This window comes from Mizuhopecten yessoensis, unplaced genomic scaffold (genome assembly GCF_002113885.1).
Source record: "Mizuhopecten yessoensis strain PY_sf001 unplaced genomic scaffold, ASM211388v2 scaffold11047, whole genome shotgun sequence".
NCBI classification, from domain to species: Eukaryota; Metazoa; Mollusca; class Bivalvia; order Pectinida; family Pectinidae; genus Mizuhopecten; species Mizuhopecten yessoensis.
The window spans coordinates 9,311-81,399 of record NW_018408852.1 but is presented as its reverse complement, the minus strand read 5'-3'; the positions used below and the strand labels follow the sequence as shown (position 1 = coordinate 81,399).

Below are 72,089 nucleotides of genomic sequence, written 5' to 3'. Positions count from 1 at the left end.
TAATGAACATGTAATAATCGAAACTGTTGGCATAATGATCTCGGATATACTTCAGTACATGTATAGGTAAAAATGTTCCATGTTGCTGCATGAAGCCCACCACTGGCATACCAGGGGGCGAAATTCCTGTTTTTGTGGCAGTGAAAAATATTGTTTTTGTAACATAATGGGAAAGTGTTTTATTCACTGCTAAACCGAATGAGTTGATTGTATTTGGAGATGTCAACACGGCCACAAAGAGTTTCTCCTTAATACCAAGCTCTGTCGAGGCAAATCGAGGTCGTACAAATTTTTTCGGATTTCCTATACCAGGCATGCTGAATGTCTGCGGTACTGTTGGATCCAGCTTAACTGGTGCTTCAGACTTTTTAGGACTGTCAACAGTTTCTTTCTTGATTCGCACATTGTTGTTTCTATGGTGGAGCTCAATGACATTCTGTGGGTTTGCTGCCTTGGATGTGTCACACATTTCATCAAAAAAAGGAGCGACCATCATGTTTAGTGCAATACCCATACACATACCAACCAGCACTGGTAAAAATGAACGCAACGCTGACAGCTTGAATATGCTGGTAGTCATAGTGGCAGAGTTTGTACTTATTTTTAAGGAAACACTTAAAATATCTGAAAACTACTTATGAAGCAAGGGTTCCTCTTTATCCTCTCTGTCCTGGTTTCACTCATTCAAGGCACCACTAACGTATTAAGTGTTTACTATGTTAAGAAAAATAACGACACAACAGTCCAGCATTTCGTTCTTTGTGCCTCTCCCGAGAAGTGACCTTTTCAACAACACAGCCACAGAATCCACATCACTGAGGGCTATCGAATGTCACTGCCTGTGTGAAAAACGTCACAGAAATGGTGGTAATTAAATATTACAGAATGTAAAAATATACCGGAAAACAAATAAAACTATTAGTATTTAAAGTAAGAAGAAAACGTTTTAATTTTTAAGACTTTATCAAAGAATATGATAAATACGTATGAACATTTACAAGGCTACGAACGAAAATCTGAATAAATCAGCGAAATTCTGAATATCGTTTCATTTTTGTGACTTTTAATACGAATAAATAGTCCCCCAAACGTTTTCACGAAAAGAACCCCTTAATGAAGATTCCAAGCTTCAAGACGACGAGGAACATCGTACAAAATTACAAAATGGCTGCTGATCAGGTAAACGCGTTTTCTGACCGGTGTTTTAAAGCAGTAATTTTCGTGACATTCCCATCTATGTAATATTACTTTTGATTGCAGTCGCTAAGAGCAGAATTTGTTTATACTTATAGCTAATAACGGATGTTTTAACAATTGATAGTTTACGAAAACGATTGCATTTCCCAACACATAATTTCATGTGAAAATGCTTGGTCATGTCCAAGTTTTATTGTGAAACAATCTTTTGATTGCTATTTTGTTTCATTATTATCTCCCAGTAGGTTTTTTTGACGGAGCTAGATTTTTTTTTTACAAATACGGCTAATCGATCTCATTTATGGAATGAATGTGTCATAGCTGTACATGTACAGTATAATAGAATTAGACGGATCTGGCGATTTATTCTAATTCAACAAGCTAAGGCCTACTGTCAGTTGGTTAGAGCGTCCGTCTAGAGTTCGGAGATTAGGTTCTATATCCTGGTCAGACCGTGCATTATTTCCTCTCTTGTGAAAGTGCTGCCTTTTACAAACCCTTGTTTCAAAATCTGTGTGTATGCTTGGAAATGGGACTGCTCTGGCCTTGCATTTAATTCCTCTCCTGTTACCTTTAGCAGAGTCATATTATATATTACAATAATAAAATATGTCTCTGCCTTAACACATATAGCACGAATGGGTCATATATGGTCACAATGTTAAAGTGTTCATCGAGGTGTCAACAAGGTGAAACATGTCTTGTTGTTATACATGTACTGATATGTGAAGTCAGATTTGACTATATAGGAAAGTTTGCCAGTGCTCCAGTACCTGACATCTGACAGAATTTTTATTCTGTTAATTAGTTAGTATATGATTTATGTATCCAGTAACCCCATCTGTTCGCGGAACACAAAGTCACTTACATTTTAAAAGTATATGTATTAGGGTGAAACAACTTGTACTTGCAAAAACAAGATTTAAGACAACACAGCCCAGATTCAATAGTCTTTATTTTTTAAGACCTGCCCACTTTATGCCTTCTAAATGGTAAACTTGTATGGACCACTCCTGAGATGTTCTTTAATGCTGTTCGGATGTTCCTAGTTTTCTGGCTTGACTATAGCTTTGATAAATCATTACTTAAAAGAAAACCATACCTTGCAGGACTTAATATATCAGAAATGATACAAATGACAACAGTTTTTAAAATAAGAGGAACTAGACTCGGATTCAAACCCTGAATTTCAGAATGCTAAACAATCATCCTTATCAGCTGAGCTCCCTGGTTGACAGAAGTGTTCTGGCCCAACTGTTCTACAGATATATCTAAACAAAAGTTAAGGGGAGGGAAAAAACAAAGGGAAAACCACAGTGCAGTTGGGACTGTGAGAGGTGGCACTATATGTCGCTCATAATGTCAGAAGGTCTGTGTAATGGGAAGGAGTAATGTACTTCCACTGTCATTGAACCAGCTTCATGAGCTGAAGGGAAATTCCGCAAAAAATAGATGTTGATTTCAATAATTTTTACAATTAAAATTGCTACACTACTACCTCTTTTAAAATACTCGCCCCGACCACCACTATCTAGCTCTGTCACCACAGGGAGGGCAGTGGTCACCATTTGTTACAACAGACTTGTCAACAGATTTTGTTTTTTAAAACTACAAAGTATTTGTATATTGTAGAAGATGGATGTGGATGACAAGTCTGTCAACCACGAAGGAATAAAACAGTATTACATCAGCAAAAATGAGGAGCTGGAGGTAAATAGTGAATTTGTTCTGATTAATGTTGATGACTCTTTGAACAGTGCAAGTGCAAGGTTACAAAACGCAATTAAACAACAAAACACTGCATAGACATGTTTGAGTCATTTAAACTAAAATTTGTTAAGACAAGAATACATATTTTGATCGTGACTAGATTTTTACAAACTGGTAATCATTTGAAATAGCAGAAATCTCAACTAGGAGTTTAAACTAGATGTCTTGTACATGTAGTAAAGATCGGTGATGAAGTATTCAAATTAGCATAGATGATGGATAAAACTTCAGACCATTTACACAATCATGAAACTGGGAACCAAAAATTTAAAAGCCAACCGTAGCCATCACTTATTGCAGTATTAAATGTCAATTGTTCTCTGATATGCTTTATAGCAAGGGAAAAATCCAGGTTCACATAACATATCTGGTACAAATGTTACATGTTTGTATTGTCTTATTACAGCTTGTGGTGACAGAAAAAACACAAAATTTAAGACGTCTAGCAGCTCAAAGAAATGAACTCAATGCAAAAGGTATGTTTTGATTCATTATCATTAAATCAGTCCTATCTTTATGGGCAATATTGGACCATAAATGTTTCATTGACATAATGATGAAAAATGTTGAATGGAATTCGCAAACAATTATAGATAATAATAATAATAATAATATACAGCATTTGATATAGCGCCCTTTCTAACTAACATAAGCCACTCTAAAGCGCTTCACAGTACATAGATATACAATTAATACAATTAGGATATACAATTTTTTGAGGAATTCGCAGGAGCTGCCTTATCAGGCGCTAACTACTAGTCATATGCCACCTGGCTAATATCTCCCTATGTGTGTGTGTGTGCTGGAGATGTATTGTGTTCATGATCAATAGACAACAAAATTTTCATCGTTCTGTTTTCTGATGAGAATATGTTGTTAAATAAATGTCTTATTTTATAGAATGTTATGTCAGAAGTTTAAACCTACCTGAATATATTTTTTTCAAATTTTTTTGATTGTACTGATCTGTGAATTTTGTGCAGTGCGGATGTTACGAGAGGAACTGCAGTTGCTACAGGAGCAGGGATCTTATGTGGGAGAGGTCGTCAAGGCTATGGACAAGAAAAAGGTTCTGGTCAAGGTCAGTATCCAACAATTGTCAAAGTCGTACACTCATATAGGTCAATAGTGTACAAGGTCAATATCTGATATATACACAGGCAAATTTTGTTCACATGAATTTCACGTGAAACTCATTTCACATGAAACTCACGTGAATTGAATTCGCATGAATTTTTTCATGTGAAATTCATGTGAGTTTCATGTGAATTTTGATTACATGAAATTCACATCAAAAATTTTATGTGAAATTTACATTAAAAAATTCATGTGAATTTCATGCATAAGCTTGTTTCATGTGAAATTCATGTGAACAAAATTTGCCTGTGTACTGGTAAAGGTCAGTACCATGCACTTGTCAAGGTAAATATCATACAACCTACTATTTAAAATAGTTCACACATTTGTCATAGTTATCTTGTAATGAGTGTAGAAGTATTTCGTTAGTGAAACATATAGAGACATTAACTTGGCACTTTGTCATTGACCCGAATGGTTGGTTTAGACAAATTACATGAAATAAGAATACAGAGAGTTTAGGCTCTGTTCATTGTAACTTTAACTCATTCACCCCTGAAGTTTCATAATGAACTATTCCAACCTTTGATTTGGAAGAGTTCAAATGTGTCTTCAGGGGTGAATGAGTTAACACATCAATATTGTGTTTTAACAGTAGTAATTTTGATTTATTTTTTACTTTGTCTGATGAACAGTATATCTAACCTTAATCAAACATTGTTTACAGGTACATCCAGAAGGGAAATTTGTTGTGGATTTGGACAAAAACATAGATATTAATGACATCACGCCGAACTGCCGTGTAGCCCTGAGAAATGACAGTTATACACTCCACAAAATCCTCCCTAACAAGGTAACTTATACACAATACATAGCGGGGAAATGATAATCATACATTCCACAAGATCCTAAGCTGGTGAGCCTGAGGATAAATGATTATATACAAAGATATTGAGCTGGGGGTAAAATATTTTCACAAGCACAAAGCATAAGTAAATAAAAAAATGAAAGAAAACATTCAGCCCACAACTGACACAAAACTGTTGATCATTAAGACACCAAGAACATGTTTTTATTATGTGTGTTAATATACTTTGGCTACCGGGAACAGAGAGGCCATTCCCACCAAAAAGTGTGGAGACAAGTTATGCTCTATTATGACATCACAATTGACAATTTTCTTGTCCTTTATTTGTTCAAAAAATATTACCTGTCACCGTAGAAAAATTTAATTTTCATTTTTTTTATTTATTTATTTTACCAGGTTGATCCTCTGGTGAGTCTTATGATGGTGGAGAAGGTACCAGACTCCACATACGAGATGGTGGGAGGTCTGGATAAGCAGATCAAGGAAATCAAAGAAGTCATTGAACTGCCAGTTAAACATCCAGAGCTGTTCGAGGCCCTGGGTATCGCTCAGCCCAAGGTAAGTTTACAAAGTTAAGTCTGGGGGGGTGTAATACCTCTGAATAATTCAATATGTGTCCTTACAGTGCAATTGAAACGATTTTATGTATGGATAAATATTGTAAATATGTACCCTTTTGCTAAAAAGTCGTATTTCAAAGAGATGTATTATATATTACAGAGAAGTTTTCATTAGCCCTCAAAAATCAATTAGATAAATGTGTGATTTGTTGTTTGGCTGACATCTTTGACTTTGGTTTGTTTTATATGGAATGGAATTATTGTTGTGTCCCACAGGGTGTGCTTCTGTATGGTCCTCCGGGAACAGGGAAGACGCTGTTAGCCCGTGCCGTGGCCCACCACACTGAGTGTACATTCATCCGAGTGTCTGGTTCAGAGCTTGTACAGAAGTTTATTGGCGAGGGTTCCAGAATGGTCCGAGAATTGTTTGTGATGGCCAGGTAGGTGTATTAATAAAGATGGCGGTACAAGGGAACTTCTACTGCAGATTCAGTGATGTTAGAAAAGAAAGATCGTTTAAGGCAACTAATGTGGGGGCACCAGTGAAATCAGGGCTAACTTTCGTGTTCTTTCAGCGGCATTAAAGAGAGCACATCTCGTCTCCAGCTTCAGTTGCAACAAGTGGAATGGAACCTCTTTGTTTCCTTTTCTCTGCTATCTTCTCGTATACTTGGTGCTGTCCCCAAAACATCCCTGGTTAGCACATTGTCAAATTTATGTGACTTGGTAGGGTGTGACTGTCAGTTACTTTAAGTGGCACTTGAGTGGCCTCATCATCAATAAACTCCTCTGCCACATAGCTTTTTTCTTGTGTAAGATCAGTGTGTCTTCATTCACTAGACCTGTAATTAACAGCATCTCAATGAAAACCTCTGTCATCTTGTCACCTTGGGACTAATTTTGTCATCTTGTCACCTTGGGACTAATTTTGTCATCTTGTCACCTTGGGACTAATTTTGTCATCTTGTCACCTTGGGACTAATTTTGTCATCTTGTCACCTTGGGACTAATTTTGTCATCTTGTCACCTTGGGACTAATTTTGTCATCTTGTCACCTTGGGACTAATTTTGTCATCTTGTCACCTTGGGACTAATTTTGTCATCTTGTCACCTTGGGACTAATTTTGGTAGGAAAGTACTAATACCTTTCACAATGACAAAAGGAATACACATGTCACAACCATCCTGCACCCTTATAGAATACACAAAGTTTCATTGAAGTCCATGCTGTTCTTTACTAGGAGTAGTAGTACAGAATGTCTTTCAGCAAGGGGCATAACTTGGTAATTAACATGTCAAAATGAAAATTGAACTACATATATGTATACATTGCTTATGATAAGTGTATGCAAATATTTCATAGAAATCTACCTATTGCACTTTTGGAGAGGTATCTATGACAAGTGTGTGTATATAGATATATTGGTAAACAGATGACACCCTTGTTTAAAATACCCCTCCCACACCCAAACCCCTAAATTTGCTGGGGGAGGTAAAATGTTAATATATCAAAGTTTTAAATACACTTTTTGAGAATATTGTATTTAACTGTATGAAATTTATCAAAGTTTTAAATACACTTTTTGAAAATATTGTATTAAACGGTATGAAACTGTTTAACGTAATTCTTGTTGCTTCTCTGCAGGGAACATGCGCCATCAATTATTTTTATGGATGAAATTGATTCCATCGGTTCCTCGCGACTCGAGGGAGGCTCTGGAGGTAGGTCACATAAATTTCAATCTGTTGTGTATGTGTGGGAGGACATCTGTGTACAATTCACAATTAACAAAAAATTGTGGCTTTAGATTGACCCCTTGACATGACATTTTAGTGAAATCACATTGTTTCAGTCAGCTTGGTTAGTTCTCAAATATGTTTGTTGTGGGTATCTCCACTTTGTATATATGAGGTCTATTAATGGATTACATCTACTACAGGTGACAGTGAGGTACAGAGGACAATGTTGGAGTTACTGAACCAGTTGGACGGATTTGAACCCAAACAGAATATTAAGGTGAATTATAGAGTTGGAGAAAATACCTGTGCAATTGCTGTTATTTCATTTTGAATAAATTAAAAACTGTCCTATTGAGACTTTATACCAACAAATTAACTAATTAATATATGAAGAGGATGCATCAGTTAAGAACTAATTTGGATGATATTCTTTTCAAGATGATTTACGTTTCCATTTGCTGATCACTTTGAAAAAGACCAACACTAGGACCAACACTTCTACAATTTGATTTTCCAAAGTTTCTTTCCAAATTATAAGTCTTGTATAGTTGACAGACAGTAAAAGTGTCATGGCTCAGTGTATATTGTTACCAGTTCCAGTAAGTGTTTATACTAACCATACCATGTCTTCCTCACAGCTACACCATTGTGTTTCATTCACTTTATCAGGTTATCATGGCCACCAACAGAATAGACATTTTAGATTCTGCTTTATTACGACCAGGAAGAATAGACCGAAAAATTGAATTCCCTCCACCAAACGAAGAAGTAAGTATCAGCATCATTACCAATGGCAACCATCTAGTCTACTCCCCAGAACATAGACGATTGTATCAAATTCAATATTTATAACATATACTGGGTAAACAGCCTTAAAAGAGGAAGAATTTTGGCTACATTCTCGTATCCTGGTTGAAACGGTACAAAGGTATGCACTTGGACCATTCTATAACAGTTTCGGAGAATAAAAAACAGTGTTTCAAGAATATTATGACCTTCTTTCATCCGTCCACTGAATTACATAACGTATCTTAAAAACTACATGTGACTTGACATTGTTTTAGAAAGAAATAACGCAAACTGGCAATAGTCAGCATTTTAGTTTCGGTCAGGTACGTCTGGACCCCTCAATCTACACGTGCCAAATTTTCCTGAGATCAGCCTCGGTCCAGATCTGTGCCTGTCGTTTCCTTATCAGGTTCAGCCGTTTCAACCGGATACGCGAATGTACCCTTGGTGTTAAGATAAAGGAATGACTGCACTGAAGTGATTCCTTACTGCTTGTAGGTTCTAGTCAACATCTACTCGACCAGTTTGTCTCTGGAATTGTACTGGTTGTACATATCAGTGATACAGATTCATAAATTTAATGTTCCATTATCATCTTCTTTTTTTTTAAGGCAAGACTTGACATCCTCAAAATCCACTCTAGAAAGATGAACTTAACCCGAGGTATCAATTTGAGGAAAATAGCCGAGATGATGCCAGGTGCTTCTGGAGCAGAAGTGAAGGTAGGGGATCGTGTTGTTTATGAACAGTTTACATTGTCAGAGTATTGCCCTCCTAGTCATATCATTTATCCTACACATTATCTTTACGTCAAATGATGACCAACTGGTAAGGTTCGAGATTTAAGATGGTCACCATTGCCTGTAATTGACTGAGACATATAACTTGATTTCTTTTGTGCCAACTTTGTTGATACTTTGTGTATACTTTATTTTAAACAACAGCTTTTAAGGTTCGGGATTCAAAATGGTTGCCCTAGCCTCTTTCTTAGGCAGATTCTAATAACATCTTTACAGTGTGTTCTTTTTAAATATTTGCATTTTTAGGTCACCTGTTTTTCATTTTGATATTTTCATGGTGGAGGAGGGGTATTAGTTATTTTTATTATAACATCTTATTCTGTTACAGGGTGTTTGTACGGAGGCAGGAATGTACGCTCTAAGGGAGAGAAGGGTTCATGTTACACAAGAAGACTTTGAACTTGCTGTTGCAAAGGTATATATATACATTAGAGAAGTAAGAGTGCAAGGAAAAGTGAAGGCAGTTTACATTACACTCATTTTTTACTGACAGCAAATTTTGAAACTAATCTCATTTTGTATTTAAGTACTTCAAAGTTCATTACCAGGATATTTTGCTTTCCTAACACACAGTAGCATTAATCTATGAATAGAAAGTGTCCAGATCAGTACTTTTGGCATGATATTTAATATATAACAGGCACCAATGGGGCGAGCATTTTAAGTTTTGAGTACTAGTCCATTGGCACCGTATACGTTTTCTTAGTGTGCAGTTAGTATTAAATATTACCAGCCCCGATATAAAATGCTAGTGGAGTTGTACACCCCTGCCTGAAAGTCTGTCATATAGTTATCACATTGTGCGGTATGTTGTATCGTTTACACACCTGAGAAATGCTTCATTTTGTCCCACAGGTAATGCAGAAGGATTCGGAGAAGAACATGTCCATCAAAAAGCAATGGAAGTGAGCCAATAGGATAGACTTATTTTTTGACATGTGGTGGTTCAATGGTTGCAGAAAAGACGTGACTGAATATGTGCTCTGTGAAAGGATTCCATAATCTCATGGACTTCATCAATCTCAGGATCAGTAAATCATCTGAAAGGGGGGCCACTTTCTGCAGGAGCAGACAAATTGTTGGGTTGCGAGAATCTGCACACAGATATTTAAAATACGGCAGTAAGAAAATATGTTCTCTTCTGTAGATCTTGGGCCATAAATTATTGACAAGCCAGAATGCTTGGTATGACTTGGTTAATACATGTGAAATTACATTCAAGCATATCTGGTAAACTTCAAAAGAATTCTCAATAAACTATTCCCACTTCATTAAAGAAGGATGCATTTGCTTTTGAGAAGTTGGGTAAGAGGTAAATTTTTGAATGTGAATACAACGAATGTTGTGAGATTTATTATGAACTTAAGTAAAAGAACAATATTTCTTTCTTAAATTATATGAACAACTTAAAAGAGCAGAACCAGTGAAAGAGATGTTGAGGAAACAGAATGTGTGTGTATAGGGTGTGAGATGTGTGTTTAAGTGATGTAGATGGTGTGAAACAGAGCAAACTATTCAAGTCTCTTCTAGTAAGTAGTACAATTAATTAAAACTATGCTGGAGATCACAACGGCTTCATATAAACTGAAGCATAAAGATAAAACTTGAGGTCTTAGCACTGAACCTGTCCTTAATGCAGATATAGATCTCAAAAGTAATATTTATATTGCATTTCATCGTAGGGAAAATGAGTGGAACCTGTATAATAGTGCTATCGAGTTTGAATGCAGAATTTGGTACAGACACTACATCAGTTTCATGTCCTGTACCGTCACTGTAAGTTCTGTTGTCATGTATAGGTGTACAGAGAGGAATTAATAAATTACACAATCTGTTTTGTAATTGATGATCCAGTTGTTTTGTTTTTCCTTTAAAGTTTTGCAGGATTGGATGCCATTAACACATTGAAACAATTTGAACCACAAGAAAATTTTGACTTCTATAAGAGTTACCTCCCTTGGTGGTTGTTTGTCTAAAATTAAAGTTGATATTTTATAAAAATCTGAAAAATGAATTGAATATTCTTTTTAATATACTTTTATTGTGTGTAACACAACAAGGACAAAATTGCATGAAGTTTACTAATAGTCATTTTTCAACGACCCTACAGCTATAGGGGCTAGCATACTACCAACGTTTCTCATTACACGGTCACATAAATCATCACAATATAGAACCATACATCAGTATAAGCTGTAACTGAAAATAGAACCATGCTTCAGTGTAAGCAGTAACCAAATATAGAACCATGCTTCAGTGTAAGCAGTAACTAAATATAGAACCATACTTCAGTGTAAGCAGTAACTAAATATAGAACCATACCTCAGTGTAAGCAGTAACTAAATATAGAACCATACTTCAGTGTAGGCAGTAACTAAATATAGAACCATGCTTTAGTGTAAGCAGTAACTAAATAAAGAACCATATTTCAGTGTAAGAAGTAACTAAATAAAGAACCATACTTCAGTATAAGCAGTAACTAAATATAGAATCACGCTTTAGTGTAAGTAGTAACTGAATATAGAACCACGCTTTAGTGTAAGCAGTAACTAAATATAGACCACACTTTAGTGTAAGCTGTAACTAAATAAAGAACCATATTTCAGTGTAAGAAGTAACTAAATAAAGACCCATACTTCAGTATAAGCAGTAACTAAATATAGAATCACGCTTTAGTGTAAGTAGTGACTAAATATAGAACCACGCTTTAGTGTAAGCAGTAACTAAATATAGACGACACTTTAGTGTAAGCTGTAACTAAATAAAGAACCACATTTCAGTGTAAGAAGTAACTAAATAAAGAACCATACTTCAGTGGAAGCAGTAACTAAATATAGAATCACGCTTTAGTGTAAGTAGTGACTAAATATAGAACCATGCTTTAGTGGAAGCAGTACCTAATATAGAATCACGCTTTAGTGTAAGCAGTAACTAAATTTAGAACCATACTTCAGTGTAAGCAGTAACTAAATATAGAATCACGCTTTAGTGTAAGCAGTAACTAAATTTAGAACCATACTTCAGTGTAAGTAGTAACTAAAATAAAACGACACTTTAGTGTTTACAAAAAAAATAGAATCACAGACTTCGGCGTTAACTGGCTAAAAATAGAGTCACTGTTCTGTGTAAACAGCTAAAATTTGAATCGCACTTCAGTGTAAACTGAAACTATATATAGAACAACGCTTAAGTGTAAACAATAGCTAAAATGGAACCACTGTTCAGAGTCACAGTTCCGTGTAAGAGGATCTGAAATAAAACCACACTTAAGTGTAAAGAGTAGCTAAATAAAACCACACTTAAGTGTAAAGAGTAGCTAAATAAAATCACATTTCAGTGTAAAGAGTAGCTAAATAGAACCACAATTCAGTGTAAACAGTGGCTAAAAATAGAACCACACTTCAGTGTAAACAGTGGCTAAAATAGAATCACACTTCAGTGTAAACACTGGCTAAAAATAGAACCATACTTCAGTGTAAACAGTGGCTAAAATAGAACCACACTTCAGTGTAAACAGTGGCTAAAATAGAACCACACTTCAGTGTAAACAGTGGCTCAAATATATAGAACCACACTTCAGTGTAAACAGTAACTAAAAGTAGAATCGCTGTTCAGTGTAAGCAGTTAAAACAAATAGAACCACACTTCAGTGTAAACAATAGCTAAAAATAGACTCGCACTTAAGGATGTACTCTTCTGAGGTTTCAGTCACGTTCAAGTCTCGTTTTGATCTGGTGCAACGGGTTTTTGTAATATTTAACAAATTATGATAGGTTTAATAGCAAACACACATCTGAAAAACATGTCAAAAAACTAGATGTCTGTTGTGTGTAGAATTTTTTTTACAAGAATTGGAAAAAAATGACCAATTTGGCGGCCATTTTGAAAAAGTGTATTTATGTGAATTTCTTGCGCTTTACAAAAAGCAAAATTTCACCTTTTTTGACACTAGATTGATCACTTAAATTGTCATTGTGTCACCATTGTTAAATGTAGCAGGTTCAATTTTGCTGTACAACTTTATAATGTTCAATATGATTAAAATAATTTACAAAAAAGTGGAAAGCTATATATTATTGGTATTTTGTTTTACATATTAGGGTAACTGAAGCACTTTTGATTATTGACCCCGAAAAAGGTGAAAAATAACACAAATAATAATGGGACAAAAAAAGTAGCACACCGACCCCCCATTTTTGTGGCTGTTTTAGAAAGAGAAACTAATTTTCTTTTGATTCATTGAATACTAAAAAAAGTTTAATACAGGATTTTTTTTATATCAAGCGTTTAATCTGCAAAAAATGGTGAAAAATGGGTAATTTTACATTAAAAAATAAGGGGTAGGGGTAACTAAAATCGCATTTCTGAGTAAAATGAATAAGATTAAGAAATTTTACTTCCAAAATTTAAAAGAAAATAATATTTTTATCAATTCTACAAACATTCATACATATCTGGTAACAAACTTGGAAGAAATTGTATGAATTTGTTCTGCAAATGGTCAAAACCCGAAAATTCACCTAAAATCACCTATTGTGTTAAATTGGTATCTTTGACCGATCATAGCGCAAAAACGAACACACGGACATATATATTTTTTTGCATTTTCTACTATGCCATTATCTCCTTTTTCCAAAAATCAATATAAGAAAAAAAGTTTATTACGGGAATTTTTTGACTTCTCAGAGGTGTACATCCTTAAGTGTAAACAGCAGTAAAAAAACATTACAGTTCAGTACTGGAAAGCAATTATAAGACAGTATCAGTAAAGAATAGCAACCAAAAACAATACATATTCAACTTTAAATCAGATCGAAATCCAATCACTTAATAGGTACTATACGAAGCCATGTTACAAATGATTTTTATAAGATTGATCATCACAGTCCATAGTAATCAGTGTGAATATCAACTTAGAGTGGTTGAGCTATAATTAATTGGTACGGAAAAATCCATACGTTTAATATGCCGAAGGGTTTAAGGTAAAAAAATAGCAATCATTGCTTTTAAACATATGTGTTTAAAAGCCTATTGATTGATCTAAAGCCGTAAAAGCCATTAGTCAGGATCGTATCTCCCTTCTGGGCTTAGTAACGTTAACACTATCAGTTACAATTGACAGGGATGTTATTTTGATAACTTAAGCCGAAGCCATGCTGATCTGTTTAATTAGGTCTCCGCTGCTTTATCGCTATTTTTTATCAGTCACCAGGTCGGGAATTTAATGCATGGATCGTGTGAAGTCGAATCCGTCACAGGTTAAGTTGTTAAACTCAGGTGAATTAGGGCCGCCCGTCGTCTCCACTCTCATTCAGGTCTAGGGACTGTCGCCCAGGGGGCCTTTTGTACTAAATTGTGCACTAAAGCAGACACGTATAAAGCCAGTATACGTGTCTCTGGCCGTAAACAAACTTTTTTATGTACACCTCATAGCTACGAATACCTTTACCTTTGATACAGTCTCTATCTACATGTACACAAGTTTCCTTAACTTGTTGTCGAGCTGGGCGGGAGCACAGGGACCTGATAATTCGTTACAGCTATATTTGGACCTAAACTAAGGTGTTCAGAGTAATTTTACATGTTTTAGGATAATCATTGGGGTGTCATTTTTACCGAAAATCGATCTAAACCCATAAAACATTACTCTGAACACCTTAGATTAGGTCCAAATATAGCTGTAACGAATTCTCAGGTCCGGGGCAGGTCGGGAGGTCTTTAAATATCAGAATACACATTCCTATGGTTATCTAAGACTGCAATCAATAATTTCCAAAATGTTGAGTTCTTTTATTTAAACAAACGCAAAATCGATCTATAATTATCAACAAAGCTCTCCTATATATGTTTCGAGCTATAAATCGCATTTTGACGGTTAAATAATCACTGATTCTTTTAGGATTTTTGTTTTAAGTTTGGCATACGACTTCAAGTAAGTGCAAGCTGTATCAAATGCGGTTTAAACTTGTTTTGTTTACTTTTATTCTTTGAAGTAAAACTTGACGATGGTATTCAACCGTTCGATATTTCGTCTACAAAAGGCTCCAGCGTTGAGAAACCAGAGTTAGCGGTACCACGTACAGTTGCCATTAATTAATGAATTCCAAAAGGTGAAAAAATCGCATAAATTAAATGTTTGCAGTAAATTAGATTTTTAAGTATACGATTTTCGTGAAGCAATTTATTAAACGATTCTGGTTTATCAAATTTTGTCACAATTATAATATTTACGTCGCCAATTAACTAGTCGCATTTCAGAGACATATCAAGCCATAGACGTAAAGATCAGTGGGTCCCAGAAATTAAGAAGTTTGTTTTGATTTAAACATATTTTATTGCAAATAAATAATTGGACACAAGTTTTCACAACTTATCACAGTCCTTTTCTCCAAATACATGAATATAAACAATAACTTAATAAGGCAATTTACACAATATACATAAATTATTTGTTTATGTTGAAATAGAAAATAGTGAGGAAGAAATGACGGAGAGAGAAACGAAGTAAAGGATAGTAAAACAGGTAGAGTCGGAGCAGAAAATAGTGATAGAGAGAGAAAGATGTTCACATCCAGCCAAACCGGCTACATTTGCTTTGAAATTTTGAACAGGTTTTGCAATTGAGGTATTTTCATCTTTGCTGAATTTAAAGTGTTTAAATTATGTCGTGTTTTCTGTTTTGTCACAAAATAATATCTTTTATCAGAATCTGTTGACATGGAAATGACCTCACAACGATGATTTGAAGTGAAATTTACTATGAATGTATAGTTAATCCATGGACTTTGATAATTCCGTGGTTAATCTTAATTTAAAAAACCCAGTTTGGGTTATATAAGAATTGAATTAAAATTGATCTTGCTGTAACATGTTAGAAAGTCTATAACTGGATATTTAGAGATATTTCTGCAATACACTTTAAAATGGAATGACCACCATGGAATTAGATTAGATTTTAAGTCCGTGGACCAACACAGAAAATATATTTAGCCGGACCTGTCATTATTAGCGAACCGCATTCTGTTCCGGTATACAAAATTACCCGGGTAAGAAACTGCCCGATCACTTTTACCTGTCCAGTTGTGACAATACGACAGGTATATCTGTTCAATGGTGGACGTAAACAGCATACGGATTGACCACAGCGTGTAAACTTCGGATTTGAGACAGACTTTCAAGTAGAATCACCCATTACAAAGGAAATACTTCGTTTTGTGGTAAGTAAACCGATTACATTCGAACTTCGAGGAGTCAGGATTTTCAGGTAAAAACGTGCGGAATGTTGTAGGCATTTGACTAAGATATAGGTATATATTTATCACTGTTTACGATTCGTTTGTTATCTTTGTATTTACAAATGCTGGTAGTCAGAAATTGGACTTATTTCATGAGTTTCTTTAGATATACAAGGACAATTGTGAAAATCAATCGACATACGTTTTATTTGAATCACAGGCAAAAAATATTTGAAAAATCTATTTTTAGAACCGGAAATGATTATGATACATATCTATGTCATATTTTTTTTGACATGAATCAGTGTGAAAACATATAAGGACCGGTTATTGACAATACATATACACCAGTGCACCAAACCTTCTCTAGTGTCTTTCATGTCCAACAAAGGACAATGTTTGTCAGTTACGATCTTTCTTCATCATCAGGAACCACAGGTGCTCGGGTTCTGGAATATATGTGATATATAATCGCACCCCCTTATACCAGAGACGTATAATGTATTATACGTCTCTGCTTATACTAATAAATCATATTATAAGGGGGTGCGATATCTAGTGGGTGCGATTATATATCACATATATTCCAGAACCCGAGCACCTGTGTCAGAAACTTCCTCTGATCATAAATGATATAATGATCGACAGACCTTGATCTGTATTGCATACTTTAAAATGTAATTTTTGACTTTTATAGACAATACAAACAACTAAATCAAAAACATTTCAAGGCTTGGTTCTACTGGTTTTTTAAAAAATATTATGCCAATATCAAACATTCCCAACTGTACGGTATACCACGGACTTAGATAAATATTCTAATTCCGTGGGTATACATACATGTATGCACTACCAGTGAATTCAAGTTCCAAAGATAAGTAAGGACTACTATAATAATTTCAGTTTTTCTAAATATTATTGGGCCTGTCATAAATAGCATTCAGAACTAATTTCTTTTCATATTTAACCACTTTTCCCTGTATATATGCATATTGATTGTACATATTGGAACTTGAGTAACTTTTTAATTAATTCTTGGGCACTTTTTTTTCAAATTGGGTCAACCTATATATATTATCCTGTATCAACACAAAGGAAGTGCATGGCCCTGGTACAGCTTACCACCCATCAATTGGGATTTTAGAGCATATACAAGATACAAAGATACAAGACACAATATTAAAAAACAAATTAAAACAAGAGAGAAAATGTATTACAGATTACTTCTTGTTTAGATTAATTTCAATAACACTAGACAGTCACACACATATATATATATATATATATATATGCTATAACAAATATTTAGAGGTATGCCAACAAATTGTAGCCTGCCTTTATGACTATTGAACAAAACCTTTCCATGGCTAAATTGATTTTCTGATCATTCTTAAGCCATTATATACATGCCCAACAAGAAAAGCGCAAGCCGAGGACTCAAATATCTGAGTCACACAAATTACTGAAGCGTAATGAATTAGCACAGTAATATTGCATCATATTATATTTTAGTTTTTTCATTTAAAATCTTTAAATTATATGTATACATATATGTATATAGCATACTTGCCAACTCTACCTATTTAGGAGGGAGAGTCGTCCCAATTTAGGACCCTGAAACTCAATATTACCAACCAGTGAATTTGCAGAACTATTCCTATGTAATATTCCGAGATTTAATGATTTCATCTGAAAGAAAAATTAAAACAGAAAGGTCATTGTGTCCGTATACGTATGGGGTATATATACACACATTTTATTTATGTTTTTCATTTTGAGCACACATAATCTCCCTCCTGGAAATTTCAAAGGGTTGGCAAATATGATGAAGCTGCATGTGTATATACATTTAAATAGCTATGTATGATGTCTTGATGAGTGTCATTTGCTATTTGATGACTTAAACCTTGAGTTTTTTATCCAGGTTGACAGGTACAAAACTACAGCTGAGGATATGGAGAGGCAATCTCCTGCCTTGGTGGTGTCCAAGGAGGAGGATGCTGTTTCCCACGGTTATGTAATGTATGGCCTTGTGAAACCAGGAAAGGATGGCAAGTGTATAGAATCTGCTGCTGCCATGGTCAACGTGATCCCCCGGAAACGGTAAACCTTCAGTTCATTTTCATGAATCCCTCCAGGCTTTATCAACTTGATTATGATACATTGTTTACCCAAAGCAGTTACATAATTTTGTTTCATATATTTCTTCAAAGTTAATTAAATAAGATGTCGAGAAATATTTTGTCAGACGAGTCACTTCATATAAACTGCACATAATTCACATATATATTCAGTCCAATTTTCACAGTTCACTGGCTGAGTGAAAATAATTTCTATACTGCATAATGCTGCATTTAACTTAACAAAAATCATTTATCTAAATTATATACATTCATAATTTGTAATAATTTCATATTTATGTTTAATTATGTAATAATTTTGCTTTTAGAATTTATCGCATGGGAACCGTAAACGAGTTGGACATGTTTAAATCAGAACTACTAAAGCGTCCCCTGGTGCTTCAACCAGTCATAAATGCAGGAACTGGAATACAGAAGCTTAATTGCTTCTTTCGTGTTCGTAAAGGTAAATGACAACAAATTCATATTGAAATCTTTCATCTACCATCCAAGTTTGAGGTCAAATTTGACCACAGACACTTAATTGCCGTTTATATGAATCACAAAAGCTAAGTTAAAAATAATCTTCAGATCAACAAAAAACAAATTATTACTGGTTAAGGAGCATGTGATTTTGACTTTCATTAATGATATAGAAGCCTCAGTGTCATATTTTATATATATGTATGATGTGTGTCGACAGAAAAATGGGTGATTATGTTGAACCAGAACAATCCTAAGATCATGGGACGCATCATGATGGGCATCGACACCGCCAAGAAGCTCATGAAACGGGGCGAGCCGTTCATCCTAGAGGTGGGTAATTAAAGGGACTGGGGAATCTGACTTGTTTGTGTACGAAGGGGTTAGGGATTCATCACACAGTTAACTACTTGTCTGGCAAAAACCTTTTAGAATTCATTGAGATGATCGATTCTATCGGTTTAAGTATTGATTCTTGCTTTTGTTGATTTCATGATATGTTGAATTTAGTTGGTCTAGAGACAAAATCTATGATTAGGTATGGTTTGTTTGTGTTTTACGTCCTATAAACAGCTATAGTCATTAATGGACATGCCAGGTTTTGATGGTGAAGGAAAGTCAGAGTTTCCGGAGAAAAAACATCAACCTACAGCCAGTACCTGGCGACTGCCCCACTTAAGCCTTGAACCCGAACCCAATGGTGGAGGGCTAGTAGTAGCAGAATGTCAGATGCCTTAGGCTTAACCACTTGGCCTATGTGGCGCCTCTACAATATTAATGAATTGCATGCTGAATGTTTGTCAAGACCAACTCAATTCATCACTCTACCTTGTCAATAGTCAATATACTTATGTTTTCATTCCTGTCAGTAAACCCATTTGTTAATGGAAATTGTGTATGCTAGCTCCCAAGGGAGTTGAGAAAAATATTGGCTGGTTTCAAATGCCCTTTAACCACAGATAATAATCTGTGAACAACTTTGAGATGACCTACAAACTAGCTATAGGTTGTGATAAAGTGGTATATATAAGAACCTCAAATTGTTATTATATTATCAGGTGACTGAGAAATAAATATCCTAACAAAATTACAATGTACTGGATAGTAAATTGTTAAAAGTTCACAGACATCTCATTAACTATAATGATGCTCTATCTATTCTCTATATTCCTATTCTACTAAATTCCATTTCAACACCTTTTCATTTTTATACGTCCGTTAAATTTGACGGGAGTATTATGGCATAGCGTTATCCGTCCGGCGTAAACTTTTGTTTGTCCGGCAATCTCCTCCTACATTTTTCGACCAATCTCTTTGACACTTGGTATACATCATAATCATGCTATGATGTTGTGTCTCCCTTAAAAGAATTTTGATTCAACAATTTTTGCAAAATTTATTGCCCTTTGTTTATTTCAGTATTTGATTTTGTCCGGCAATCTCCTCCTACATTTTTCAACAGATCTCTTTGACACTTGGTATACATTATAATCATGATATGAAGTTGTGTCTCCCTTAAAAGAAGTTTGATTCAACAATTTTTCCAAAAGTTATTGCGCTTTGTTCATTTCAGTATTTGATTTTTGTCTGGCTATCTCCTCCTACATTTTTCAACAGATCTCTTTAAAACTTGGTATACTTTATAATCATGATATGAAGTTGTGTCTCCCTTAAAAGAGTTTTAATTCGAAAAAAATTGCAAAAGTTATTGTCCTTTGTTTATTTCAGTATTTGATTTTTGTCCGGCAATCTCCTCCTACATTTTTCAACAGATCTCTTTAAAACTTGGTATGCTTTATAATCACGATATGAAGTTGTGTCTCCCTTTAAAGAATTTTGATTCAACAATTTTTCCAAAAGTTATTGCCCTTTGTTCATTTCAGGATTTGATTTTTTTTATCCAGATATTTTCTCCTACATTTTTTAGCATGTCAGCTAACCACTATTTGAATGATGCAAATCTTATTTCAATGTAAGAAAGTATATAACACTATATGGCATTCAATGGGCATATATTGTTCTGCCCCGCGGTACTCTTGTTCTTTTATCTATAATAAGTAGTGATGGGCTGATGATTGATTATAATCGAAAATCGATCGGTTTGCATTTCCGATTCCGATTATCGATTACAAATTCCATCATCAATATAATCGGTTCGATCATCATTGAAATCAAAGTATTTAAATGTCTTCCATGTAAAGTATGCTTTGAAAGTCATATATTGTTATGATATATACTATATATGATTGTTAAAAATGCATAAAAGTTGCTTGATATCCATTCATCATAAAAGAACGTAACCTAGTGTATAGTGAACAACTCTGTCTATTGATCATGATGTTATGGTAGTGTTCTCGCTTTATATGGGTATTCAGTCCCAAAAAAAATATAAACCGATTATGCAATTAATCATCGATCGGTTTACTACATCCGATTACAAACCAATTATCGATTATGATTTCAAACCGATTGCCCATCACTAACAATTAGATTTAAAAAAGTGGTAATAACACAGTTGAAATCTCTCACAAGTATATACATTGGTACTCGTATACCTAAACATTTTCATTTTGCCCTACGGGGGTAAAATCTGTATACGCACAGTGTTCATTTCACCAATTACATTTCATTATTATGTTAATTAATTATGTTGTGTACTGATATTTGCTGTTTTAATTTATTCGCCTTAATTACAGAATAAGGTGAAAGTTTAAAAAACTGCAGTGAAAATTTCCCTACATATAGTATTTTTGTGGTAAATGAGAGTTTCATCTTTTCCAGAATTATTGTTTTACATGTGTATTTTAAAAACAGAAAATGCTGTTGTACATAATGACTTTTTCTAAATACTGTACTGTGAGGTCAACTGTATAAAGTCACATATTCACCAGCTGTGTGGGTGCCGAATTGGTAGCCTTAGTCTCTAGCGTGTGCAGTCATTACTACTGTGTGCTATCAAGCGTGAGCTTCAGACCACTCGCACTCCAAAGAACTTTGGTTTGATCCCCAACGGTGACGGAAAAGAGAGTGATGTCTGATAGGGTTAGTTGTTATCCCTCCGATGGCATTGGTTCCCCCCCCCCCCCCCCCCACCACGAAAACACCATTTGTACCCTTGGTGACGTCATATGTTTTGTTGTTGACAATGTATACGACGTTAAATATAGATTATTAATATTATTTACGTTTGATGCTGTTTGTACTTAACAGTTTATGCTGAGTAATGTTGTAAAGCGCCTTTACTACTCGGCAATGGCTAACGAGGCTGCCAAGTCATACCAGTACATTGACTGTCACCATGGCGACCTCATCATCAGGGGCAGCGGAGACTCCTTCCATCAGGGCATGAAGTGGGAGGTCAAGGTCAGTGCATGAATAGGAGGCCTAAGGTGTTACAAGGTCATGACCTTGAATTGTGAAACATTCAATAGCGCTACTTTCAGATATACTATGATATTATCAACTATTTATAGGTATATTCTGTACTTTCTTTCAAGGTTTGCTGTTTCATAACTATTTCTGTCACAAACTCTCATGATCTGCTGATACAGTTGAAATGTAGTTGGTTGTATTGTTCATTTTACTGTTCTGTATTACAGAGAAGCCAGTTAAGGGGGCTGTGGTAATAGGTGGGTCAAAAGTGGGGAGTGGGCTTATTAACCAATGTTAGCCCTTATTTTACTGGTTGTGCTAATCTTGCAGTGTTATATCAAATAATTTGTTATTTAAATCATTGTACCATTGTATGCACAAAAATGTGAATTCACAGCGAAACTTTCATGTAAACATTTGAAAGTCAACGCTCTGAAATTACTATCCTATTTGTAAAATTGGTTTTTACCTTATTTAATTCTTGTTAACGCAAAGTGTAAAAAAATATAGTTTGATCTGTATGGTTTGCTTTACACCCTCCCCATATCCTAATTTGAAGCATTATTTAAACATTCAATATTAGGACCCGTCATTTTTTTTAAAGATCAATTTATATATATATATATATATTAACTGTACAAAGGAATCCTGTTTTATTCGAAAAAGACCCCATTTTCCTAATGCAGCACTAACTCTGGATTTATCATTCATATGAAAACTGTTTCATACAGTTGTGACTCATGGTAACAGTGAAATCTCCTGTTGTAGGCTCAGCACATGCAGTTTGATTTTGACGACATCAATGACAGTGATATAATGGTGCGGACACTTAGGGACGCAGCATATGAACGACAGTCACCAAAAATACAGGTCGTTCCTGATCGTAAGTAACAAATATAGGTCATACTTGACTGTACGTCACACACACACAGGTCACATTTTACCATATATCAAACATACATTACACTTCACACTTGACTGCCCAACCCACATACAGGTCACACTTGACTGGCCACCCCACAAACAGGTCACACTTGACTGCCCACCCCACATACAGGTCACATGTGACTGCCCACCACACATGCATTCACACTTGACTGCCAACCTCACATACCGGTCACACTCGACTGCCCTCCCCACAAACAGGTCACACTTGACTGCCAACCCCACATACATGCTACACTTGACTGTCCACCACACCTACCAGTCACACTTGACTGTCCACCTCACATACCGGTCACACTTGACTGCCCTCCCCACAAACAGGTCACACTTGACTGCCCACCCCACATGCATTCACACTTGACTGTCCACCTCACATACCGGTCACACTTGACTGCCCACCCCATAAACAGGTCACAATTGACTGCCCACCCCACATACAGGTCACAATTGACTGCCCACCACACATGCATTCACACTTGACTGCCCACCTCACATACCGGTCACACTTGACTGCCCTCCCAACAAACAAGTCACACTTGACTGCCCACCCCACATAGAGGTCACACTTGACTGCCCACCCCACATGCCATTCACACTTGACAGCCCACCTCACATACCAGTCACACTCGACTGCCCACCTCACAAACAGGTCACGTCTGACTGCCAACCCCACATACCAGTCACATTTATGCCCAACCCACAAACAGGTCACACTTGTCTTCCCACCCCACATACCAGTCACACTTATGCCCAACCCACAAACAGGTCACACTTGACTTCCCACCCCACATACAGGTCATACTTGACTGCTCTTACCCACATACCAGTCACACTTGACTTCCCACTCCACATACAGGTCACACTTGACTGCTCACCCCACATACAGGTCACACATGATGGTATGTACAGGTTACACCTTACCATGCACAAGTTTACTTTTCAACTAAAATTTTATGAAATGAGAAATGATATTCTCTCCTTAATTTTTATCCTGGGGTAAAGCAAATATTTTCTCAGTATGAAATATTCTGTGTCAATAATTACATGTATATATGCTGATTGTACTCAAACTATCTTGTTCCTGATGATTTCAAATTCTCAACACTTAGTTTACATTCATCTTGTTGTGATCAGATATATAGAGTAAGTTCAGCTGGATGCTTTTTTGTTGTGTTGTAGGAGAATTAAGGCAGATCTTACCCGGCTGGTCATTTGAACAAGTAGAGGAAGAAGAAAACGAAGAGGATGCGGAAGAAGAGTATGCTTTCGAATTTGAAGGTAGTCAGGCTGCGTCTGTGTCAAATAGCCAACAAGCTGCCCCTCAAAGGGGGCGTATCAGGGGACGTTCTAGTCGTGGTGCTGGAGCTGCCAAGAACTACGAGGTGTCCGTAGAGTTACATGCACCAATTGATGAGCAGGAGGAACCTCAGTGGAACTCCAATGCTGCCGCACATCAACGTTATCAAACTGGTGGCAGTCAGTACACAAACCTTACCAATGTACGCACAGACCATGTCTATGAGGATACAAGTTCGCCCCCTAGTGGTGCTAACCACTATTACCAGGGGAGTGGTCGGTCTGGTTCTTCCGCGGCAGATAGTGGCTACGAAGGCGAGAATGATACAGGAGGATTTGAGGACAGAAAATATGGCAGACTTTTACAGACCAAAAATCATACTGAAAATAGACACGGCAGAGATTACCCTACCAATGAACAAATTAGGGGGTATGCTGACAATGGACAGCATGGTTACCCTGACAACAGGCAGGGCAGGGGTTACCCTGACAACAGCCAAGGCAGGGGTTACCCCGACAACAGACAGGGCAGTAGTAGTGCTGATAGGGCAAATTTGTTGTCTAAAGACAGGTACAATTATGATAACCCTGCTTTCACGGCCAATGACAATTATAATATTGTGGAGCAGTCAGTGGAGCGGAACAAAGCTGTGGCAGCACGTATGCTCAATAACCACTCGAGGGGCCACACAGATCACCGGTCCCGCCAGGGATACCTGCCACCAACCAACATGCCTACCATCAGTCAGAATATTGACACCCATGATGGACGCATGGGGGAGAGCGCCATCTAGTGGACTGTTTAAGTGTGAATGATATGTAAGTTATATGGAAGAAAGTATAATTAACAAAGATGAAAAAATAGACGGACAATTAGTATACATGGAATACTTATTCTGGAGGAAACACTGATATAGGTAACCTCAAACATAATTGGATGGATTGGATCATATGGAAACATGTTTACTTTGGTAATTAAAGGGAATATATATTCAAAATATTTCAGTGATATTGCTTCTAATCAAACTGGTTAAGGGTAAGTGTGATTGTATCAGTGAGTAGTGGTCGTGAGTGACATTGTGTGTACATGTGTTTGTGTAAGGTAGTAGCGAGGTGTTTGAGGGTGTAGGTGTTTGAGGATGTAGGTGTTTGAGGGTGTAAATGTTTAAGGGTGTAGGTGTTTGAGGGTGTGGGTGTTTAAGGTGTTTGAGGGTGTATGTTATAGGGTGTAAGTGTTTGAGGGTGTAGGTGTTTGAGGGTGTAGGTGTTTAAGGGTGTAAGTGTTTGAGGGTGTAAATGTTTAAGGGTGTAAGTGTTTAAGGGTGTAAGTGTTTGAGAGTGTAGGTGTGTACAGGAGTTTTTGAGAGTGTAGGTGTTTGAGGAAATAAGCATGTTAGGGAATAAGTGTTTAAGGGTGTAGGTGTTTGAGGGAATAAGTGTGTTAGGGAATAAGTATTTAAGGGTGTAGGTGTTTGAGGGAATAAGCATGTTTATAGCAGGGAAGGGCAATGTTAAGATACAGAGCCACAACGAATTATGTGCCATAATATATGTTGTATGTGATGATGTCAATTCTATGTATCTTATAAGTATGTTTCTGATGGTGTACATTTTATATATGTTGTATGTATGTTGACAAATGTTGAAATTAGTAGGATGGATCATGCAGCCACTTGGAAAATGTAGGCGTCCTGAAAACAATAGGCCCTATATAACCCACTTGTGTAAATATCTGTATAAAATATATATATAAATCTCTGATTATTCACATTTGTTGTGATTGTCAGATTTCCAGTTCATCATTATAATTAAGGTTCTACTTTTCCAGATACATTCCAGGCACTTTTTTGGCCCTTTTTTAATTTGCATTTATTATGTAGTATTATTTTGACAATATTTACATATAGTATAGGTGTCAGAGTTAAACGGTCCTTTTCACTCTATCACAAAAGTGGGATTATATTTATCAGAAAAAGTCTTCCAATAATCCAAATTAACACACAGTTGTCTATATTGGAAGGTACATGTATACTGTAGAAATACTAACCATATTTTAACACACTCAAGTTTTAGGGATTAACTGAATTTAACAGATTTTAACAGATTTGCACATTGATGAATTATCTTTCAATATATGCATTAAAAACAATATTCAGAAACTTCATGTAGTACAATATTTAAGAGAGAGTACTTAGCTCATTCACCCCTGAAATTTGATAATGAACTATTCCAACCTTTGAATTGGAAGGGTTCAAATGTGTCTTCAGGGGTCGATGAGTTAAATATGACTACTGCTAAAGGGTTGGTTTATAGCACGCATATATATCATTGAATCAATAGAAGTATAAATGGCAGCAGAATTTGATGATATTATATTATTCAATTATAGCCTTTAGCCGAGGTCGATACCTGGATTTATCAACCTGAGAAAAGATATATTGACCGAGGACACAGAGAAGTTAAAGGCTACAACTGTTTTATTATTTTACAAAACAGTCATGTAAGCAATCTGAAAAAAAAAACACAACAAAAAAGTTTTGGAAGTGGGACGGACGGTGCATTGTTTGGAGACACGTCATAATTCTAAAATAGAAACACCCAGTCTTTCAACAACAATCAACCGCTCCAAGTCAATATAGGTTTTATCGGTGGACACGTGATACACTCCTGGCCAATCACTTGTCGGGAATAATATGAAAAGAAAATAATAATCAACATTAAGAGTTCTTGTAAAAGTGCATTTTGAGTTATATATGTTGACCTATCACAACAACAGGTTGTAATGGATTGTAACTCAATATATACAGACCGATTATACTTTAACAGCTTCTGTGATACAACTGTGTTGTCCAGGTCCTGTTGGCTTTTATATGCAAACCTATGTGTGAATGTTTGAAGTACTAGAGTCACTGTTTTGTTTTATCCACTGTCGATGGTAAACATAGTGTTTTAATTGATCTGATAACTGCCCTGTTTTTCAAATGTCATCCTCCTATTTCTTGCCTCCTCTTTACCTCTTTATTATGAAAGAATATATCAACTTTGCAAGTTCAATCCCACATTCATTATCAAACTGAAATACCATCAAAATTTGTCTTCAAGTTGGTAAGTATGAACTGTCTTGAGGTGCATATAGCACAACCGGTGAAATATTTGTGTGAAACATTTCAATGGCTAGTATTTCTCTCACCCTTCACAGGTGTGTCTCCCGTTTTTTCCGCGAAGATCAGCTTGTCACCCTCGAGGCTGAGACAGCCTCGTGCTGATTAGCACGTGTTCAATTATGATGTCATTAAAATGTGTCATCGGTAATTGTGACGTCATCAAAGGTGAATGGCAATATTCATACCCCGGTTGTGTTTTTGTTTACAAACATGGCAGACTACTGTCAGTGGAGTTGTGACTGAAATAATAGGATGGGAGAAAAATAATCATCCCCTACCTACCTTGAGGGTGCAACAGAAATATCCAAACCTCGGGGTGTATTTTCGACAAAGCCTCCGGTTAAACAACTAAAAAACATCACCCCTCAGGTAGGAGATTTCTTTATCACACCCTCAAGGTAGGGGAAGATTCTATTAGTCAACCTCGGCAGATTCACTATGTCACCTTCACCAGACTTCACTTTGTCTGTTGAAGGTGAAAGTACTAGTGAACAAACCAAACTAGTCAGCAGAACGTCATTAATAAAATATTCCACTGGTTGTGCTATATGAGTTTGTATACAATGAATTACCTCCTCGCTGTTATCCAGTTGTGTTAGCTGTGAATCTGTTATCTTATAGGCATCTAAGGTCATGCTAATTTGGGAATATTATTTTTCAAATGAAACTCATTACTATAAACAACTGACTTTAACAACAAAATGTAATATATCCTACATAATTTTATGGGGGAAAAAATTCAATTAGTGTCTTTCGCACTGGTTCTTTTTGACACATTTTCGTATCTTACCAAATGATCCAGTATTCCTTGGTGTCAATGAAGTCAGGTTTCATGGTATCAATTTGTCCCAGGATATCGCTGTACCAATAGACTATGTCTTTGAGATGTGTAGTGCGGATTGAAGGTGAAGTAGGTCAATCAGGTAAATGCTGTATTTTAGGAGACATGCATGGCCTTATTGGCTCATATACGTTCTTTTCAAATTATAATGTAACTTGTAATTTGTATGTTATCTTCTAGGGTAGCTGGATTCTTCTATTCTTTGTCAATATACAAATGAAATGTACTATATATGTGTACATGTGTCTATGCTCTACACATATACCGTATTTACCCAGCATGAACCAAAGCCTGCTAATAAGCCTTCCCATTTATATTGCAAATCAGCAGAAATGCAAAATGTTATTTTGTTGTTCTGTAATAACTTTAAGCCCCTCCCCCTCTTTGGATCAGAGATTATGTGTGGCCCTGTGGACTAATTGCAGGATAAGTACGGTAATATAGATAGAGTATGTCTATATGAACTTTAACTCATTCGCCCCTGTATTTCATAATGAACTATTCCAACCTTTGAATCGGAAGAGTTCAAATGTGTCTTCAGGGGTGAATGAGTTAATAATAGTGTAACTTGTAAATAGATTTGTTGGTGAATTTTATGTATTCAAAAATGTATAGGATTATTCAAACTATATTTGGTACCATGATGTCTAGCAAAGATAAATTTATGTATATTTTTTAATACATTACAACATACATGCATATAAATTCTACTAATTTCCTCAGTATTTTTTATGATTAAGTTCAGTTTTGATTAGGTGTTACATTAATGTACATGGATTGATGTTAGCCAAGAATCAAAAGCGCAAATATTGTATAAAGATGAAATTTCTAATATTTTATATAAAGATAAATGTTAACTTTTATCAGTAAATTATGTATATCATTATTGACACTGAGGTTAAGGTTCAACCACCATTAACAATTTCTTAAGATTCTCCGAATATAATTGAAAATACAGTAAACTTTCTTAAATGTTGTGTTTTAATATAAATATCTCAGGGTACAAGCATAACCAATCAGATTCATATTTAAGGATTGAACGACATCTTTTCAACTTCATGCCGGTATGAACACAAACATACATGTATATATTCCATGATGCCCATTAGGGCTTCCTGGTAAATATGTAATGTAACTTATTTGCATTCATGAACATTGAAAAATGCTGTTCAATTCTTAGATTCTAAATTTAAAGTTATCATTATTAGGCACGGTAGTCTAGAGGTAGGACGCCTGGCTCGTGACCAAAGGGTTGTTCCTGAACCCCCCAAAAAACCTCTGGATCCCCTACTGCTTATACTATCGATATTGAAGTGTCTGTGTCGTCAATGCAAACAAGATTCCTAGAACAGCCTAATTAACTTCACCAAAATGTTTGCTTCTGACGGTTGTATCATATTATTTGAGGACGAAGGAAAACCTTAAAAATGTCACTTATCAAATTACGTGACCAGTAATAACTCTATGTATGCAGTTTCTTCTGGTAATGCTTTCAGAGGAACTTGCAGAGGGGGAACATAAATATAAAGTTCTGATCCAGATATATCAAAGTATTTCCTAATAAACAACATGTACCTGGTATATGCTTATACTTTATACTATAGTCTGGCTATTTGTCACATGACCATCGTGGTCAGTATCAGATGACCGTGGATGGCGAGCAATGCGTGACAGAACTTCTTGGCCAAGGACTTAAAGTGAAATATTATATATATATACATGTAGGTAATCTTTTATATCTGGCAATTCAGCGACATCTTGTGAAAGTGCTGATAAATATTAAGAGTCAAATCTGTAATGTATTTCATCTTTTTAATCATAGGTACTATGCTTATACCTTGATCACACAAATTATTTTTTTCAATTGAGATTTAAAGAACTTTATAATATTCACAAGAATTTACGATAATCATTATTATCTGCCAGAATAAATATAAGCAGGAGCATTGAGATTGTAATAGACTCATTTCTCGAGCAAAACACATAAACAATTAGTGATTTAATTTACAGTGTAAAGTTATATTACTCAATAAGCTGGAACTTTGGCCCGACTCTTTTTGTTTTGTTTAAATAACTTGTCTTCATTCTCCAGATTTATTGAGATGATAAATTATATGTGTGATCATCTATAATTGTTGCTCTTATTTTTAAAAGAGTGTCTCCAATATTTTCTTAATTCATTTACAAGTATTATTTTATATTGTCCTAAATTGATTAAAATTTCATTATATATGAAGTATATATAATTATAAAAGTTATTTATATTCTAATATGTATACTACTGCATATCATACTATGAATGTTTTACCATGCGCTGTGTCGAAGGTCAACTTATAATATATTTGGGTCAAAAGGTCAGTACACATGTATATATATACTGGGGTCACAGGTCAGAGTTAACCCATAGTATTCTAATAAAGTACCGCAAATATGTACAATGATATACCTGAAATAAAACTGATGAATGATGCAAGACTTGTATTGGTTTGTACCATAAAGTTTTATCTGTACATGGTATCGTGTGTGGACACATAAATCTCTGTGCTTTCAGTTTTAGAATCGTTAGGTTATCACACATCTTGTCATTTCAAGCAATTTCTAAAATCTTTCCAGAAAATTGTATGCTAACCCAACAGTAAAATCAATATACACCATTTTACATTTTACTTCTTTTGTTGTTGTTGGGAAAAATGGATAAAAAGAATGGACACCAAATATTTTATCATAATATATATTTATGAGTTTAATGTATAAAAAACCTAAATGACAAAGATGTGAGGATATGCTTATAACCATTGTTGTCCTCGGTGTACCAAGAGTAAAATGTGGTGGTTTTATTGGTTTGCTCTTGACCAGTTGTATATGGCAGTATATATGTCGACAGGTCAGCACTGTCAAAGTACTGTAAATCACCATAATTCAGTAAACACTTTACTTTGCAAATTGACAAAACCATTCATTATTCATGAACTAATACTTGATTTGGAGAATGAGAGGATTCTTGTTCAATCTTGATAGTAATTGTATATGGGATTTCAATATTGACAAAAGATTTAGTAATGAATGAGCCTCCTAATGAAATACAAATGGGAGACGAAATCTATTGTACCATCTACAGTAGTCCCAACATGGGGTTACCTGTCAAACTACATAATTATATAAAAAATCAAAATACATGGCAGTGTGACTGCAGAAATACAATACCTAACACTATTCAGTCTTTGCGTATTGCAAAATTATCTGCTCTTGTGAGCAGGTATTGATTGTTATGTCATTGGTTTGTGAGAGAAACGTCATCAATTTTTGAGAAAACGACAAAAAAAAATTCTCACACAAACCAATGACGTAACAATCAATACCTGCTCACAAGAGAAGATAACTCTGTAATACGCAAAGAAGGAATATCTTGGTATCACTACAGTCAAACCGACTCGTACAACCAGCTCTATATTAAGAGAGCAGTTGTGTTAAAAACCACTTTTTCGCTTCCCATCAGTGATAACCCGATACAGGTTTGATTGCATAAAAACTTATAAGCAGTTTATCTTGGTACCATGCAACATACATTTAAGGGGAGGTAAACCAAGAGACTTTCAACATTTTTATTGTTTATCATCTTCTTATGCTTGCATATATTTCTATGAAATGTGGAGAAATCTTATGGATACAGGCAGATATATAGCATTTCATGTTGACTCTACTGATATCAAATGCAACTGGTCCCATTACTCATTCACCCCTGCATATCTAAACTGGACTTGCCCAGTCTTTGACTTGGTAAGGTTCAAATGCGACTTTAGGGGTGAATGGGTTGTACATACTGGTTACACATTCCATTGGTCCCCACACACCACCAGTAACCATAAATCACTGGTCCCCTACACTACTAATGATGGTGTAGAGAGTGCTGTAGTCTGACCATTGTTGAGTATCGCTAGGGTCAATAAGTACAACTGTACGATTGTTTTTTTCCTTTTGCCTGTCCAGCTCCTGGTAACCATGCTCACCAGACAGAATGGTGAAGTGGACACGTTTATCTAGACGCTCATCCATGCGGCCAAACTGTGACACAAAAGACACGCTATTACACTAATTTGTTCTATATATTATTTGAAACATCAAATTTTAAGAACTTCTCAAACATGCAAAAACAGGCCTAAAATGCAATTCTGAGGGTAAAACCATAAAAATGCAGATTTAACACTATCCAAAGACATTCAATTTTAACATATACTTCTTTTTGTACCACTGGTCTGTGCTGCCCACCAGTTTACATCTGACCAGTAGACTGATATTTGTGATATTAATGATAGCAATGATTGGAAGACTAAGACTTCATAAGATAGACTACTGACAGGTCAGGACGGCCCCAGCATATGCCTGTACAGATCACTGATAATCACAAAGCAAAATCCACAGCAATAGTTCTGGATATTGAAATATTGGTAATATAGCATTACACATCTATGACATCCTACAAATATTAGTTACCATTAAGAATATATATATATCAGACCTACCGTGAGACAAAGTGTAAAGTCAGCCGCGTCCTTACTATGGCCACATGGTGGGCTGAGGTAGAACTGACCATTCCTCCTCTGGTGGTCATACACTGGGCAGCTGTGTAATATAATCGTACATATTGAACAATTTGAAAAAGAAAAAAAATCAAATACTGTTACAAAATTCTGAAACCATATCATAATACTTTTTTACGAATTCATCTTGTATGTTATGTTGTTCACTTATATTCTCTGTAATGATAAATTACGGAGAGCAAAAAAGTCGAAAATTAAACTTTGTCAAAAATGTACGGTATATACCATAATAATATCTAGAGTCACTTTGAGCTCTCCAAAGACGTAAATGATTAAAATAATGTCAGTATGGTTTTACCTGTGCGGTTCCTGCAAAGTTCCGCCACAGAAGCCCCAGACAAAGGTACGATCCGGGAGTGTGAGAGGCAGCTTCCTGAAGAAGTAGGGCCAATTGTCTAAGTTAACAAAGACGATGTTCAACATCTTATTGAGGTTAGCTGGGACAATCAGAGACTGGTCAGTTATGTTTAACCATTCCAGAATTGGACAGTCTGAAGGTAAAATCTGAGAATGTTTTGTTGAGGACTCCTCATGATCATTATTTTCCCTAACTTTCCCCAAATGTACAGTTGGCATCTGTTTGACAGGTGACTGATATTTGGTATTCTCCAATGAAGTATTTTCTAAGGACGCATCACTGGTCAATTTAGTCTGACCATCTTTTCCAGTTGGAAAAGAACTACTTGATCGCTCTGTGAAGATATCCACATCATCAGCACAGGGACTTGCCTCAACCTTGATCTCCTTTCCACAAACTGAGTCACTGCTACGTTTTCGCTTTCTGTTCAAGGTAAGCTTCCTTGGAGAAGATTGGTTTTGATAAGGAATTCTATTAGTGAGCTCTACATCTTGGGACACAGCAAAGGATATACAACATCTTCGTACAAAGTCTCTGAATGTCTGACAATCAAGATATTTGATCTGACCAATCACAGACTCTGTTTCATCCGATACACAGTTATGAATATTGTTGTCAGAAGTTGGAGCGGCCATCACACTGTCACAGGTAGAACAAGCATGGCTTTCCAAGTACTTCGAAAAAACTTCCACCTTTGTAAAAAAAAAAAAAGAATCACAAACAAACCACACTTTTTATACATAGTAGTGAAAGTATTCAGACTATGGTAACTAGAAAGTGAGTGTTAATGATTGGTTACTTGGTGTAATGTCACACTGGTGATGAAGTGCCAGTGTTGGTGATTGGTTACCTGTTGTAGTGTTGCTGTGTTGATGAAGTGCCTGTGTTGGTGATTGGTTACCTGTTGTAGGGTTGCTGTGGTGATGAAGTGCCAGTGTTGGTGATTGGTTACCTGTTGTAGTGTTGCTGTGGTGATGAAGTGCCAGTGTTCCTGTTGTAGTGTTGCTGTGGTGATGAAGCGCCAGTGTTGGTGATTGGTTACCTGTTGTAGTGTTGCTGTGGTGATGAAGTGCCAGTGTTGGTGATCGGTTTCCTTGAGGTGCTCGACCATTTCTGCATTTGACTCTATAATCAGTGTACAATCCAAACAGCTGACAGAGAAGGTTACAAAGCGACACCTGGTGAGAAAATCCTCGGCTAGTGGACGGGACACTGGGATTGGTGAATTACTGGCTTGGTTCCCTGTGTCACCTAAAATTGAAATAGCCAATGTCATTATCAAAAAAAAAATCATATAATATATATTTCATCTAGTAAATGTTAACTTATAGTGAGAAGTTTCTCTTTCTCAAAACATTTTTACAGGATTGCAGTCTTCCCCAATTTTTTCCAAAAACTACATGTAGCTATGATTGTTATTACCAATAACAACACATCTCTCCTTCAAATCATAACTATATAGCAAAGATGAGCCCAAACTTGTAACATAACTTTACTCACTAAAGAAACAATCCATTCATATCCACTGACAACATTTGCATGTTGGAGTTGTTGCGATAAGGAAATTAAATTAAACTTCTATTTATAATATAAATGTTAACATTGAGCTTTAATATTTTATACATTTTAAGTCGAATAACAAAACAGTACTGGTGATTTTAGAAGCGACCTATTCATGGAGTTTGTATATAAACAGCTGAGCAATGGGAAGTGCAAGCTCAGAAACCAATGCCTCTGTTCAGAGGACAGCACTGTTCATTAATTTGTCAATTTAAAAGTATAATTCAATGTTTTATCACTTGGATATATATAATATGATCAATTTTAGAACTTTCATATATATGATGGACAGTCAGATGTTTTAGTAAATTATTGTTATGGTAAAGTTTTACCATGGAAAGGGTAGGCGGTGCGGTGATGGCTGAGGTGGTTGATGTGGTGCTGACAGTGATGGTGGGAGGGGAACAGTGCCAAGCACTGAGGACAGAGATAACAGGCCACACTCAGTGGGGGCAGGAATGCTAGGTGGTCAGGAACCATCTTCTGGTGCTCCAAACAATCGCTGCCTGTCTACATACAATACCAACACAGGTGTATGGAAATATTGTTACTCAGTTTAACCAACCCTGAAATGAAGGCTCTTGATATATAGAGGATATTTAATGGTGTCTTCATTAATAACATATATATTTTACGAGTGTGGCTAATATTTTGATATTTTTCACGAGTGCACAATATCAAAATATTAGCCACACTCATGAAATATATTTGTTATTACTTAAGACATCATTAAATTTTCTATTTATTACATTTTTAAAGCAGAAAAACATGAAAAATGTTATGCATTAAAAAAAGGCGGGAATCAGAAGCATAATAATTAGCGCCATATTCTAATGACATCAAGCTGCGCACCATTTTGAATGGGATACTCAACGCAATTCCAACATTTTCTGCTATTTTTTTATATGATTCGTCATAAAAATGTTATTAATTGTATATTTATATAAATACTTATGTGTGTGTTCCATACATTTACCGTAGCAACGTTTTGAATATGGTAAATAGCAACCACATTTACCATATTCTACAGTCGCTTCATTTGAATCTGAACAAAAAATTATTGTATTTGAATGCAGCGAATAGAAGATACCGTTATGATTGGTCAATACCAAAAAGTGGTATTTTCACACCATGAAAATATCACTTTTGTTATTTGTCACAGTGTGAAAAATATCAGTTTTATCAAGTTGATAGAATCCAATATTTCACTGGCAAAATGCAATATATAAGTATACTGTATTAATGCCAGCCATAGATACAGTAACAGCAACTGATAAAAACAAACAAAGGAGATCCTAATACTGTATACCGGGAAACTCTCGCCACTGTTTAACTCTCGCCACTTCCGCCTTCCGATCTGAGGGCGAATTTAACATGACGGCGAAAGTTTTCAAAATTTAGGTATAAGACGGCACATGTTTTTTCACTATTTCATCTACACTGAGGCTTAACTCAGGTACTGTATGTGATGCAATTGGGGGATACAGTGTGTGTAATGCGACATTACGTTTCATAATGAAGGATTGACCATTTGTTTTATTTTTAATGATTTAATATTTCAAAAAAATTCCACATATCGTGCTTTGGTTGACGGGAGACCCTTATAGTTATTGGTGAATTTTCTTGCGGCATTGGCTATGCTATTTTTAACAGCATACTTTATAGCCATTTTCACCAGAACTTCCGGACTATAATTATTATAATTCCCTCGTTTTCTTTTTACACCACCGTTCCCACACTGTAAGGGCAAATTTAACACTTGGCGAATAAGGATTCCGTCGGTGAAGGGTGAAAGTTTAACTGGATCAACGTTTCCCGGTATACAGTTGGTCTTTTTCGTTTTCACCTCTTGATCTTAAAAATCGGAATCTAAAAGCAATTCTCTTGTTAATTACAGCTGCAGAAAATCTACCTACACTCACAATGGTTACTTTACCTCTTGCATAAACTGTGAAACATGTAAAAGTTGGTTTACAGGATGACGTACATGTACCTACCTTAAACACTTGAAAGCACTTCGGACAGGCATAACCCAGAGGGGTAGGAGGAAGGCGACAGTCCTTGGTCAGGAGTAGTGGGTTACAGGGAGAGTGATCAAAGCTTGCTTCGTGCTCAAGTATTCCACTTTTGGTGGAGAAGTCAGCACCACAGTTGACCACGCAGCACATTGTCCCTGACAGACTAGCTGTCACTGGGACTGGGGTCACAGAGTCAAGGGTAACAGGGTCAGGGGTCACAGCTGCTATGTCCGGACAGTCTACTGAGATGAATGAAATATCATCTTCATCTTCAACCAGAATCTCTTCCTTGATTGTGACTGGATTAGAATAGCCCCCCTGGTTGGTGTCCAGGTCTCTGTGACTATTCAACTGTGACAGTTTCTTGTTTGTATCCTGGCTACACATGACTGGTGATGACCTCTTGACAACAGAAGACTTCTTCTCTGATGCACATTTCTTGACAGTAGCTTGCTTATTAAATTCCCTGACACAATTTCCAAGTGACATTGACTCATCTAAAAGATCAACATCTATGTATTCGGAGATATCTTTGGGACAGGTACTTATGTTATGCCTCCCAGTGTCTGTACAGACCTTAGCTTTCCTTGGTTTGTGGGCTGTACTTAGATCAGGACTCTGGCTATACCCAGAGCTGTTTGACCCTCGGGGAGACTGTGACACTACTCTGTCAATACTACTGGAAGATTCTGGAATTCTAGCTTTAGTTTGTTTGGAGGCACCAGGGCTGTTCACTGGATGGTAAGGACCACTCACAGATGCCACACCTCTAGCAAGTCTTTCCTGCTGGATAGTATAGTTGGTTTGATGTTGGTAACGCCTATCCTGTCGTGACCTGTCCTGTTGCCCTTGTCTTCGTCTTTGATTGGGCGTTTGGCCTTTTGCTTTGATGGCCTGTTTGATATGCTTTTCGACTGTGGCTGTCAAAAAAGAAAAGAAAAATCATAACTGTTCAAACATCTAGTCATGTTCTTGATGTTCTCTCCAGCTCGCATGTTCATCACAGATAAAACTACATTCACTTATATTTTGTTATATTATGACACTAAATTCAGTCAGAACACAATTTTAAGATACAGTCAATTTCCAAAAGTACTGAGAAAGACACTATGTTCAATGTCGTTGAAAGAAACCAAAAAGAAAGGATATCTAGTGCATGCACAAGTTATTTCTCATGAGCACAAAAACCAGTACAAACATGAAGTGATCAATTGTATCTTCAGATTGATATATATGCATAGTTGTATATGTAAATTATAACAATTTGCTACATCCATATATACAGATAAATTACCTTTATTTCCTCAATGATTAATAGAAATTCAGCATAATGAAGTCATATCACACAAATTTTTAACAATAAATAATTGCACGATGTAAAAAAATGCTGATGAAGGGGGTGGGCATATTATCGGTCACCCACCCCATGCACGGAAAGGAAAGAAAAGCGGGTGTGGGCTTATTACCAGGCAAGGGGTTATCACAGGTAAATGCGGTAATTATTAATCAAGAACAATTTTTTTACTCAGATCTTTTAATACGTTATTACATGTCAACTTCAAAGAGACCAGCATTTTCACAATTGATAATTCATTCATGGCTGTATAAATGTATCATTCTGTGTTTTAAAGGAATTGTCACCTTGAACTTGTTAGTGTCAGTCTTCTGTGTAAACCTTCCTTGCTTAATTAGGTTGTAAGAACTTGTGCCTATTAATCCTTTTTGTCATTTTCAAGGCAATAAAAATATGTTTAAACCAAACCTTCCTTAATTGCCCAACAATTACTTCATATATTTAGGGGTCAGGGCAAGGAAACACCTAATAACTCCACAACAGAGACTTACTTCCATGTCTCTTGGCCCAGTGGTCCACAACAAACTTGGCGTTTGCCATTTCTGTTGGGTCGACAACGTACTGTTTAAGGTAACGGCTGTGAACTATTTCTGCCTCACGCTTAGCTTGCTGCCTCTCCACCTAAAACACAAGTAATTAAGTTGAGGTCTGTCCTGTGTATGAGCTGTGGAGTAGCTCTGCCTTATCATGAGCCTAAAGCCACACCACTTTACATATATATTTTACCTTTGTGACTTTGATAATGGGTCAAAGTCGATTCATATGAACAAACTTGATAGCCTTCATTCAAGCATATTCTACTTGTAGCCCGAGTTTCCTTTGGCCCTGACACCAGACTTAGACATTTCGACAGATAGATGTCAAAGTATCTAAGTCTTGTGTCACTGGACAAGAGGAAACTTAGGCTAATTGTATTTGCAGACATTTTTTTGCAGAGGCACAGTGACTTCTAACAGTTTGAACTGTAGTCCTCAGATATAGTGAAATAAGATCCAGTCTTTTTTTAACATAAATTATCTAGTTTGGATTACAAAGGTTCCAGTGAAATATATAAAGAGATTTAAATGAATACCCGTTCCTGGCGTTCCTCGTGCTGTTGTTGGAATCTCGCCTGGATGTTGTCCAGAAGACTATGCTTCCGGGGTCCACTCATATTGTAAAATGGTCCTCCTACAAATACCACACTCTACAGTAAGTTTGTGCGGTTGAATAGTCATTCTACACAACTAAATATTCTACCAATGACTGTTTGATTTATCACCTAGTGAGTTTGCCTACTCACATTATTTTGGAACACTAACATTATACAGAACAATTAATGAATGACACATTTTGATAAAAGAAAATGTATTGTATTACTAAGTATCACAGGTGCTGGACACACTATAGTATATATATATACACACATCAAATTAGTGTGGCCAACACCTGTGGTAAGTATAGAATGGCAAATTAGTACTTTTAAAACAACTTGCAAATCATGGACTCAATATTTTATATAATTTGTTTATGCATTAATTCTTTCCAGCACAGATAATGCAACGTCAGGTAAATTAAATAACTAAATATTAATTAAATTTAACTATTACGTCCGGTTTCGGCTTATGATTTAGATTATCCATCTGGTCATGTATCCCGCGAAAATTAGAACATTGGAATTGTTTTATATAGGCTCGCTGGAATTAAAATAAAGTTTGAATTAATAAAACATCAAACGTGTTAGATATCTAAATGAAAAACGAAACCGAAAATTGAACTTCAAACCTGTCAACTGTTGTTCAACGAGCAGGCACCGTTCCACAGCTAGCACCTTATCCGGAAATACGTCGGTCGTAAATTAGTTATCACTTCATGGTCTTTCTCGCGGTTTAATTAAAGCAAGGAAATGTGATGGTATCAAGCGTTTGATTCATTTAGTCTCCAACCACAACAAAAACAAACGTTGAAAGCAATGGAACATGGAGAAGGCATCGCCGCGAACGACTCGGGTATACAAGTTAATGTAACAATAATGAATGTGGAGTTGAATGTATCCGTCTTTATCATTCTTCTAGTGAATAGCGCCACCGAAACATTGGTTTCTATGGGTGATCCCATGGAAGCCTAAAATACGTTAAAATTTCAGTGTCTTTCTGTCTAACATTTTGTGAAAAACTAAGAGAAAACTTAAGTCATGTCTTCAAGAAAAGCGTTCCCCGATATTACAACATGCTAGAACGCAAGTGTTTTTTTGTTCATTAGGCAGAAAGCCTTATATTATTGTGGCAGATTATAATTGTACATAAGATATTACGATCACCTTCTACTCTAGCCACGCGCCCGCTTTTAAGAGGCAATTTCCCAGCTTTAGCTCAGTGGTAGAGCGTCCTACTAGGAACATAAGAATCGTGGGTTCGACCCCGGTGGTACAACACTGCTCTTTTTCCTGTTTCAAATTGTGTTCGTGGCCCTTCCTGTGGTGACAGGGAGTTTGAATCTGAGTTGGGATTTTCGAGGGCGAACACATTTAAAAAGTGGGTAGTAATTAGTGTGGCAAATTTTAGTTGTACATAGGATTACGGTTGCCTTCTAGCTTTGCGCTAGAGGGAATTTCCCTTTTTAGCTCAGTGGTAGAGCGTCTGACTAGGAAGTCTTGGATCACTGGTTTGATCCTGAGGTGCAAGCAGTGTACACTATTTTCTTTCCTGTTACATTATATATATATATATTGATGTCATATCTTCTTATACCATTTTGATAACTTAATACAGTACTGTATTATATGAGTTCACTATATCTTCATCGATATCTGAATTTCTTATGTTTAATTCATGTCTTTAAATATGAATTACCAGGGGTTTGAAATTTAGAGTATTGCATCTGTTGTCATTCCGCTAAATACGTTTTGTGATCGTATAGTTTTTGGTAATTGTTACGAGTCGAAAATTTAATCCTCTGCGGTCCTCTCTAGATCTCGCCTCTTTCGTCAGGTTACAGACCTGTTTTCACTCGAGTTCGAACACTGGATGTAGTGGTAATACAAGCAACTGATTTAATAACTCAACAAGGTGTTTCAAAATACAGATAATTATTTATTAACATTAACAATGAATATCTAGAACAAGTACAATGTACCAATACAAAGCATAGCATTAGTGCAGAACAATGACAGCTATTGTTAAGAATCTCAATCCCTACGTGTGTAGAGTGATGGCCTATCCTACCTAACAGTACTACCAATACCAGTAGACTAAGACCACGTGCTCTTAGCTCCCTATAGATCTATAGCGAACCACCATGAATCAATGCCTAAGCCTGAAGCCCCTGACTACCTCTATACATACATGTACTGTAGTTCCTATAGCATTTATTGTTCTTTTTGTAGTGGACTTCCAAATTGCTGAGGTTAAACCTGTGAGATTGTCTCTACATCTCATCCAGAAAAGACACATCAACAGTGCCCAGCAGAAAAGCCAGGAAGAGATGTAATTAGCACAAAGTCTTGTTATCACTTAATTAGTCTTGTATGAATTATCTCCCCTTAAGTTTCCTGTGTCCTTCTTAGTATTTATATACACTATTTGAGTAGATCAAAATCTAAGTAAATTTTGTTTCTCTGACGTCGCGTACATCCCATACTGGCAGATACATGATGAAAATAATGTTTACCTCTTGGAACAACATTACTATACATTTGTTTTACAGTCATTTACAGTAACATTATAAATAGATATAATGTGTATCTTATGGTTTTACAGAGTACAAGCTCTCAACAAAATCACTCACCTCCGGCTGGATAGAGAAAACATTGGACAGATAGACAATCTGGAATTGCTCGGAGACAAAGTCACCAATGTGTATTTACAGAAGGTAAATGTTATAGAATCTATATTTATAGGTATCCGTTGTAATGTGCTAAAAAGACAGTACTTGCAACTTGCCAAAGGTAAACATTATTTCTCCCATAGCCACTGTAAGTTTCATCACTTACGACTCGTTTGATAAAGGTGCTAGGAGTTTTGGTAAGTGGGTAATACTCTGGAGTGATTTTATTGGTGAATGTTTGAATTATGACGTCACATAACAATGCTCTTGGGTGGTCGGGTGGTGCAGTGGATAGCACACTTACCTTTCACCAAGGCGGCCAGGGTTCGATTCCCCGATTGGTTTAAAAGGTTTAGGGTCACCTACCAGACCACGTGGGTTTTATCTGGGTACTCCGGTTTCCTCTCCCACTAAGACCCCCCGCGCGCTAACATCCAGGCCAACAAGAGTTATTAACATAAGTTGAAATAACTTATTTCATAATTTTTGTAAAATAAATAAAGTTTATGTAACAATGCTCTGCCACGTCATCTTCCATTGTGTTGTCATGATCCATGGCAATTGTTTCCCCGCATCAGAAACAAACATAATGTATTTTACATGGGAAATCAAAATACGAACGTCATAAGAGAAACAGGTCCCCTAACTCATGATGGTTGATTGTCATGTTATCTAACTCTCATTAGTTAATTTTCAAATTGAAAAAAAGGCACTCGATAAACCTCATACCTTTGTACAATTTGAAAAGTAAATAACCTGAGTTAGATAAACATAACTGATCATCACTTCTTTGTGAACCTTATAGTATCTCTTAACCCTTTCACCACTGTAGACCACAATGGACTCATTCAGGTCAATGTATGGTTGAGTTGGCTAAAGCTACATAGGGGTGAAAGGGTTAAAGTCTGTTATTATGTATTTTAAGTTATCAATTGGTATTTACAGAAGATGATTGTTTAATAATCATATAGAATCAATTTATCTCTTTTTGTAATATGCTAATTAGGATTTGATCCATTATTTGACAATTTTTCACAGACCTGACAAAGTCTGCTTTGCTCTGGTTGTGATCTAAACTTTATATATTTAGGATTACTTTAGAAATCAAGTCTAATCTAATGAAATGCCATTCTTTTTCTATATTTGTACATGAATTATAAAAATTAGAATCAGTGAATGGCAAAAGTTTGCTAATAAAAAATTGACAAACACAATTTTTCCCACTAGGACACTTTGAAATAGCAAGGGAAGGTTAATACACCTTTCTTCAGCTCGTGCATGAAATGCCATACTTCTTTGTAAGCAACTGAAGTTGCCTTTATTCGGTTGAACAAATTATATTGTTGTTATCAGTGTGTTTATATTCTTTACTAAGATCTTCACAGATTGAACAGATCATTTGTCTCCCCTTGTCATGTTCAGCAGCTGGTATGCAGGGTGTTGTTAATTCTATCTGCAGTTTATTTTATTGACATATTGTATTTTGCCTGAAATATCATTCATATGGACAAAGCTCTTTGTAATATTGCAAAGTAATTGGTATTTTTTGTCACATCAGAACAAGATTCAGGTTATAGAGAATCTTGAATGTCTGAAGAATCTGACATTTCTCACGCTGGCTGATAATCAGATAAGACAAGTAGAGGGACTGTCCCACCTCAACAAACTGCTGTTCCTCGACCTGTCACACAACCACATCCATGACTTCCAGATCGGTAGGTAGACATCATGTAAAACTTATCTTTTTTTAATTCGTTTTAAATCTTTATTTCTCACAAAAGATGAATTTACTCAAAAAATTACCCACTAAAAATAATTTTCATTTCTTTGAATCATATATATTACCAACAAAAACATGTGGAAAGTTTTAATTCTTTCTATGAAACAATATAAAAGGAACGTTCCTAAGAAAAAAGTCCATGATAGATTAAGCACTTTTCATGTTAATTTGAATGTTACACAGGGAATAGTCCTGTGGTAAAAAATGTTATGTGAGGTAAAGTTGAAAATGATACTGTTGAGAAAAAGTGTCCAGAATCAAGTATGTATCCCAGAGTCATGTCAAGTGTCTTAGAGCCAAGTATAGTACTCCAGAGTCAAGTCAAGTGGCTTAGAGCCAAGTATGTATCCCATAGTCATGTCAAGTGTCTTACAGCCAAGTATGTATCCCAGAGTCAAGTCAAGTGTCTAAGAGTCAAGTATGTATCCCAGTGCCAAGTCAAGTGTATTAGAGCCAAGTATGTATCCCAGAGTCAAGTCAAGTGTCTTAGAGTCAAGTATGTATCCCAGAGTCAAGTCAAGTGTCTTAGAGTCAAGTATGTATCCCAGAGTCAAGTCAAGTGTCTTAGAGCCAAATATGTATCCCAGAGTCAAGTATGTATCCCAGAGTCAAGTCAAGTGTCTTAGAGCCAAGTATGTATCCCAGAGTCAAGTCAAATGCCTGAGAGCCAAGTACAGTATTCCAGAGTCAAGGCAAGTGTCTTAGAACCAAGTATAGTACTCCAGAGTCAATTATAGTTTCAGGGAGTATATTTTGTATCTCAATGTCAAGTAAAGTATCCCAGAGTCAAGAATAGTACTCCAGAGTCAAGAATAGTACTCCAGAGTCAAGAATAGTATCCCAGAGTCAAGAATAGTACTCCAGAGTCAAGAATAGTAATCCAGAGTCAATATAGTATACAAGAGTCAATTATAATTTCCTGGAGTCAATTATAGTATCCTAGAATAAAGTATATTATCTTAGAGTTCAGTGTTGTGTCCCAGAGTCAGGTATGGTATACTAGAGTGAAGTTAGGTGTCCTGGAGCCAGGTAAAGTTTCCTAGAGTCAAGTTTATTCAGGAACACAGAAGACCATACATGATAAAAGTCCATACATACATGGTCTATATGTTCCGTCACTTCGTATTGCAGAGTTATCGTTCTTGTGAGCAGGTATTGACTGTTACGTCATTGGTTTGTGTGAGAAAATTATGTCGTCGTCTCAAAAATTGATGACGCTACTCTCACAAACAAATGACGTAACATCAATACCTGCTCACAAGAGAAGATAACTCTGCAATACGCAAAGACGGAATATACATGTGGAAGTATACAATCAATCTTTTTCTATAAATCTAATATTTTCTGCTAATGCTTTTTTTTATTTGTTATTTCAAAAAGTTTGAATACATATTGATATATCTTTTACTGTTTTAGATGAGTTTCCAGAGTCTGTGATGATCCTTAATTTAAAGGAAAACCCTTGCACCAGCCTACCAGATTACAGGTAATATTACAACAATTGCTTTGATTCCTAATAGTAACAAAATTTGCTTTAATACTAATGAAAAGAACTTATCTAAAAAATAAAGATCAACAATCTATGACACTTTGTCACATGTCAGGTGACAAACCCTTACATATTAGGTGACAGACCTGTCACATCAGGTGCAAATCGTTAAATTCAGGTGACCAACCATCACACAAAATAGGGTATTCATCAGTAGTTATAGTACCCTACAGTCCTAAAAAAATATCCAGACTCAAGTTTATTATCCCTGAGTCAAATTAAAAACTGCAGACTCAAGTTTAGTATCCCAGAGTTGTATAAAATATCCAAGACTCTAGTTTAGTATCCCAGAGTAATTTAAAATGTCTCAGACTCAAGTGTAGTATCCCAGAGTCACAAAAATATCCAAGACTCAAGTTTAGTATCCTAGAGTAATATAAAATGTCTCAGACTCAAGTGTAGTATCCGAGAGTAATTTAAATTGGCTCAGACTAAAGTGTAGTATCCCAGAGTCACAAAAATATCAAAGACTCAAAGTTTAGTATCCCAGAGTAATTTAAGATGTCTCCGACTCAAGTATAGTATCCCAGAGTCACAAAAATATCCAAGACTCAAGTTTAGTATCCTAGAGTAATATAAAATGTCTCAGACTCAAGTGTAGTATCCCAGAGTCACAAAAATATCCAAGACTCAAGTTTAGTATCCCAGAGTAATATAAAATATCTCAGACTCAAGTGTAGTATCCGAGAGTAATTTAAATTGGCTCAGACTAAAGTGTAGTATCCCAGAGTCACAAAAATATCAAAGACTCAAAGTTTAGTATCCCAGAGTAATTTAAGATGTCTCAGACTCAAGTATAGTATCCCAGAGTCACAAAAATATCCAAGACTCAAGTTTAGTATCCTAGAGTAATATAAAATGTCTCAGACTCAAGTGTAGTATCCCAGAGTCACAAAAATATCCAAGACTCAAGTTTAGTATCCCAGAGTAATATAAAATGTCTCAGACTCAAGGTTAGTATCCAAGAGTCATATAAAATGCCTCAGATTCAGGTAAAGTATCCGAGTGTCATGCAAAATATCCTAGACTCAAGTTTGGTATCCCAGAGTCAGTTTTTGTTATGCAGGAGTCAGATATACAATGTAGTATGCAGAAAAAAGTATAGCATTTCAGAATTTAGTATATTATTCAGGAAGTTGATGTATTACTCAGAGCCAAGTATATTGTCCCAGTTTAGTATCCATGATTCAAGTGTAGTATCCTAGAGCAAAGTATATTATTTTTAGTAAAGTTTGGTCTCTTGAAGATTAGTATCCCAGAGTAAGAAAATCTCAGGTGTTCTGTCCGACGTCCCAGACTTATTCCCACTATGCGTAGTTAAATTGTCCCTTATATTACAGAGGACGCCTCATACAGGACCTGGAGCATTTGAAGATACTTGACGAGGAGGAAGTGACAAATGCTGAGAAGCGTGAAGCAGGTTTTGTGGTATCTAGTGATGAGGAGGAGGAAGTGGAGGAGGAGGAGGTTGTACCGGTCTTCACAGATGGAGGTACAATGACCCAGTGTTTTTCAAAAGCTGTCAGGGATCCAGGTGGTCTTTAATTGTTTATAGGACTTGCACAGTGGCTCATGGTTATACCCCCTGCAATGAAGATAGGGGGGGAGGGTGTATACTGGAATCACTCTGTACGTCTGTCTGTCTGTAGACAAAAAATTGTACCTCCTACTTCTCTTAGGTGTACGCATGGGTTTGATGGTTGTTGGGTCAGAGGTCAAAGGTCATGAATTAACTACGTTACTGAAATGGCTAATATTCTCGAAAAACAGTAGGTATTTTGTTTACGCATACATTGGAGTAAATGTAGCATAGATGCAAGCTACATTATGACAACATTCCCAGGTCATTGAGTCAAAGGTCACAATAGTGGCGTTTGCCTTTTCTATCGGTCTGTCGGTACAAAAATCACTGTTTATATAATTAATGTTATAACCCTAAATTTATATTAAGTAGCATGACCACAAAATCTTTACATTACATTCACCGAATCCCGTTACCTTCTGCAGTAATGTGCGCCCATATATTGCACAGAGCAAGGTAAAAACAGATATACATGTAATACAATTGTCACAGTAGCATATTGATCATAATGAATATTTTTTCATTAACTATGATTATTTTCAGTGTAGATATTTCATTAGAATAGGCTTAACAGTAGACATTTTTCTGTGTTTCAGATAGTATTGGCACATGTACATCACGGATCCTAATGCATTCTAAAGCTCGTACTGATGAGGATTTAAAGAAACACATGGAACACACCACAGAATTGGACGATTACAGGGAAAAATTTGAACTTCCTATGTCTTCAAGGTCACAGACTCCTAGTGTCAGGAACTGATATATAACACCAGTCAAACCAATAGCAGGTCAGGTGTAGAAAATATCAAGTGGTCAACCCGACAAACAAAACTGGCAGGTCAACATTTGGTGTAGAATCTGTTTAGAGGTCCAACAATGTGTTATGCGGTGTTACGGAGAAAATGTCTAGAGGTCAAATAACAAATGGCAGGGAAATGTATTAAATGACCTTTTAAAGTCTTACGATGAAGAAAAGATAATATCTACATCAAAACAAAAATATAGAAATTGCGATATTTATAATGACCTATGTTTATATGCTGTAAGCATGCTTACATTTTAGTTAATATTTAGCACTCTTTGTGCTGATTCAAATTATAAAATATGATAACTGCTAAATATAGAATCTCTATATTTCTGTATGTGCAAATGCAAGTACTTTACCGTGATGAATATTTACTAAATTCAGAGATATCTTGACTTGGAGACAAAATGAGACAAGAACACGGAAAGTTTAAATCTAATATGAAACTGTCAAAACTTAAGAAAAGGTGCTTCATTGTCTGTATCTGATCAGATATCACAAAAAGTTTAGTTAAGATAATTAAGACAGTTGACAAGGATCACAGATCGCCAAGATCATAGTTGGTCAAGATCATAGTTGGTCAAGATCACAGGTGACCATGGCCTGAGTGTGTTTATAGAGAATGATGTGTTAAAGATAAAACAAAGATGTATTGATGTTAATCAGAATGTAAGTTATCTTCTGTGTAATACAGAGTAAAAGATACATGTCAGAGTTATAATTAACTGTCGGTATATATAGAACACATATCAGTTATATATATAGACGATGCACATTATTTACATGTAGACATTACAAACATTCCACCTTGATTGACAGGTTAGAAGTCATACCATAAAAAACCATATGTGTCGAGCAAAGCGTTATACATGTGAAAGTGACATGTGGATGCTCGGATGTTTCATTGGTAATACAGGGCACAGATTTTATATATTTACTTGTACAAACTACAAATATTCCCCATCTTTATCAGTATATGGTCGTAATTCCATCCGTCATACATAACATATTATTTATATATTTACTTGTATACACTAAAAATATTCCCACCTTTATCAATATATGGTCGTAAATCCATATGTCATACATAACATATTATTTATATATTTACTTGTACACACTACAAATATTCCCACCTTTATCAACATGGTAGTAATTCCATGTGTTATGCAGAACACATTATTTAAATAACACTTACTATTTTACCCTGCAGAATCCCCCCATCCCCCGTTCATCAACGTGGTAGTTATTGATAGGTGTTGTACAGATCACATTATATGCATGTCACAATTTTCATATATATTTCACAAGACAAAACATCAGTGCAAAGCTTGTGTAAAAATATTGGTATATTCTGCCAGACGGGTAAAATGGGAAACCATTAAATGTTCCGTATATGGGATTTAATGGAAACCATTAAATGTTCTGTATATATGGGATTTAATGGGAAACCAGTAAATGTTCTGTATATGGGATTTAATGGGAAACCAGTAAATGTTCTGTATATATGAGATTTAATGGAAACCAGTAAATGTTCTGTATATATAGGATTTAATGGGAAACCATTTTAGTAGCACAAGGCAAAGGTTACTATACTATATTTACCTGTAGACACTACAGACATTCCCACCTTAATAAACATTTCAGTTATTTTGTATGCCATACGGAACATGTTATACATATCAGACTTGTCCATACTTCTTTAGTGATATTTTGTGTAGACATTATTTTTAAATACTGAGAAGTTTTGTAACAAATGTGATTAGTTTTTACTACAATGAATTATACATGTTTAAGATGTTACTTTTTATTGTTAAAGTCTTTGAATCTTCCAAAGACGTACAACAAAATATTTGACAAATAAAACAACAAATGTAAAAACATCTTAGTTAAGTGTTTTTTTCTATTCTATGTCATTTGTGCATGCACTGAGTTTGTGATGCGGTGACGCATCAATGTTCTAAATTTCTTTAGCAAACATGATATTTCATAGCAAATTGATCTTAAATGTGATAACGTTATACAGTTAGACGTTTATTTCTATAGAAAACTTTGTGAAATAGAGGAAAGCATCATGTTATAACAACTGAGATGTACTTTGTGTAGGACGCTAAAGAAGGCTGTAACGCTATACAGTAAGGCTACTTCTATAAAAGAGTTCATTATATATGTATATGTACTCTACAATGGTGCAACACCATACACCGTGTACATGTATCCCCATCCTTGATACCCCAGGAGATACGCTCACTTTCGCTCTGCACCCCTGGAATATGTCATAGCAAAATCGAAGATCCTTGTGGATGAGACGAGACAAGTTTGATCCTTTTATGTACATCAAAAGAATCTCCCGGTCACGTTGTAGTAAAATTGACTGTCTTTGAAGTCTGGTGTTGCTCCTCTGTAATCTTCAAAGGACAGGTATCGGCCTAGTGATTGGTCAGAATTTTTTCTTTTAAATGGTGTAAAATTCTGAGATGTCTTAAACATAAATCAATTTGCTTACATAATGAAATTCAAATTAGATAAAGAAGTAATCTCACATATATGTTTGTATGGAGTTAAAGGCCTTCTCATGAGCCTGGGTTCTTAGGGAGACACCCCTGGAAGATGTCATAGCAAAATTGAAGACACGCGGCTAACTATTTGATAAATCTTGAGTAAAAAAACCCTGACCAATCACTAGGCAAAACCCCTTTCAACCTGTTCTCGCAGACATTTTTGAAACGAATTTGCCAACAAGGGCTATTAACCTATCGAAGAAAGTATACCATTGCACTTCAGATTTCTTCAAAGTTAATATACCACCATACTTAAGATACAAAATACTCCAATGATTTTATAGAGTTATTCTAACCCATTGATTTTAAGCATTGTCTCCTTTAGAATGTCTTTATTCCTCCAATCCAGTCAACTACAATCCAGCAAGGCATACAGCATCTGGGATAACAAGTATCATCCGGGCCCGTATTCATGAAACCGTTCTCATGCTCAAGCATTAATTCTGTGCTCAAACCTTCTTTCTTGGAGCTCTCTTAAATGATATAATATGAGGTAAAAATTTCAGGTGGGAAAAACCTAAAAACCATGTTCTGCCTCAAGCCCCCCGATTTCTTCCAAATTATTGTCAAGATGTAAGATATATGGGCGGATTGGTAGAGTGGTTAACACTCGGCCTTCCACGCAGGCGGCCGTGGTTCGATCCTCAAAGTCGTCGTACGCCTGGAATGTTGGTCTACTTTCAAGTTCACAGGGGTCTCTAAAAAGTTTGCGAATGAAAGTGACGTTGACCTACTTTCAAGGTCATAGTGGTCAAATAGGTCTTAACCATCAAACGACTTTTTCTAAAGATCCGAAAGGCGCTAGAGTCATGATATTTGGCCAGTAGCATTCTATGATTGAGCCCAACAAAGTTTGCGAATAAAAATGAGCTTAACATACTTTCAAGGTCACAAAGGTGAAATAGGTCTAAACCTTCAAAAGACTTCTCCTGCAGTTATGAAAGGCCTAGAGTCATGATATTTGGCCAGTAGCATCCTATGATTGAGCTTGACAAACTGTGCAAATGAAAATGACAATGACTCACTTGCAAGGTCACAGAGGTCAAATAGGTCTAACTCTTCAAACGATTTTTTCTGAAAACCCGAAAGGTCTGAGGTCATGATATTTGGCTAGTACCATTCTATGATGGAGCCTAACAAAGTTTGCGAATGAAAGTGACGTTGACCTACTTTCAAGGTCATAGTGGTCAAATAGGTCTTTACCATCAAACGACTTTTTCTAAAGATCCGAAAGGCCTAGAGTCATGGTATTTGGCCAGTAGCATCCTATGATTGAGCTTGACAAATTATGCAAATGAAAATGACATTGACTCACTTGCAAGGTCACAGAGGTCAAATAGGTCTAAACCTTCAAAAGACTTCTCCTGCAGTTATGAAAGGCCTAGAGTCATGATATTTGGCCAGTAGCATTCTATGATAGATCTCTACAAAGTTTGCAAATGAAAGTGACGTTGACCTACTTTTAAGGTCACAGGGGTCAAATAGTTCAAAACATTTAAATGACTTCTACTGAAGCTCCGAAAGGCCTCAAGTCATGGTATATCACCAGTACCATTCTATGGTGGAGCCCAACAAAGTTTGCGAATGAAAATGACGTTAACCTACTTTCAAGCACATAGTGGTCAAATAGGGCTTTACCATCAACCGACTTTTTCTAACGATCCGCAAGGCCTAGAGTCATGATATTTGGCCAGTAGCATTCTATGATTGAGCCCAACAAAGTTTGCGAATAAAAATGAGCTTAACATACTTTCAAGGTCACAAAGGTGAAATAGGTCTAAACCTTCAAACGACTTCTCCTGCAGTTATGAAAGGCCTAGAGTCATGATAATTGACCAGGAGCATCCTATGATGAAGCTCAACAATGTTTGCGAATAAAAATGATGTTGACCTACTTGCAATGTCACATAAAGTCAAATACAGGCAGATCTTAACCTTCAAAAGGCTTCCTCTGAAGAGCTGAAAGGCCAAGGGTCATGCTATTTGGTCAGTAGCATCTTATGATGGCCTATTATTGAGCCCAACAAAGTTTGCGAATAAAAATGAGCTTAACATACTTTCAAGGTCACAAAGGTGAAATAGGTCTAAACCTTCAAACGATTTCTTATGAAAACCCGAAAGGTCTGAGGTCATGATATTTGGCTAGTACCATTCTATGATGGAGCCTAAAAAAGTTTGCCAATGAAAATAATATTGGTCTACGTTCAAGGTCACAGTGGTCATATAGGTCAAAACATTCAAATGACCTATTATGAAGATCCGAAATGCCTAAAGTCATGATATATGACCAGTGGCATCGTATGAGTGAGTCTGACAAAGTTTGCTAATGAAAATCACCTTGACCTTCTTTCAAGGTCACAGGGGTCAAATAACTATATATGGCCAGTAGCATCCAATGTTGGATCCCAAAAATTTCGGGAATAAAAATGACGTTAACCTACTTTCAAGCACATAGTGGTCAAATAGGGCTTTACCATCAACCGACTTTTTCTAACGATCCGCAAGGCCTAGAGTCATGATATTTGGCCAGTAGCATTCTATGATAGATCTCTACAAAGTTTGCAAATGAAAGTGACGTTGACCTAATTTTAAGGTCACAGGGGTCAAATAGGTATAAACCTTCAAACGACTTCTTCTGTAGATCAGAAAGGCCTGAAGTCATGATATTTGGCCAGTAGCATTCTATGATAGATCTCTACAAAGTTTGCAAATGAAAGTGACGTTGACCTACTTTTAAGGTCACAGGGGTCAAATAGGTCAAAACATTTAAATGACTTCTACTGAAGCTCCGAAAGGCCTCAAGTCATGATATATCGCCAGTACCATTCTATGATGGAGCCTAACAAAGTTTGCCAATGAAAATAATATTGGTCTACTTTCAAGGTCACAGGGGTCATATAGGTCAAAACATTTAAATGACTTCTACTGAAGATCCGAAAGGCCTCAAGTCATGATATATCACCAGTACCATTCTATGATGGAGTCCAACAAAGTTTGCGAATGGAAATGACGTTGACCTACTTTCAATGTCACAGGGGCCAAATAGATCAAAACATTCAAATGACCTCTCCTGAAGATTCGAAAGACCTTGAGTTATGATATATGGCCAGTAGCATCCAATGTTGGAGCCCAAAAATTTCGGGAATAAAAATGACGTTGACCTACTTTCAAGGTCATAGTGGTCAAATAGGTCTTAACCATCAAACGACTTTTTCTAAAGATCCGAAAGGCCCTAGAGTCATGATATTTGGCCAGTAGCATCCTATGATTGAGCTTGACAAATTATGCAAATGAAAATGACATTGACTCACTTGCAAGGTCACAGAGGTCAAATAGGTCTAAACCTTCAAACGATTTCTTCTGAAAACCCGAAAGGTCTGAGGTCATGATATTTGGCCAGTACCATTCTATGATGGAGCCCAACAAAGTTTGCGAATGAAAATAATGTTGGTCTACTTTCAAGGTCACAGGGGTCATATAGGTCAAAACATTCAAACGACCTATTATGAAGATCCGAAAGGCCTAAAGTCATGATATATGACCAGTGGCATCGTATGAGGGAGTCTGACAAAGTTTGCTAATGAAAATGACCTTGACCTTCTTTCAAGGTCACAGGGGTCAAATAGGTATAAACCTTCAAACGACTTCTTCTGTAGATCAGAAAGGCCTGAAGTCATGATATTTGGCCAGTAGCATTCTATGATAGATCTCTACAAAGTTTGCAAATGAAAGTGACGTTGACCTACTTTTAAGGTCACAGGGGTCAAATAGGTCAAAACATTTAAATGACTTCTACTGAAGATCCGAAAGGCCTAAAGTCATGATATATGACCAGTACCATCCTATGATTGAGCCCAACAAAGTTTGCGAATGAAAATGACGTTGACCTACTTTCAAGGTCACAGGGGTAAAATAGGTCAAAACATTTAAATGACTTATACTGAAGATCCGAAAGGCCTCCAGTCATGATATATCACCAGTACCATCCTATTATTGAGCCCAACAAAGTTTGCGAATGAAAATGAGCTTAACATACTTTCAAGGTCACAAAGGTGAAATAGGTCTAAACCTTCAAAAGACTTCTCCTGCAGTTATGAAAGGCCTAGAGTCATGATAATTGACCAGTAGCATCCTATGATGAAGCTCAACAATGTTTGCGAATAAAAATGATGTTGACCTACTTTCAAGGTCACATAAAGTCAAATACAGGTAGATCTTAACCTTCAAAAGGCTTCCTCTGAAGAGCTGAAAGGCCAAGGGTCATGCTATTTGGTCAGTAGCATCTTATGATGGAGTCTGACCAAGTTTGCGAATGAAAATGACGTTGACTGACTTTCAAGGTCACAGGGGTCAAATAGATCAAAACATTCAAATGACCTCTCCTGAAGATCCGAAAGACCTTGAGTTATGATATATGGCCAGTAGCATCCAATGATGGAGCCCAAAAATTTCGGGAATAAAAATGACGTTAACCTACTTTCAAGGTCATAGTGGTCAAATAGGTCTTTACCATCAAACGACTTTTTCTAAAGATCCGAAAGGCCCTAGAGTCATGATATTTGGCCAGTAGCATCCTATGATTGAGCTTGACAAATTATGCAAATGAAAATGACATTGACTCACTTGCAAGGTCACAGAGGTCAAATAGGTCTAAACCTTCAAACGATTTCTTCTGAAAACCCGAAAGGTCTGAGGTCATGATATTTGGCCAGTACCATTCTATGATGGAGCCTAACAAAGTTTGCGAATGAAAGTGACGTTGACCTACTTTTAAGGTCACAGGGGTCAAATAGGTCAAAACATTTAAATGACTTCTACTGAAGATCCGAAAGGCCTCAAGTCATGATATATCACCAGTACCATTCTATGATGGAGCCCAACAAAGTTTGCGAATGAAAATAATGTTGGTCTACTTTCAAGGTCACAGGGGTCATATAGGTCAAAACATTCAAACGACCTATTATGAAGATCCGAAAGGCCTAAAGTCATGATATATGACCAGTGGCATCGTATGAGGGAGTCTGACAAAGTTTGCTAATGAAAATGACCTTGACCTTCTTTCAAGGTCACAGGGGTCAAATAGGTATAAACCTTCAAACGACTTCTTCTGTAGATCAGAAAGGCCTGAAGTCATGATATTTGGCCAGTAGCATTCTATGATAGATCTCTACAAAGTTTGCAAATGAAAGTGACGTTGACCTACTTTTAAGGTCACAGGGGTCAAATAGGTCAAAACATTTAAATGACTTCTACTGAAGATCCGAAAGGCCTAAAGTCATGATATATGACCAGTACCATCCTATGATTGAGCCCAACAAAGTTTGCGAATGAAAATGACGTTGACCTACTTTCAAGGTCACAGGGGTAAAATAGGTCAAAACATTTAAATGACTTATACTGAAGATCCGAAAGGCCTCCAGTCATGATATATCACCAGTACCATCCTATTATGGAGCCCAACAAAGTTTGCGAATGAAAATGAGCTTAACATACTTTCAAGGTCACAAAGGCGAAATAGGTCTAAACCTTCAAATGACTTCTCCTGAAGTTCTGAAAGGCCTAGAGTCATGATAATTGACCAGTAGCATCCTATGATGAAGCCCAACAATGTTTGCGAATAAAAATGATGTTGACCTACTTTTAAGGTCACAGGGGTCAAATAGGTATAAACCTTCAAACGACTTCTTCTGTAGATCAGAAAGGCCTGAAGTCATGATATTTGGCCAGTAGCATTCTATGATAGATCTCTACAAAGTTTGCAAATGAAAGTGACGTTGACCTACTTTTAAGGTCACAGGGGTCAAATCGGTATAACCCTTCAAACGACTCCTTCTGTAGATCAGAAAGGCCTGAAGTCATGATATTTAGCCAGTAGCATCCTATGATGAAGCCCAACAATGTTTGCGAATAAAAATGATGTTGACCTACTTTTAAGGTCCCAGGGGTCAAATAGGTCAAAACATTTAAATGACTTATACTGAAGATCCGAAAGGCCTAAAGTCATGATATATGACCAGTACCATCCTATGATTGAGCCCAACAAAGTTTGCGAATGAAAATGAGCTTAACATACTTTCAAGGTCACAAAGGCTAAATATGTCTAAACCTTCAAATGACTTCGCCTGAAGTTCTGAAAGGCCTAGAGTCATGATATTTGGCCAGTACCATTCTATGATGGAGCCCAACAAAGTTTGCGAATGAAAATGAGCTTAACATACTTTCAAGGTCACAAAGGCTAAATATGTCTAAACCTTCAAATGACTTCGCCTGAAGTTCTGAAAGGCCTAGAGTCATGATATTTGGACAGTACCATTCTATGATGGAGCCCAACAAAGTTTGCGAATGATAATGACGTTGACCTACTTTCAAGGTCACAGGGGCCATATAGGTCAAAACATTCAAACGACCTATTATGAAGATCCGAAAGGCCTAAAGTCATTATATATGACCAGTGGCGTCGTATGAGGGAGTCTGACAAACTTTGCCAATGAAAATGACCTTGACCTACTTTCAAGGTCAAAGTGGTCAAATAGGTCTCAGCGTTCACACGACTTCTTCTGTAGATCAGAAAGGCCTGAAGTCATGATATTTAGCCAGTAGCATCCTATGATGAAGCCCGACAATGTTTGCAAATAAAAATGACGTTAACCTACTTTCAAGGTCACATGAAGTCAATTCCAGGTAGATCTTAACCTTCAAAAGACTTCCTCTGATGAGCTGAAAGGCCAAGGGTCATTATATTTGGTCAGTAGCATCTTATGATGGAGTCTGACAAAGTTTGTGAATGAAAATGACATTGACCTACTTTCAATGTTACAGGGGCGAAGTAGGTCTAAACCTTCAAACGACTTCTTTTGAAGATCTGATTGCCTTAAAGTCATTATATATGTCCAGTAGCATAATATGACCATCCTTATATGACCCCAGCTGTTCATAAAACGATAAACAAATAACAACAAACAAAACCCTTCAACACACTTCTAACTATCCGAAACGTGTCAAGTCCTGCTCCTATTTCCCCACCAGCATCCTGTGATTGTTTTCAACAACATTTGCACATGGATATGCCCTTGCCCTTGGTATACTTTCAAGGTCACAGGGGTCAAATAACTAAACCTTCAACCGCTTCTGAATATCCAATCAACCTAACTTAACAATATTTGGTCAACAACTCCATGTAACAAAACAAACAGGTGAGCGATACAGGCCCTTCTGGGCCTCTTGTTCTCCTGCCCACACAACTCCAAAAACCCAGGTGGAGTATAGAGTGGTCTGGGATGGATGTTGCAGTATCTGTGGTGTAACATTCAAGTGAGGTGGCAATATAAATGATACCGTTGTAAGCACGGTCCCACTACAAACAGAACACAATATGTCTCCAGCACACACGCAGGCATACACACATAGGGAGATATTAGTCAGATGGCATAGGACTAGAAGTTAGCGCCTGATAAGGCAGCTCATGCGAATTCCTCAAAAGTTGTATTGATCAATGTATATGATTATTTATGTACTGTAAAGCACTTTAGAGTGGCTTATTCAAGCTAGATAGGGCGCTATATCAAATGTTGTATATTGTTATTAGCTTTCTCATGGGATTAAGAAATACGACTTGAGCGCAAAATCTGAGTCGTTTGAGCATGAGAACGGTTTCCTAAATACAGGCACTGTAGTGTAAAGATCATAAAGGGCCCAGGGTATTGAAAGACCTCTGTCGCATTTATTAGGATTTGAATTTCAAGATATTTATCGATTCCGTGGAAGACAATAGGCAACACGACAGCATATTGATTTTGGACACACTTTCAGAGTGGGTTAATTATATCATGTCATTCTTAAAGGAATGTAGTGGAACTGGACTGGGTCGAACGTCGGCGAAAAGGTAGCACAATTGGTAGAGCGTTCATCTAGAGTTCGGAGTGTCCCGTGTTCGAATCCCGGCCTGGCCGTGTATTTTTCCTCTCCTGTTACAGAAATCAGCAGCTTGAAATCCTAAAGTACGCTAAAAACATGTCTGTATGTCTTGAACCCGATGTCCAACAACACTCAAAACTTGCCGGTTTTATTTGCTGCTGTGTCGGTAAATATACCTCTTGCAAAAAAAACCAGACTTTCCTGATATCTTAGCAAGGTCGTAAGAATAACCTATTTACTCATCTATGTCGGACAAAGACTTTCGGCATGGTGTTTCAGTGAGATAGCACTTTGAAGTCGGCATCATATCTGCGACATCACAAGGAGGCAAGTACACCAACATACCCTGTATTCAGCACATACACACTTGCACGCTTACACAACACACATGGAGGCACGTCCTTAAATGACATTGGCTGTTAATAGGACGTTACACCAACTTCTTACCGCTGTACTGTGTACCATTAGTCAGGGTTACAGTATAATTGTGACACTTTATATAATCAAGATGTGGAATTAAGGGAGTGTGAATTTCCATAAAATTGTTTCTTCTTTCAAAACATTTTACATTTTTACTCTTTACCCTGAATATCCTAGTCATTAAAAACTGAAGAAAAACCTGAACCCTCTTATTGTGGTAGAAATGGCAAACGGCGTTTGTAAGGGTACACACATACATGGCTGTTGTGAACTGTTTGGAGAAGCATTTTGTGAAAACACAACAAATGCGTAAAGGAAAGATGATGAGGTGAAATCATGAGAATTGATAATTTGTTGGTTGGCAATATATTTGTTGAATTCGGTGGTAATTTTTTAATTCCAGAAGACTGTTGGCATAAACTCGTGCGAACAAACTGTAGCCCTGTTTTTGGCCAACTCGTTTGTTTTCATACGCGGCTGAATTATTGAAGATCCTTATCAGGGCAAGTAAGAAAGACCTCGTGAAGTCCTTCAGTTTCAGTTTCAGGTTCTGGACACCAAGGACACTGTGGGCTCTTATACATCATCCGCTTACCTCGACCCTTACAACATGACCAACAGGGACGGATTACTACTCTTAAAATGTCATCATCATGTCATTGCCTTATAATTGTCACTGATGGCACTGAATTGACATTGAATTCGTTCCCCGTGACTTAATGCATTTGTGTTCCCTATTTCAGAGACATTAATGCTTTACATAAAACAACACTAGGCTAGATCTAAACCTCATAAGTATAGCCAACGACTTGTTCAGTTCTAGCAATTAAAGGTTTAACTGTATCGCCATCCTCGATGTCCTAGGGGTAACGTTCATTCTGCACAACACAAGTGAGCGTAACCCCTGGAATATCAAGGATGCTTTATTGCATGCATAGTAATGTAAATTTATCAACTACAGATTATGACTGTTATTGTGTATTGTAAATTAATAAATGATTTTAAGTAATGGGCATTTGCTACATGATTAAATATATGTAAAACCTGTATAACACATGGAGATTATTGATTACAAGTGATGACCATGAAGTTGGTCACTTGCGATTTTTTTTTTTTTTAATTTTTTTTTATTCATTTTCATTTTTCATTTGTTTTTACATGACATGTTACAACACATATGGTACATGGTTGTTGTTAAAGCTCCTAGAGCTTGAGAGTTGTTGCTAATAGTTTTTCAATTAATTCACTATGCATAAATACTTATCAAGCATGTACCTACATGTATATACAGAGACAAACATATTGTTCTTAATAAAATAGTACACATATCCCTTGTGTTATATGTCTGATGTAAGTATTTAATTGTTTTGGTGTTTAATGCATCACATTATATACCATGATCAATATAGGCCGTAAACCCGAAAGTAATAAAAAAATGAAAGTGTGTGACTTTTCAATATATTTTGTTTTCGAGTATTGTTCCATTTGTCAATATTTACTTTAATAGAAAAGAGAAGAACACATAGTGGGCCTAGTGTAATCTCATCCGATATGCAAAATATTCCAAAAATTCAAAATGTATCGAATTCGGGACTTGAATGTACTTCCCAAACTTGGCCAAGAGGATGCAAATGTCGTAGTTCACATGTATATATCTGAATATCGATGCACGCAGTACCATGCCTAGACTGTCGATATATATGTATAATAAATAAATTAATAAAAAAACACACACACATTAAGTTTCCAACAGCGCGTAGAAAATGGTATTTTGAATTATAGAACATGTTTATCAGAAACCCACGGGAGATATTTTTCAGCTTGGTTAGTCTAAAAACTTCTCAATTTTTGTATTGAACATTTTACAAATTTTGTACAGAAATAAAGAACTCTTGTATATTTTATCTAAATGTGATGATTTTGAATGCAAGGTCGTTTCTATTTTGTCTTCATGTTTAATCATATCAAGATAACGTTTTAAAATATTGTGTCAATAAGCTGCTGGGAACAATGAATTTCTAAATCATTGATTTCACGTGCACATTATACTGCCACACAGCTGCAATGAATTGTATTGCTATCAACATTGTCATCGATAAGCTGTGAAAACTCTCCTTTGTTTTGGCAATGCTATAATTGAATTGTCAGATATTGTGCGCAATTCCTTTGACTGTTTTTCCAATAACATTTGTTTGAATGAAAAGCTATAAATTATAGAGCAGAACGCGATTGATTCGTGCAAGCTTTATACAGTACTTAGAACGTGACAGACAGGGATATATACGTAGTGCATACTAATGGAATTGGAAAACTTTTTTTAAAAGCAAAAACCATATCCTTTACAGTATATTTGGATGCGAAAAAAATAGTTGCAAATCATGGAATTAAAGAAAAGATAATAATTTCAAAAATTGATTGCCATTTTGATTATATCCAGGATGTACACGTGACGTGGTATACATGCTTATAGAATTGGAATTATCGAAAACTTGCCCAAAAACTAGGAAGACGGTAATAATGAAAACAAAAACCCATTAAGATAAGTGTTAAATAAGGTAAAATTAGATTTTTTTGAAAACAATATCAATCATAGCTTGCCATTATTTCACACCTAGATCTGAACTCAGGAGTTTACGCCAAAAAGGAAGTATGTGAGATACATCTACATACTTTCCCCTTAAACCCATAAGTTTGAGGAGAGACGCCGACGCCAAAGGTACGGTATTAGCTCTTTACTCCTAGGATTCGGGGGCCAACAGTAATACTGGTCACCGTACAACTAAACGTTTCACAAACATGGCGATGTTATTTACGACTCATAACTTTCCTTTCCTCTGTAGTAACATACGCATGTTTTCTTCCAGTTGTCAGTTGATTCGTTACCCCCATACGTTATTTAAGATAGAAAAGAACAATAATTACTTACATTCCCTTCCTCAATAAAAACATAAAAAACAGTTTACATAGCAAATAATTCGCTACTCCAGAATCTATTCTAGGGTAAAAAAGAAACAAAAAATTCCTAAATTTCTTTTTCTCCATAGTGATATAAATTTTCTCTATCAGTTTAAATGTCACTTGATTCGCTTCTCCAGGGCCCTTTTAAATAAAATTCCTACCTCATTAGGATCATACAAAAAGCCCCCCTATTGTTTCCATTAAAGGCTGAATTTACTGAAGAGTTCATCAGGATTGGTAATAAAACCTTCTCAAGTCCTTCCGTTTCACTTTCAAGTCTATCGAAGATTTGCTTACATAAGAGTATATTATAACAAGACATTTATTTATCGTATTGTAAATGACTTTAGTTGACGTCGTTTTACAACTCAACAAAGAAGACGGTTTACAACAGCTGTAAGGTAACCATGACGATTTCAATTTTCCCTTTTCCGATCATTATAAGACTATTTCATGCCCAGGAGTGTATGATAGGAAAATTCTACCTAAAAGGCTTTTTAATTGGGTAACTCCCGAAGTTATCCTGAAGGTTTTGCATCAATTTGAAAATTCCTAGGGTAGAGTTTCCCTATCCTGCACTCCTGGGAATGAAAGAGTATTTATCTCTCATTCCAATAACTAGAATTAGCTCAGAACCCCTAGAACGGATTGCAATTTCCGCATTGCGGCATCGGAATGTTCCCGTGATTAAATAATTGTATATGAGTTTTCGACCAGGAGTTATTTGCGAAAACGCATGAGAAGTTCTGTGGACTCCACAACCTTCACGCTTAAATGATTTTAATGAATAGTGTGCCACTTTGTCGGTACTACACTCCAAAGTTTTACACTATAAAACGTTAAATTTACACCGAATGAAGAAGTCCGCAGAGGGAAATGTTAACATTCTTGTTTTGCGAAGTGTATATGTAGAGAAACAGGATATTTTGGTTTTCTTGCCTCCCTGTGATATCACGGATCTGGTGCCGACTTTATAGTGCTATCTCACTGAAATGCCATGTCGAAGGCACAGCGAGCATAGGACATTTTTGAGAGATAACCTATGTTTGCATTGTTGTAGCACCGAGATCATTCAAAACCTGTCTAAAATTTATTTAAGTTTGTTAGTTTGAACATTATATCTATGGTGGCGTTGTCCTTAAAAATGGTGATTTATTGGTGCCTTTTGTGATGATTGCGATTTTTAATTTGCTGATTGTGATGATACCATCGAACATATTTTTTATTGTTTACAGACTGATCTCTGAAAACCATTCAGTATGATTTGTATACTTAACGCTGTACATAATAGTGAAGAGTTCGATTTTGCTTTGCCGGAGTTTTATTTTCATTACGTTCTATATATTACTGTTACCTTGATAAAACAAATTTTGAAAGAAAACAATTTTTGGAAATTTTGAAAATCATTTAAGATGTCTTCACGAAATATTGTCATTTGTCAGGCATGTATTTTGTTTGAAGTACCAGTTCGTGTGTTTTTCTTTTAATTATTGGAGTGAAAGGTTTGCAATAGTTACAAACAGAACAAGGAAACTCCTGTCAAGCAATGTCAAGCTTCGTCCATTTAGGTTGTAGATAGTCAACGCTATCCGTATGTATCTGAAAAAAGCATTAAGGAAAAGCACAACACTAGTCCATTTACTGCTTCGTCTTCTCCGAGAAACCGTTAGCTGTTGTGAATTTTGACCCAGAACGATACTATAACAAACACTTGAATATGTCAAGAAGGAGAGTCTTACCGAACAAGTTAAATCAATATTGCCTGCAAAATTGAAACGCTCCAGCAGATGCGTGACTCTCAGGACCTGCTCTCCTGACTGATCATCGTACCGTTTGATTACGCCTTGAATTATTTAATGTTTAGATTATAGATATTGATGTTCATGCTACTTCAACCATTTCAAAAACCATAATCCAGCTTTGGGCATAGTACCGCAACTTTGCGTTAAAAAAGTACCGTCAACATGTGTAAGATTACCGTCACCTTGTGCTAAATATTGCCAGCTTTGGTTATAATATTGCCACCTTGGGTCAAAGTATTGTCAACTTGAGTTATAGTTCCCCACCCTGTGTTAAAGTAATATAAAAACGTCACTCTCAGATAACTTGAATAGCGTCCTTTGAAATCTGCGAAGTACATGTATATTTATAGACATAATTGACCTACTTGTATCAGGTGCAACGTTAAACGTCATCACCATAACGACCATAAACACTCGTAGATTTAGGTCGTGCATAAATGATATCCTATCGCTGAGATACTGGTGTCAGTTCATGTTATTTTTTTCTATCTACTTTGAGTTCGGTTTATTGTCATATGTATTGACGAGGTTTATGCATTTAATTATTATTTTACCTTAAATCAGGCTCTGGAGTATCTGTGGCACTAAACTTGAGGGTTTTAGGGGAAAGTATGCATCTGACATACTTCCTTTTTTTACATATTTATCCTATTGGCTCAATGTTATATATAATTGCAATCTATTGTTGAAGTTTATTACAGTTATTCCACATTTTGCCATGTTTTAGAGTATTATTTCATAAAACTGAATTTTCTAGTTTTTGTGACAAGATTTTGATATATTCGGTTCTATAAAGATGTATCACATATGCCTCTTGTGCATCCTATGGCATCTTGATTCGATGATGCATTGTTGAAAGTATTTTCGTTTTCTTTAATTTCATATTTTGCACTTAACTTCTTGAATCAAAAGGGACTGTACAGGAGTTCGTTTATTCCATCTTCATGAGTAAACAACCCAAAAGTCTGATGACTGACATGTGTTATGTATTTAGCTTGGTACAATGTCGCCTTGCTCTAGATTTATGTTTATCGCATGTGTACGATATGGAACAGATATCACAGCTTATCAATAGAAGTGTTCATAGGAATATATCTGTTATAGCTATATGGTATGATAATGCACAATCAATGATTCAGAGGCTCACCGGCACCAACAGCCTATCGGCACTTTATGACAAAACGATATCTTAATAATAAGTAAAACTAGAAACAAGATATACACAGCCTGGCATTCAAAGATGCTTACATTCTGGTCAAGGCTTTCTTTATAGTTTTTTATAAGAACATTTAATTTGATATATTACTAGGCTGATGAGTAATATACTACTGTATCCGGTACTTGTGATGAACATGTTCTATAATTCAATATATCATCATCTACGCTCTGTTGGAGACTTAATGTGTGATATAAATTATTTATAATGTATGGTGTTCAGAAATATTCGCCTTTAAACTTCGAGATTTGCACACGGTAGGCCAAGTATGGGACGTACCTCCGTCCCCAAATAGTGTTAAGTTGAACTACTGAAGTCCCAAATCCGGTGCATTCACATTTCAGAAATAATTTACGTATCGGGTGAGATTATCTTACTGTATAACTTACTACTGTACTGATAAACCACAAGGTTTAAGGTAATAAAGAATGAATGAATGAATGAACTTAGGCCCAGTACGGGTTCTTTATTTTCCATTGAAATAAACATTGAAAATTCATAGAAAAGCCATTATTAAAACAGGAAAAAATAAGCAGCAGCAGAAACACATTCTTACCTGCTTTAAAGGATTTTATTTTAACTTCCACCTAAACGCTTAAACTACAATGCGGTAAGTCAAACCTTATAGTGTATCTTATCTCATGGAAATTTCAACTTTTAAATATTTCTTGATTGGCCAGCGTTTTCTATATGAAGGTTGTACCATACACGCACCTCTCCGTGTAGAAAACGGATATATATAACATTGTTTTTAAATATATAATTATTGATATTATGATATTGTTCAAAACGTGGCTCCCACAACAGAAGCGATTGTTTTCAAACCGGAACGTATGGGGTTCGAAATGTTTTTTGGTTTTTTTACCTTTTAAAGATTTAATTTGGTGAACTAGAAGTTGAATCTCCCGAACCCCGCCTGTGTAAAGTAACATCTAATACTTTTGTTACATGGATCAACATTAATCTACACCCATAAACACACATTGTATCTCGTTTGTAACACATCTAGTGAATTTTACCTATCGCTAATTAAACGTTATTTATCTTAAAAGATGAACCTGAGGCACATATATATTATTGCACTTGAAAACATTAGTAACAGTTACAGTGAGCCAAAACTGAAATGCACTGTTTGGTTTGGTTTGGTTTGTTTGTGTTTTACGTTCTATAAACAGTCATGGTCATTTCAGGACGTGCCAGGTTTTGATGGTAGAGAAAAGCAGGAGTTCCCGGAGAAAAAACACACCGAAATATTGCCAGTACCTGGCGACTGCCCCACGTAGGTCTCGAACCCGCGACCCAGTGGTGGACTGCATCATGCAGTTGTTTAGTCCGTCTAGGACTCATTGGTGATGCTAGTGGCCAATAATGTTGGAATCCATACAAGTCTAAGCTACTGTCGAAACATTATAAGAGGTAAACCAGATCTGAAGAATTCCTTTCACCTTTCGAATGTATTAAAACCGAAATATTGGTTCACAGTTATGATAACATTTAAATAGATACATATAATGCTACATAAAATGTAACGCATGGACATAGCCGGTAGTAATGTGCAGTGGATTACATTAATCATGTTTTCGCCGAAAAAACTGATATATACATCTCACATATTGCACAATTGATGTATGTATTTTGTTGTGGAACTATATGGCTGGTTAACGACTTCTTAGTGATTTATCGTAATCAATCCATGTGTTATACAGCTGATACCATCTTTTAATTCCACGGTAGAGAAGATATATATCTAGAGTTAAACCCCGGGATGTCTAGGACGAGTTTATATTTCGAAACGATTATTTACACATATATAATTAGTTATTTCCTGTAATCAACAGTTTACTTACATGATACAGTCGTTGCCTAAAGTCGATAATTTACAAATATACATGTATGGTATGCCATATAGTTGAACCTATAATATAGGTTAATATATAATAATAGAACTGAACTAGTTATTGTGTTTATGAGGCATAGCTATAGTGTAGTATTGTTTCTGGGTAAGTATCTATATTTCTGAAATATGGACAACAAATACATTAAGTCATAGGAAATAAATCTGACGTCACTTACGGCATCAATAATGTTAATTAGACGAATATACGCTTGTCATGTTTTACAAATGATGAAATATCGACGACCATATGTTTTAAAACCTTTGAGAAGTACGGATCTATAAGTAGGATATTGCCAAGGCGGGTTCAACTTTGACTTGATTGGTGACCGATAATGAAAAAAACTACCTGCTAATTAAATGAATTATATTGATCCACAGAATATCTTTATTTCAAGTATGTTCCTACAACAATAACACTGCAGTATAACGCCACAATAAAGGGTGTTACTTCATCAAAAGAAAACAAGAAAACACTGAAGCGTAAACAAAACAATGGTTCGATCTCAAATCAACGAAACTACTGATATATATGAACAAATAAAAGATTTAAAAGGAGACCCTTGGAATTGTAGAAATCAGTAAGACGTGTTCTGGAGGGTAAGCGTCATCCGCTTCATAGAGGACATCCACATTGTAAAATTAAATAATGCTGAAGTACTGAGGCTAGCAAAATATGTACGGTTCAAAAATATCAAAAATAATGGTGTTCTACAGGTTTAGTCTAAATGAGATTTAAGAAAATCTAATTGTCATTCAGTTATCATAGGTACTTGTAAGTAAAACCAAACGGCTTAACCAGGTAATCTGGAATAGTACCGAAATATCATAAATATAGTCAACATATACATGGCGCCTTAAAGCTTTGAATATTCTCAAAGAAGCATTCCATCCCGATTGTATAACAGACCGTGACGTGTGATACCTCGATCAAAAGATATAATCAATTCATCCTCAGGTCTGGCTTTAGAAGCTTTTCGCTCATCAACAGCTGTGAGCCTCTGCGTTAAAGCAAATGAACCAGCACTAAGTGAACGAAGAACGAAATGATCACAACAGATTGCTTATCAGCTGAAATCAAATCGAAAAAACCCAAATTTTCAGTCTTTCCTGTTTCCAAAATTTACAAAACCTTTTCGAATGAAGTGCATACGATTTCAAAATTTGTATTTATTTTCATCCTCAATCCTCGATCGAAATTTCTATTAATTTATTCTCGTTATTCAACAACTGACAATTCGGCAGCCCGAAGTTAATTCAGAATTACACAATTACGAAACTCATCTTCTCCCAGTTCACTTAACATACAATTTTGTGTTGTTGGCATGGCAACATATTTTCTTTGTGTCGTTTACCGAATAATGCCTCCGCTTTACAGATAAAGCAGCTGCAATGAATCAAATTTTGGGTGAAATTGTAAACAATAAAAACACAAGAACAATAGTCTGCTTTAACTCGTTGTCACTACTACAAAATGGTAAAATAAGAATAAACAGCTAAATTAAATATATGACGCTTTTCCGCCAATAAAGAATGGTGTATTTAACACGAAATAGCAACACGAAAACTTGCAAAATTGATTGCTCTGTTTGCAATGTAGCCTTTTCGGCTTTTAAACAGCGGGATATTTTTACAACGACGGAGCGTCATTTAACAAAATCAGTCTTCGCTTTAACGCTTTTTTTGCTCACCACGACACAGCGCCATTTAGTACTGTTACTCCGCAAAAAAACGTTGTTACAGTATGTAAAAATGAGTGACGGGGCGAAAGATAAATAATGACCCTAATTAGCCATTATACATAATCAAATCTAACACTCACGATCGATTGTCCCTGTCGAGTATCCCTCTTATAACATCTGAACCCCTTTTTGGAAAGTATGTACTGTTGTGTCGCTTCTTCGGTAAAATAAATATTAATTGCCTTTTTAGAAAGGAAGCAAGATTCTTTATTTTTCTTTTGATTATGTTTCACTCACTATTTCGTTTCATGAAACATACTTTATTTCGGGGTTACAAATCATCATGTTTCTCAACTACACGGACAAATGTATAATACCTTGTGGCGATACTGTAACAAAAGATTAAAATACTAAAATAAACAGTGAAAACATTGGGCCACAAGTTGACAATACCAAAAAACAAAGATAATACATTGTACATCTAGAACACATTTTTTCTAAACATTTTCGTCAGGTTGGTAACAATGGATTATGAGAAGTTCTTTTTACACAACCAATACAACTGTCTATGTGACGTTTCGATGACTAGTACGCTTCTTCAGACAAATGACCAATGAAGCGTATGCACACAAAGGTGTAAAATGTGTACGAGTTGTCCATAAAATCGATGTCGATTTCGGCTAGGCTGGAAACGTATGTACAATAGTTGTTACATGTGTACCGAAATGACTCAATTCATCTACGCTTTGTTAACACTTGGTCATAGATGTGCGAGAGTATTTGAGCCCCCTCGTCTCGATTTAGCACTGCCCCACTGCGGCGTATCCAGATGGCTTCCTTTATCTGCCGCTTGAACAGATTGCTCTCTCTCCACAGTTTTGCCCAAGTGTTTACAAAGCGTAGCTGAATTGAGTCATTTCGGTACATTTGTAACAACTATTGTACATAAGTTTACAGCGTAGCCGAAATCAACTCAAGATGGCGGTACTATATATCACAGCTAGACAATGGTGACACTACTATAACATATGTTGACACTATTTGACATCAACATAGATACAAGTTGACAAAACTATTATTCAAGTTAGCGGTAATATATATCACACAATGCTGACAATATTATACCACATATAAAAGTAGTGGTACAATTATAGAACTTGACAATACTTTAACACAAGATGATAATACAATAACACAAGGTGGCAGTGCTATTACACAATTTGAAATTACCTTTTTAACACAACGTGGATTGTAGATTTTGAATTGGTTGAAGTAGCATGAACATCAATATCTATAATCTAAAAATTAAATTATTAAAGTCGGAATCAAATAGTACGATGATCAGTCAGGAGGGCAGGTCCTGAGAGTCACGCATGATACAGGTATCTGCTGGAGCGTTTCAATACTGCAGGTAATACTGATTTCACTTGTTCGCAAATAATCTTTGTAACAGTATCGTCCTGGTGATGCTACACCATCATAGCCACTCGTTTCAATACGATAGAGTTTAACTGTTCCGACGACTAGGGTTGCAACTGTGTCTTACGTTACAAGCAGGTAACATTGACTATCTACAACTTTACTCGCTTAGAATCATATATATATATATATATTTATATATCAAAAGTGGAATTGTTTGGACAGGAGTTTCCTTGATTTATATGAACCTTGCAATATGTTGCGAAACATTATCTTGGATTCGACATGCATGATAGCATTACTTGTTGCTGTAGCCTTCACGAAGAGAATGGAAATACCATTGACACCCTTTTCATCTACGGTGTCTATTTTGCCGCAATACGGTATAAGAGATATTCACAAATCGTCGCTGTATAGGTGTATTCGGGAATGTTGCAGTCGGACAGAGTGTCGTGCTTTTAGTTTTTATAGGAAGTATCGTGTGTGTCGACTGGCAGGTTCGAGCGTGTCCTACAGGTTTGATGTCGACGTCTATACCCTCAAAATGTTGAATGGAATAAAAGCACAGGTAAGATACGTATAACTTGTATTGATAACAAGGTCAGATAAATAAGATACGTATTACCTGTATTGAGAAAAAGGTCAGGTAAACAAAGGCTAAACAAAGATGTATACCTTGTGTTAACAAAACAAGGCAGATATCAAATGTGTAATTTTCCCTGATAAATATAGGGCAAATGAAGATTTCTACTTATATTTTATTTTAGCTCAAATCAGTCATTCATTTGCAGAAAATTAAATGATATTAATAGACAGACTTCAAGTGTCAGTGATATAGTTAGCTGATCAGTTTTTAACGAGGATGTTAACGAATCCTATATCAACGTTACCAACGTATCTAATGAAGAAAAGATATGCAATATTTCAAAAAAAACCACCTGCATTTCATGCATAAACACAATACCCAGAGTATTTCATATTCTAACTGAGAATTTATCATAAAACAAGATGAACAATATTGATTAGTATTTCTTAATGTTACTGTGGGGATAGTTGACGAACAATCTCAAGTAGATTAGGAGGATTTTGTGTCTTCAGCTTGACTCATGTCGAACGTTTGATAAAAAAAGAAGCTGCAAAAACCCACTTCCCTCAAAACAAAGTTAAACCCACACCGACTGGCGTTTTAAATGAATAATTTTTCCAGCGAAAATGACAAATAACAGTATTACATGTAACATATAACAATAATGAAAGTAAAAATGCCAGCAAAGCTTCGTCTTCACGAGCCTGCTATGTTTACAATGACAGATATACATATTAGTTATAGTTAATAATAGTTTTCATACAATTGTTTGGATATTTATACGTTTTTTTCCATGCTGACATGTAACGTAACAAAAGTCAAACCTCAAGTATGAAAAACGGTATCTTTCTGTATATAGATTTAAGAAAACGATTCAATAATGTGTGATTAATGCATGATGAATAACACATATACACACTTTTATCAACGTATTGAAGATAATTTTAGACAAGTTTGAAATATCTCTGTGCTAAAACAATATACACTTGTTCCAATCATGATTCCCCGATTAACAGAGACGATTACACCAACCAACCTACCAACGGACTGAGGAGGTAGAAGCTCACGGATGAGTGACGCGCACCTGTAGTCATTGATATTTACTCTAGACATTGTATGAATGGATATACCAGTCATGCGGGCCTAAAAATAACATCTCCCTCTAGGACCAACAGAAGTGAATCAAGGCCTCCTTGTCTTATGGTAATTGAAAGCGGTTTTATTTTTCTTGAGACATTGGGATACACGCTTTTGAAACTACTGCGTCGTTAGACGGGACCATTTCACACGGGGTGCTTTTTGTGTTGGTAGCCGTATAAAAGTTGTTGTACTGTCTTGGAATGACAATTGGGCACATGAACGAGGCGAAGATTTGAGGCTGGAGTTTCTCAAGTTTTTGCAACGTCTTGGCAGTGGCGGTATTTTTCAACATGATAACCGTGACAGCGCATACCAGTCGCGTCAGCAAATCAATGTTCATTTGTTTGAATGGTCATATAAACCATCTAACATGTTGCCCAGATATCACGTTTGGGGGCAACATTTCCGCTCACTGTTTTATTTTTACTTACAAGTTCAATACATCAACGCTGCAATGTTCTTCTCGGACCAAATGGTGGTCATACGCGGTACTAAAAATGTTACTAATGATACTCAACTCACGTTGCGTAAACGTCTAATAAAATCAACTCAGAGCTGTTGATTTATAACAAATTGATAAACAAACACTTCAATGAATACGTTGTAACGATGGAATACAATTACAACAAAAACGATTAATTCATATCAGTTTAAAGTATTAGTACAACACGAACACGTTATGAGTGTAAACTTTTAATTTTACCACACCAAAGTATTCTCCACACAACGCCGACGTGTTCATCACGCCACACAAACGTATTCATCACACAACACCAACGTATGCATCACAACGTAACAACGTATTCACCACACAACAACAACGTACTCATCG

At 36.1% G+C, this 72,089-nt stretch overlaps 5 protein-coding genes across 5 annotated transcripts in view; 3 read left to right on the top strand and 2 right to left on the bottom strand.

Annotated features, from left to right (window-relative positions):
- Nucleotides 1–846, bottom strand: part of LOC110465011 (chondroitin sulfate synthase 2-like) — a 9,872-nt gene extending 9,026 nt beyond the window's left edge. The window contains exon 1 of the mRNA XM_021520562.1: nucleotides 1–846. This exon is cut by the window's left edge and continues 146 nt beyond it. Coding sequence (XP_021376237.1) covers nucleotides 1–580 — 580 coding nt within the window. The 5' untranslated portion in view covers nucleotides 581–846.
- Nucleotides 847–1,094: 248 nt separating this feature from the next.
- Nucleotides 1,095–10,648, top strand: LOC110465010 (26S protease regulatory subunit 8). The gene is made up of 13 exons (XM_021520560.1): nucleotides 1,095–1,179; nucleotides 2,830–2,907; nucleotides 3,374–3,443; nucleotides 3,951–4,048; nucleotides 4,772–4,897; nucleotides 5,309–5,470; nucleotides 5,749–5,912; nucleotides 7,118–7,194; nucleotides 7,413–7,489; nucleotides 7,882–7,980; nucleotides 8,613–8,723; nucleotides 9,130–9,216; nucleotides 9,657–10,648. Exons 1-13 carry the CDS (start codon nucleotides 1,114–1,116, stop codon nucleotides 9,708–9,710), a joined length of 1,269 nt encoding a protein of 422 aa, XP_021376235.1. The 5' UTR covers nucleotides 1,095–1,113; the 3' UTR covers nucleotides 9,711–10,648.
- A 5,213-nt stretch (nucleotides 10,649–15,861) lies between these two features.
- On the top strand, nucleotides 15,862–26,694 carry LOC110465042. Its single transcript, XM_021520617.1, has 7 exons — nucleotides 15,862–16,018; nucleotides 17,961–18,139; nucleotides 18,486–18,622; nucleotides 18,860–18,972; nucleotides 21,850–22,002; nucleotides 22,780–22,894; nucleotides 24,136–26,694. Exons 2-7 carry the CDS (start codon nucleotides 17,991–17,993, stop codon nucleotides 25,044–25,046), a joined length of 1,578 nt encoding a protein of 525 aa, XP_021376292.1. The 5' UTR covers nucleotides 15,862–16,018; nucleotides 17,961–17,990; the 3' UTR covers nucleotides 25,047–26,694.
- Nucleotides 26,695–31,845: 5,151 nt separating this feature from the next.
- LOC110465051 lies at nucleotides 31,846–39,982 on the bottom strand. The gene is made up of 9 exons (XM_021520625.1): nucleotides 39,910–39,982; nucleotides 39,218–39,315; nucleotides 38,637–38,766; nucleotides 36,771–37,711; nucleotides 35,106–35,283; nucleotides 34,256–34,464; nucleotides 33,154–33,905; nucleotides 32,778–32,877; nucleotides 31,846–32,319 (listed from the first exon to the last, which is right to left on the bottom strand). The coding sequence occupies exons 2-9, from the start codon at nucleotides 39,296–39,298 to the stop codon at nucleotides 32,125–32,127; spliced, it is 2,586 nt and encodes an 861-aa protein (XP_021376300.1). The 5' UTR covers nucleotides 39,299–39,315; nucleotides 39,910–39,982; the 3' UTR covers nucleotides 31,846–32,124.
- A 57-nt stretch (nucleotides 39,983–40,039) lies between these two features.
- Nucleotides 40,040–49,530, top strand: LOC110465047 (leucine-rich repeat-containing protein 46-like). The gene is made up of 7 exons (XM_021520621.1): nucleotides 40,040–40,133; nucleotides 41,510–41,609; nucleotides 41,883–41,994; nucleotides 43,508–43,664; nucleotides 45,146–45,215; nucleotides 46,619–46,770; nucleotides 47,457–49,530. Exons 1-7 carry the CDS (start codon nucleotides 40,097–40,099, stop codon nucleotides 47,618–47,620), a joined length of 792 nt encoding a protein of 263 aa, XP_021376296.1. The 5' UTR covers nucleotides 40,040–40,096; the 3' UTR covers nucleotides 47,621–49,530.
- Nucleotides 49,531–72,089: the final 22,559 nt, after the last annotated feature.

What these genes read in the sequence shown, in the direction of transcription:
- LOC110465010 (XM_021520560.1), top strand. Translation starts at nt 1,114, where the DNA reads ATGAAGATTCCAAGCTTCAAGACGACGAGGAACATCGTACAAAATTAC. An exon ending in TCCCTCCACCAAACGAAGAA is followed by an intron (nt 7,981 to 8,612) that starts GTAAGTATCAGC and finishes TTTTTTTTTAAG; the next exon opens with GCAAGACTTGACATCCTCAA. An exon ending in CTTCTGGAGCAGAAGTGAAG is followed by an intron (nt 8,724 to 9,129) that starts GTAGGGGATCGT and finishes ATTCTGTTACAG; the next exon opens with GGTGTTTGTACGGAGGCAGG.
- LOC110465042 (XM_021520617.1), top strand. Translation starts at nt 17,991, where the DNA reads ATGGAGAGGCAATCTCCTGCCTTGGTGGTGTCCAAGGAGGAGGATGCT. An exon ending in CTTCTTTCGTGTTCGTAAAG is followed by an intron (nt 18,623 to 18,859) that starts GTAAATGACAAC and finishes GTGTGTCGACAG; the next exon opens with AAAAATGGGTGATTATGTTG. An exon ending in GCGAGCCGTTCATCCTAGAG is followed by an intron (nt 18,973 to 21,849) that starts GTGGGTAATTAA and finishes TGTACTTAACAG; the next exon opens with TTTATGCTGAGTAATGTTGT.
- LOC110465051 (XM_021520625.1), bottom strand. Translation starts at nt 39,298, where the DNA reads ATGAGTGGACCCCGGAAGCATAGTCTTCTGGACAACATCCAGGCGAGA. An exon ending in CACCGCCTACCCTTTCCATG is followed by an intron (nt 34,465 to 35,105) that starts GTAAAACTTTAC and finishes TTTCAATTTTAG; the next exon opens with GTGACACAGGGAACCAAGCC. An exon ending in CCACAGCAACACTACAACAG is followed by an intron (nt 33,906 to 34,255) that starts GTAACCAATCAC and finishes TTTTTTACAAAG; the next exon opens with GTGGAAGTTTTTTCGAAGTA.
- LOC110465047 (XM_021520621.1), top strand. Translation starts at nt 40,097, where the DNA reads ATGGAACATGGAGAAGGCATCGCCGCGAACGACTCGG. An exon ending in CATCGCCGCGAACGACTCGG is followed by an intron (nt 40,134 to 41,509) that starts GTATACAAGTTA and finishes TTCTTTTTGTAG; the next exon opens with TGGACTTCCAAATTGCTGAG. An exon ending in CATCCATGACTTCCAGATCG is followed by an intron (nt 43,665 to 45,145) that starts GTAGGTAGACAT and finishes TTACTGTTTTAG; the next exon opens with ATGAGTTTCCAGAGTCTGTG.